General features: G+C 47.2%; 1 protein-coding gene across 7 annotated transcripts; it reads left to right on the forward strand.

Annotated features, from left to right (window-relative positions):
- Nucleotides 1-5,838: 5,838 nt before the first annotated feature.
- Nucleotides 5,839-55,297, forward strand: LOC123927169 (ral guanine nucleotide dissociation stimulator-like). Of its 7 annotated transcripts, none has more exons than XR_006815359.1 (10): nt 5,839-6,051; nt 38,844-39,366; nt 46,015-46,122; nt 47,609-47,843; nt 48,456-49,826; nt 50,588-50,803; nt 51,198-51,292; nt 52,480-52,551; nt 53,007-54,239; nt 54,437-55,297. XR_006815359.1 is itself a non-coding variant. In XM_045981686.1 (6 exons), exons 1-4 carry the CDS (start codon nt 49,818-49,820, stop codon nt 52,511-52,513), a joined length of 354 nt encoding a protein of 117 aa, XP_045837642.1. In that variant the 5' UTR covers nt 49,445-49,817; the 3' UTR covers nt 52,514-52,551; nt 53,007-54,239; nt 54,437-55,297. The 7 variants fall into 7 exon arrangements, 5 of the variants coding, with proteins under 5 accessions (XP_045837642.1, XP_045837638.1, XP_045837641.1 ...); XR_006815360.1 differs by having other exon boundaries at nt 49,485-49,826; XM_045981686.1 differs by lacking the exons at nt 5,839-6,051; nt 38,844-39,366; nt 46,015-46,122; nt 47,609-47,843 and having other exon boundaries at nt 49,445-49,826.
- The last annotated feature ends 16,150 nt before the right edge of the window (nt 55,298-71,447 follow it).

A 71,447-nucleotide genomic window follows, 5' to 3' on the forward strand; every position in this document is an offset into this window, starting at 1 on the left:
GTTTTTTCCCCTTAAAGCATTTTTTTTTGTTATCAAGAGTCCATCAGACATATCAAAATGGCTAGTATATTTTTGAAAACTTTTTCAAGTCTGTCCTCAAGTGAAATTCTCATATAAAATAATTTATAATCAAGTTTAAAGTATTAAATCTCCTCATTTAACAGATATTTGGAAAGAAAAGATTATTAGGAAATCTTTCTGGAGGAGAAAAATATGTTTTTGGTGTCTACAGTAATATAGCATTTGGAAAATGAGGACATTGGGTTTCTTAGGTGTTGAGTTTGGCATTTCATTCTTAGGGAGGGGCATCCTTTTTTTCTTAGGAATTTTAGATAGATGCAGATTCTCAGTGGCACAGCATACACTTTGAATGAATTCAAAATTTTAGGGTAAGAGTTGATATAAAACTTTATTAGATCATAGCTTTCTTTTTCAAGAAAATAAGAATGCAAAGATCAATAAAAATAGACTATATCACAGAAGTTCACTGGGGCTGGCTCTCTTTGGCAATATCCAAATGAAGATCCACAGTGTGTCTAGCATACAAAAAGATCTTAATTCTGAGGACAGGCACAATGAGCTTATCTGATAGGAAAATTTGCATCAAAAAGTTGAATTTTTGCACATATTAAAATTAATAGAATAATCAGGACAACTAGGACTGATGTGCAGGCACAAGATAATTTAGTCGACCTGAAGAAACCCCATACCCTTCCAAACTGAAAAACTCCGATGTGTGACAATTAGAAAGTAAAATACCTTAACCTTTAGATTATCTGAAAACTAAGAACTGGCAGTTCTAAACATATAGAAACATTCCAATACGGATGTTAAAAAGGTAAACAAATGATCTCTGATAGCAGAGACTGAATTTGAGGCAAGAAATGGTTAAAATTAGATGGGGAAGATCTATCAGGCATTTCTCCTTTGTGTCTGGTAGCAACACCCATGTAAGAGGAGTTGAAGGGAATCACAGTGGATGGGCAAGACATATTATGGTTTCATAAACAGTGAATAAGCTCTGTAAGAAGACAGGGAGGTCACTTTTTATTTTAGAAAGATTTCTGAGGGAAGAAGTGTAGAATTTTAACATTTGGATTCATAACACATTAGTTAAATTGAAAACGTTGTACTAAACAACATTCCTTAATAATGCTCATGGAGATATTAATGAACAAATGAATGATTTTGTTTATTCCACAAATAGTGATTGACTGCTGACCCTGACCCTGTGCTGGGAATAAGCCCAACAATGAAGAATGGTAGAATCGTTTGATTAGTATTTAACATCAATAACAGCAGGAGTTGCAGTTTTCACATGGCCCTTGAAACAAAACTTTTCTGCAAAATAGAAAAGAATGGGAAGTAGAAAACTATTGTAGGGGCCTGGTTAGCAAAAAGAAGTTACTTAAAAACCCCGGATATAGGGGCGGGCCAGGCCAGATAGCCATATTTAGTCAGAGGGGTGTGCATATATTAACTGTGGTAGGTTAAAATCCGATTGGCCACCTGTGTGTGGGCCGGGCTCCACCACCACTATAAAAGATGGTCTGTGAGGCTGGAGTGGGGAGTTTTTTTTTTTTTTAGCAAGAGCCATGCACCACCCAGAGCAGCAGCAGCAGTGGGCAGCCGCGCCACAGCGAGCGGCACAGCCTCGTGCACCAGAGCAGCAGCAGCAGCGGCGCCGCCTTGAGCTGTAACATGAGTGGTGCCACCCCGTGCATCACGGCGAGCAGCAGCAGCAGCAGCACCACAGCGAGTGGCATCAGCAGCGGCGCCACCGCGAGCGGCATCACCCCGTGCACCACCCAGAGCAGCAGCGGCAACGGCGCCACAGCGAGCGGCACCGCCCCGGGCAGCAGAGCAGCAGCGGCAGCGGCGCCACCTCAAGCGGCATCGCCCTTTGCACCGCCCAGAGCAGCAGCGGCAGTGGCACCACCGCGAGCAGCACTGCCCAGAGCAGGAGCGGCAGCAGCGCCGCCTTGAGCTGTAACACGAGCAGCACTGCCCTGTGCACCACCGCGAGCAGCAGCAGCAGCGGCGCCACAGCAAGCGGCATCACCCCATGCACCACCATGAGCAGCACCGCCCAGAGCAGCAGCAGCGGCGCTACCGTGAGCGGCATCGCCCCGTGCACTGCCCAGAGCAGCAGCGGCAGCGGCGCCACCGAGAGCGGCACTGCCCGGTGCTCCAGAGCAGCCGCGGCAGCGGCGCCGCCTTGAGCTGTAACACGAGCGACGCCACCTCGTGCACTGCCCAGAGCAGCCACGGTAGCTGCGCCACCTCAAGCGGCATCGCCCCGTGCACCGCCCAGAGCAGCAGCGGCGCCACCTCGAGTGGCATCGCCCCGTGCACCACCCAGAGCAGCAGCAGCAGCGGCACCACAGCGAGCGGCATCGCCCCGTGCACCGCCCAGAGCAGCAGCCGCAGCGGCACCACAGCGAGTGGCACCGCCCCGTGCACCAGAGCAGCAGCAGCAGCGGCACCGCCTTGAGCTGTAACACAAGCAGCACTGCCCTGTGCACCACCGCGAGCAGCAGCAGCAGCAGCGGTGCCACAGCGAGCAGCATCGCCCCGTGCACCACCGCGAGCAGCACCGTCCAGAGCAGCAGCAGCGGCGCCACCGCGAGCGGCATCGCCCTGTGCACTGCCCAGAGCAGCAGCGGCACTGGCGCCACCGGGAGCGGCACCACCCGGTGCACCAGAGCAGCCGCGGCAGCAGCGCCGCCTTGAGCTGTAACACGAGCGACGCCACCTTGTGCACTGCCCAGAGCAGCCGTGGCAGCGGTGCCACCTCAAGCGGCATCGCCCTGTGCACCGCACCACCCAGAGCAGCTGCGGCAGTGGCGCCAACTCAAGCGGCATCGCCCCGTGCACCGCCCAGAGCAGCAGCGGCAGCGGCGCCACTGCGAGCAGCAGTGGCAGCAGCAATGCCGCAAGCGACACCACCCTGAGCCAGAGTATCAGCAGCAGCAACAGCAGCAGCGCCGCTGCAAGCAGCCACGCCGCCCCTCGGGCAGTGCCGCCATCAGGAGCAGCCTCTCAGGAGCCAACGGTGCAGCCACGCCGGGAGTGGGTCTGTGGTACAGTGAGGGTGAGGCAGGGAGCCTCCAGGGGGGACCCCAGCGACTGGGAGGCGGTGGTCCCCAGCAAGACTTGGGCACCTATCGGTCAGTTTGGTTTCTAATGCAGTTTGGTTTCTGATGCAGTTTGGTTTCTAATGCAGGTTGGTTTCTAATGCAGTTTGGTTTCTGATGCAGTTTGGTTTCTGATGCAGTTTGGTTTCTGAGGCATGGCGCGAAATAAAACTTTGCTTGATTTTCGCTTTGTGTCAGTCTCGTTCCTTTGATCACGGACCCTAACACTATGGTCATCACAGTTTAATGGTATGACTTGTTCAGTAAATGTGTGTTGGTTTGAATTTGTGTAAATTGGATACAAAAAGAAAACAAAACAAAAATCTGAAATTCTCCTGCAGACAACATCAAGAATTGATAAGTGTTTCTCTCATTCTTTGGGACATTTCGTCTCTCAGTTCCCTCACTTAGTCCTGATTTCTTGGGCTCTGTCTTCCTGAACACGTGAATTCAATTTTCTGTCATCAGGAAAACCTGATCCTTTCTGGTATGTGACCTATGGAGGGAATTATAAACCTCTAAAGCCCTGCACTCTTCCCTGGTTAGAATTTTGAAACACATACCCAGTTCAGATCAGGTTCCCCATTTGTTACTGAGAAGGGGTCTTAGCCACCTGGGGCTCTCACATTCTCTTCTTTTGAAAAAAAAATGCCCACCCAGGGGTCCCTGGGTGACTCAGTCTGTTATGAACATGCCTTCAGCTCAAGGCCTGATCTCAGGGTCCTTGGATGATAATCGGTCTAGAGACAAGATGGGGCTCCCTGCTCATGAGGGAGACTGCTTCTCCTTCTTCTGCCCCTACCCCTCTTCCTCTACCCATCCCCTCCTGCTGCTCTCACTCTCTCTTTCAAATAAATAAGCTAAAAACAAAAACAAAAGCAAACAAACAAAAACCCACTCTGCCCCAAATCATCAAAGGTACATGCTATGTTTTCTACTGGAAACACCCACCTAGGACATCACAAAGCATTCTTTTGACTATCATTATGGATTCCTGAATGTTTATTTATTCAAAGTCTTATAATCAATATCAGTCATTCTAATCTTGCTGGACAGTCACACTGGTTTGTCTCTAGCATCTGGTGGTATTCATTTTCCAGGGCTGCTACAAAAAGTACCACAAATGAGGGGGCTTAAAATAATAGACATTTATTTTCTGATTTCTTAAGTTCAGAAGTCTAAAATCAAGGTGTTGGTGCTCCCTCTGGACAACCACCTGACAGAATCCTTCCTTGTTTCTTCTAGCTTCTGGTGGCTCCAGGGATCACTTGGCTTATGGCTACATGACTCCAATCTCTGCCTCTATTTTTATATGGCCTTCTCTGTGTGTTCTCCTCTTCTGTCTCTTATAAATAGAAGACAGTCATTAGATTTAGGGACCACCTAAATCATCAAAGATGATTTAACCTTGAGATCCTTAATTACATCTATAAATATCCTTTTTCTAAGGAATGGTCACAATCCCATGTTCCTTGGATTCGGATATGGACATTTCTATCATCCAGGCGTGCAAACACATTTATTCTAGTTGTTAGTGCCTTTCTATTTTTTGAGTTGTCAAAGTAGAACTAGCTCTTCTTCCATTTTCTGCAATAAACTTTTAGCGAGTTCTTCTGGAGGTCAAATATTATGCTAATTTTGAGAATACAAAGCCATGTCACATCTCTTGGGTTTCTTCCCAAGTTACATGTTCTCTTGAAAGAGAAAAATGGTGCTCCAAGTGGATGGAAAGCCCATGATTTTAAAGAGCCAGCTTAAGTACTCGCTCAAATGTCCACATTTGGAGCATCAAAGGATTGAGAGGCCAGTAAATAATCCTACAGATCTCTTGTAAGAAATCTCCAGGCCATTTTCCATTTCAAAGTTTTGCTCCAGGTCTCAGGCACCTAATCTGAAAAAGCATACCAGCCCGAGAGGTCCCTCAGGTTCTATTTTTGGTTCTGCTACTGGATTGCTGTGGGACCTTGCACAACACAGGGAAGGTGGGTGCACTTCCTACAAAGCAAGAGACAAGAGCCTGAGGAGCCCTCTGAGCAAGGCTACCTCATACCCCAGTGAAGCTGGATCCCAGGAACCAAGTGTACCCGCTGGACTCCTCACGCAGAGTCTAGGGATGCTCTTCCTGCTGCCAAAGCCATTGATGTTCATGTGAAGCTGGAGCTCTGATTTTAGTTTGGTCAAAGGGATTCGGACTCCCTCCTTTGTGTGAATCTAGAAGTCAAAAGGAAAAATAGTTTGCATTTTAAAGCCTTGACTTTTTCTTACTGAGATGTTCTTGTGGTTGACGTTGCACCAGAGGAAAATGGGCTGGTGGCCCAGAGCAAGGAGTGAAGGGTTGGGAGCTCTGGGCCTCTTCCTGGAGGGGGCAGGCGGGTGCTGTCCAGCAGCTTGGGGACTCTGGAAAGGTAAGTCCCCGCACCTCGCCCCCGAAGAACTGCATTTCCCGAGAGGCCTTGCCGCCAACAGCCGAGGGGAGGAGCAAGAAGGAGCTCAGAGCCAGCCCGCGAACTAGCGCCCTCCGTTGGCAGGTCCAAGTGGACTGCGCTCGCTTGGTGTTGGAAGGGCTGACTGGCATCTTCCGCAGTGCCGGGGCGATTCCGCGTGGACACCGCCTTTTTGCGCCAGCTTTCTTAGTACCCGCCCGGCCCCTCCTCCCTAAAGCTGCGGCTGCTGCGGCGGCGCGGTGGCCATGGCTGCTGCTGGCGGTTGGCGGGGGGTCCGCGTGACAGGGAACCCGGATACTATGCGGTTATTCTCAGGGCGCAGGCGCCCCTGCCCCGCCAGTGGGCGGTTTCGCGCAGCGGCGGGGTGTTCTCTGGAAGGAGCTACGGGGTTGCGAAGAAGTCCACACAGAAGGTGGTGGACCCCGAGAAGGACGGGCTGACGCGCCTGAAGTACCTGTGGGCGCTGCTGGGTGAGGCCCGCCCTGGGACCCCGGGTTTGAGGGTTCCTGCCCTGACGTGGGCCGGGGGAGAGTGGGGGCTGGGTTGCCCATGGCATTGGGGCGGGGGGGGGGGGGGGCTGTGAGACCTTCATTTCCCGGGCCCAGCATTGTTCCCGACAGCGGGCAGTCTGGACCTCGGACTCTGCCCTTTTGCCCAGAGCTTAACCTCACCCCAGATTTGAGCCCGGTCACCTCAAGGCTGGCGGAGCCGCCACTTTCCCCTCCCTGGCAAATCCTGCACTGCAGGTGCTGCACAGACACACGCGCGCGCACATGCGCAGACACACGCGCACGCACACAATATAAACTGACACTTCCCTCTCTCGTTTTTTAAATTTTATTTCTGATTCTGACATCCGAAGTAGACTGAGTCTCCAAGTGTTCCCAGCCCAGACTTAACTGAACTGTCCTCTCTCCTGTGAGCTCCCTCACCTTGAATTTTATTTTTACTTTTGAGTCGGAGTCTTCAGAGAGACGGAGCCTCCCAGCCCTCCCAGGATAAATTTAATTGAGCTGTCATCTATCTTCCCGCGCTCCTCTTTTATTTTTATTTTGGGTCTGGCCGCTTGGGCTTCCTTGTGTGGTTGGTGTGAAGGGGGCTCCTCCTGTTTGTGGAGGGAGGGGTGGCTTTCCTGGGTTCAAGGAGGCTGCTGCTGCTTTCTTGCCAGGATGACAGTGAGAGTTCTTTGCTGCCTTTCGTTTTTATGGGCTGCTGGGTGGCGGTTCTGTGGAGCCCAGCGGGCCTGCAGGGACCTGGGATGAAGCTTATCCTAGTGGCTGTGAAGTGTCCCCAAGACTTCCTGTCCCCTGCTGCATGTGATCTCTAGCTGCTTTGCTAGGCTATGTTCTGTTTTCCATTTTCTTCCCTACTTAGTCTTAACTTTTGTTTAGGACCAAACACTTGTGCTACCTGTGCTGTCCCTAGTGTTTCTGGAGGCTGAGAAAAGGACACTTTGTTTCCTCTGGATGTCTTTTTTATTCATAAAATGAGGTAAAAAACACACTTGAGGAAATACGACATAAAAGAATTCATTTTATATGTGAGAATTTTAAATAAAGATCTTGTTCATGAGATTAAAAGTTGCTAATTATTTCTATTTATATCCCGTGAAGTACCTCTGAGGAAACACACACACACACACACACACACACACACGCACACACACACACCTGTTCCCAAGTAATGTTATTTACAATCTCAGATTCCTTGAGGTTTACACTATCTCGTCCAGTTTGGAATGAATGTAAATTAATTACTTACTGTTACGAGAGATTGGTTTTCTAGAGTTGTGAAAGTGAAGTGTGGTGTCCTTGGTAAACTGACTTGTCTCCTCCCTGTAGTAAAATCTCATGCTCACACAGGTTGCGTTGTGCAGAGTTCTTCTAGTGAGTGATAAATACTACTGCAGGGACACTTGATAAAGGAACAGATTTGATACTCTGGGACTATTTCTGTGGTAGAGCATTTGAACTTTTGTTCTGTCCAAGTCTGCAGGATTATGTTGGCTCCATTTTGTAAAGGTGGAATCGATTAAACCTAGATGAGTTTGGTTTCTTAGAGATGCACAGTACATTGTTACCATTCTGAGAAAGTAGTTCATTTTCAAGACTGTGTACTTGTGGTTTCACTTTAAGGTGAAGTATCTTATTTTGAGGAACTTTCTTTTTTCATTTCATTGAGCTCATGATGACCTCAGTTTTGTAACACAGGCAGGTCTTTTGATATGAGGCTGTTTTTTTGTGGATGCATTTGTTTGCAGAATGACCCAGTGTCCTTTCTGGCTGCAGTCTTACCCATAGGGACTACATTTTTGCAAATGTGTCTGAAGACTTCTAGTGATAATGTCTCACATAAACTCTGGCCAACAACTGTGGTTTAAATATGTTAAAGAAATACAGTACATTCATGGACTAGTCCTAGCACATCATATGCCCTATTTGTTTGCTACTTAAAGAAAAAGTGTACTTAGAAAAAAAAATGGCCTCTTGACCTGAAAGACAAGAATTAGCCAAGAGCAAGAAAACTATTTGAAGGAAATGAATGGACCTCATTGCTATATTTTTATTTGCATATTTCTTGTAATACTCTTGATTTTCACATATTTTGTCCTCAAGCAATAATAAAGATGTTCTTTTTTACAAAGATGATACTACTGACCTGGATTTCCAGTCATTGACAGCATCACTTTGGCTGGTTACTTAGCCTGTCTTTGAACCTCAGTATCTTTACACTGTCAGATGGGTATGGTCGTGTCTACTTTGTAAAATTTGTTGTGAGTATAAGGTATAAATGACTTCAGCTTGCAGCAGTCATGTAATAGTTCCCTCTCCTATTACTGGCCCTCCATCATGAACAGGCTAGAAAAAGTACTTTGTTAGGTACTTTCCCACACCACCCTTGGTATTTGGATAATTGCTGTAAATTTGTTCTCTCTTTCTAAAAATTAGTCTGTGTCAAAGACAACACAACTGCGAGATACCCAACGAACTGTGTAAAGTAGAGTAGTTTTCATTCCAGTTAGAACTTGCTTAGCTACTTTAATCTGACTGTGTATTGTAGATAGGCCTGATATCACTAACCTTATTTTACAAGGGTGGAGACTGAGGACCAGATAGACCTTACAAGGAGCCAAGCCATGGACCTATATGCACATGCCCTATATGCATTGTGTTAATTACAGGTAGACCAAAGAGCCATTAGGTCCCCTGACTTCCAGTTCTCCCTTCATTGTTGAAATCATCAATGGGAGAGTAAATGAGTCAACAAAGCAAAACAGAAACCAAAAAAATTCTGTGTATTGCTATCTTATTCCAGGAAAATTGCCATGATTAATTAAGGTTGAGTCCCTACTACAAATCCCCATCTATAAATGGTATTGATGTAGCAAGAAGAATGATATACCAAGAAGCATATACTATGGTATGTAATTAGATAGTGGCTTCTATGTTGGACTCCATTTTAGGATTCCAGATGATCAGAAAAGATCATGAAGAGTGGCACAAACAGAAGGGCCTTTTGAGGAAGTTTTTCCTCATGCTGGTCCCTGAAGGGTGGCTAGACTACAGAGCCTCATGTTTAACTTCAATTTTTTTAGTAGCTACATTTAAGAAAGTAAGAAGAAAGAGGTGACATTAATTTTAATAATGCATTTTATTGAATCCCACAGCTCTAGTCTGTATTACATCAACAAGTAACCAATATAAAATATTACTATTTTTTCCATTGTATATTTTTTCCTGTTTTGTCAAAGATTATTTGACCATAGAGTTGAGGGTCCATATATCGGCTCTCCACTCTGTTCTACTGGTCAATGTGTCTGTTTTTATGCCAGTACCACGCTGTCTTGGTGATCACAGCTTTGTAGTAAAGCTTGAAAACGGGTAACGTGATGCCGCCAGTTTTGTTTTTGTTTTTCAACATTTCCTTAGCAATTCGGGGTCTCTTCTGATTCCATACAACTCTATGGTCAAATAATCTTTGACAAAACAGGAAAAAATATACAATGGAAAAAAGACAGTCTCTTCAATAAATGGTGCTGGGAAAACGGGACAGCGATATGTAGAAGAATGAAACTCGACCATTCTCTTACCGTACACAAAGATAAACTCAAAATGGTTAAAACACCTCAACATGAGACAGGAATCCATCAGAATCCTAGAGGAGAACATAGGCAGTAACCTCTTCGATATCAGCCACAGCAACTTCTTTCAAGATATGTCTCCAAAGGCCAAGGAAACAAAAGCGAAAATGAACTTTTGGGACTTCATCAAGATCAAAAGCTTCTGCACAGCAAAGGAAACAGTCAACAAAACAAAGAGGCAACCCACAGAATGGGAGAAGATATTTGCAAATGACAGTACAGACAAAAGGTTGATATCCAGGATCTATAAAGAACAACTCAAACTCAACACACACAAAACAGATAATCATATCAAAAAATGGGCAGAAGATATGAACAGATACTTCTCCAATGAAGACATACAAATGGCTATCAGACACATGAAAAAATGTTCATCATCACTAGCCATCAGGGAGATTCAAATTAAAACTATATTGAGATACCACCTGACACCAGTTAGAATGGCCAAAATTAGCAAGACGGGAAACAACGTGTGTTGGAGAGGTTGTGGAGAAAGTGGAACCCTCTTACACTGTTGGTGGGAATGCAAGTTGGTACAGCCACTTTGGAGAACAGTGTGGAGATTCCTCAAGAAATTAAGAATAGAGCTTCCCTATGACCCTGCACTTGCACTGCTGGGTATTTACCCCAAAGATACAGATGTAGTGAAAAGAAGAGCCACCTGTACCCCAATGTTTATTGCAGCAATGGGCACGGTCGCCAAACTATGGAAAGAACCAAGATGCCCTTCAACGGATGAATGGATAAGGAAGATGTGGTCCATGTACACAATGGAGTATTATGCCTCCATCAGAAAGGATGAATACCCAACTTTTGTAGCAACATGGACGGGACTGGAAGAGATTATGCTGAGCGAAATAAGTCAAGCAGAGAGAGTCAAGTATCATATGGTCTCACTTATTTGTGGAGCATAACGAAGAACACGGTGAACATGTGGAGATGGAGAGAAGAGGGAGTTGAGGGAAACTGGAAGGGGAGATGAACCATGAGAGACTATGGACTCTGAAAAACAACCAGAGGGTTTTGAAGGGGCGGAGGTGGGGGGTGGGAGGTTGAGGAACCAGGTGGTGGGTAATAGGGAGGGCATGTACTGCATGGAGCACTTGGTGTGGTGCAAAAACAATGAACACTGTTACGCTGAAAATAAACAAAAAATAATTACTATTTTTTGCGCTCTGTTTTTCATATCAGTTCTTCAAAATCCAGTGTGTGTTAGATACGTCTAGCACGTCTCATTTTACCTTAGCTGCATTTTAAGAGCTCAGTAGCTGTATGGGGCTAGTGGCTGTATAGGGCACAGAGCAAGGTTAGCATTTGGGAAGCACAGCAGGAAGGCAGTTTCAAGCAAGGGGAGATGGAAGCTGGTAGTGGAAATACACATGGCAATGATGTAGAAAGGTGAGGTACACCAGCCTGCTCCTTCCTCCTATCCAGTAAGGGAGTCCCAGGGTAACACTGGTCATGAGAAAGAGTGGTAGAATTCTTGCCCTGAGAGTGTTCACAGTGTCAGATGTGTGACTAGAGTGCTATGTAGGCCAAGGGTAGGGACAGGACTATGAGTTGGACTGGGGGATCTTGGTAGGGGGAGAGGAGTGGTGGCCTGACAGGCAGAAGCTGAGGCAGTTTGGGGGTCAGATCACAAAAGGTCTTGTTTGTCTGAGTTGGAAGCTCCTATCTTACCTATTGCAGGTGAGAAGCCCTCTTGAAGAACTCTTAGTAGGTCAAATGATAAGAATTTGAGAGCTGCCTGCCTTTCTGCAGGGCCAGGAAAATGGATTGGGGGTGGGTGGTGATGGGAGGGGTGACACTGTTTGTAGAGAAAGAAGAGACAAATGACAAGGGTCTGAAATAAGATACTCGGTGAATGGAGAAGAGGGGTGGGATTTCAAAGGGCCAAGGCAGTGGGAACTAGTGATTGTCTCAGTGAAGTAATGAAACAAGTTTGTTGAAGCCAGGTGAGGAGTGATCAGCCTGAAGCAGAAGAGATCTGGGAGAAGAGGTCTCAGTCAAGGCAAATCGAGTGACATTGGGGCTTGGTCCCTTTATTTGGAAGCAGAGTGGAGAGGAGTCTCTCCCAAATGCTCTCTATATATTGATGGAGTAAAATGGACCGTTTTAGTCTATTTCCTTTTAAGCATTTGTTACTTTAGGTAGGGAAAAGTTCACCTACAACTTTTTAAAAAGACTTTATTTATTTATTTGACAGACAGAGATCACAAGTAGGCAGAGAGGCAGGCTCCCTGCTGAGCAGAGTGCCCAATAATGGGCTCAATCTCAGGACCCTGGGATCATGACCTGAACCGAAGGCAGAGGCTTTAACCCACTGAGCCACACAGGAGCCCCTCACTTATAATTTTATATGTTGCCATTTAAACTTATTTTATTATTTGCGTTTTGCTCTCATTTTTTTCCCTCTCATTTTAATTAACTACAAACATTTGTTGAAACTATGTGCTGTAAGTTAACTTATCATTTCCTGGATGGCTGAATTGTTTCCTTCCTTTCTCTTTCTTTTTTTCTCTGATCTAAATAATCCTGCTCTAAGCATCTTGGGAAGCAGCTTTGTCTCCAATTTGTGTCATTTCCTTAGGACAGATTCCACTGAAGTCAAATTGCTGGATTTGAATGTTTATGACTCAGTTGACTGCTCTCATTTCCTAAATGTTGCTCCCAGTGAGATTGCTAGCAGCAAGGATTGAGACTACCATGTGCACTGTAGTCTGACTAGCAATAAGCACATTGGTGTAATTTGATCTTTGGAGGTAGGCGTCTTGGAGAATGGGAGTGTTGGGAGGAGGGCCAGAGGAGTTAGGAGGAGATCCTGGCTAATGATAGGGGAAGATGAATTGGTGTTGGGGCATTGGTTTTGAGAGAAGGGCAAGATCCAAGTGGAAATGTCTAGGAGGGTGTTGGATGGGGGGTCTGGAAGGTAATAGTAGGGTAGAAAGCTATGGTATGGTTGTTTATTTTCATCCTGGTTCCATCACATCTTCCCACAACCTCTGATGCAGGCAGTGTTCTACCCTCCACTGAGAGGGTGCAGAAACTGAGGCTCAGAGAGCTTAACTGCTTGTCTGTCCGCACCCAGTCAGTAAGCAGCAGAGCTGGGATTCCTGATTCTACAGGCCGTGTTGTACCTCTGCTAGTTATCTGACCCAAAATCCTACTTATATATCAGAAAATATATTTACCCACCACAGTGAATGTTGACATAGAAACAAAAGCCCTAGGGTTTTTCGGTGTCTCCCAAAAATATTGCTTTGACTTGTGCTGCTCTCTTTCTGGTCCGTTTTACTAGATTCTTATAGGGAGACTTGAGGCTATATTTGATTTCAGGATGGCAAAAGGTAAAAAGACTCCCTTTGTGTTTTCCTGTTCATTGGCCTCTCTGGGCCTTGGGCAGGCTGAGCAGGTGGTAAAATATTTGCATGGATGTTAGTTCCAAAGGACATTCTACAACCAGAGCAAAGCCTGGTTGTAATTTCAGGCTTTTCAGGCTGTCTTTCTTTGGTCTCTCTCATTTAACCTTGTTTGAAGCAAAGTCACCTTGCCATAATGCTCACTTTCCTAATTTTTCATCAGTTACCAACATTTTTTATTTGTAACCTCAGGAATGTGAGATGAACTTTGGACACAGATGTGTGTATCAGAAATACACTACTCCCTGCCTCTAAGGGCTCTGGATGTCTGGACTTCTGATGAGAGAAATGTGAACCTAGAATAAAAGTCCGATGGAGCTCAGATGTTTTGTTTGGGACAACTGAAAAGACTGACTTCCTCCTTTTATTCTGAGAAGAGAGTTAGTTGATAGGTCCAGAATATTTTGATGTAAACTTTTATAACTTGTATTTTGATTTTGTTTGTGTTTTACTTGTAATTGGGCATGAATCATTTTAGTAGCTGTTTAGAATACTGACCTTTCTACAGATAAAAATGTAGAGAATTGTTTATATTTTAAAAATTGACTTTCAAAATAGCAAATGATTCCATTTAAATTTTAACTTTTTTAAAAGGAGGAATATGTTATTGTACTGTAAAATTAATAATATATAAAAGTAGTAGACAACTCTGCTCTCTTCAGATTTTTAAAAAATTCAGTTCCATACACATTTTTTCAAGAGTGTATGAGTGTGTGTGTGTGTGTTGTGTGTGTGTGTGTGTGTGTGTGTGTGTGTCTATATCTGTCTGTCTGTCTGCTCAGGAGGGCTGGGTATTCAGATATTAATGGGGCAGATCCCAGGACCTATGCCTCTTGGAGAGGTTGCCAGTGCTTCCTGAGGGAGATGCAGTCTGAGGTGGATTTGGAGTGAAGAATATGGGGTTTCCCTAAGGAACAGGTTGGGGATGAGGGGATTGCAGAGAGAGGAAATTGTGTGAAGTTAATGGTATGGCCACCATGGAGTTAAGTGTCCAGTGGCTTTTATCCTGTGGTGTGGTAGTTGTTGGGAACCAGGAAGACCTAAGTAGAGGGCAGGGGCCATATCTGGTTTTGCCCCCTTGATGATTGACCGAAGAGTCTCAGACTCTCTGAGATTTGAAACATGAGTGCCAGGGGAGTGTGAGCTCTCCATCTTCTGGATTGCAAACCCCAAAGGTATAGTGTGGGCTGCCAGTATTCATCGTTCCCCAGTGTGGAGGGAACCTACCTCAGATGGAATCCATAATGAGAGGGAAGTGGGGCAGAGGGATGGAGGGTGAGAGGAGTGCAGTGGACCCTTTGTGAGCTGAGAGGCCCAGCTGTGTCTGTGCCATCTCCATGTCTGAGTTTCTTGGTTGCAGGTGCCAGTAACACCTTGTTTTTGCTTCAGCTAGCTTGAGTCATAGTTCTGGGTCTTGAAATGGAAAGAATACAGATAAATATGCCAGAAGGAGAGGGAGGAAATCCCAGGTCAAGGATGGGCGGGGGTGGGTGTGTGGGTATGTGTGGTCATGCTTTTTCCACTTTTCAAGAGCTGAGCCAATTTGAGTTTATATATGTGTAGAAGAAGTAACTAATGAAAGACCAAAATTGAAGAAGCATTGCAGAGAAGGGGAATACAAATGGAGAAGGGTGGGGCCTTCAGTGCGATGAAGGGTGTGGGACAGGAGATCAGGCTTGACAAGAGGGACATCACTTCCTCTAAGGCCACTTGGAGGAACTAAGAATGGAGTCCTAGATGTAGAGGGAGCTCTCTTGCCCTGGCTTGTGTTTTCTCTGTGAAGGTAAGAGGTAGACCCAGCCACTGACCCAGTTTTCTTGCTCGTGTAGTGATAGGAACTGAGGGTGTCTTGTTACCTGTCCTGTGCCTTAAAGCAAAGGAAATACTGTAATCAGTAAGTCTTGTTATTGTTATTCTTTGGGGGAGCACTCTCATAAATGCATTTAACTTATGCATTCAATACTTGGCCAGAAGCCAGGAAATGTATATATATGTAAAACGAGAACAGCTAAGGAGTGCACATATTGTCTGGCCTTCCAGTTGGTGACTGTGTGTCCCAGAGTGACAGTGGGTGGGCCCAGGGAAGTGCTGTGTTCTCAATGGTCTTCTTTCCTTCATGCCTCTCATCTGTGGGACCATCTGTCCTGCTGGGCATGGCTCTAGTGGTTAGGGGTAATTTCTTTTTAAAGACTTTATTTATTTATTTGACAGATAGAGATCACAAGTATGCAGAGAGGCAAGCAGAGAGATTGGAGGAAGCAGGCTCCCTGCCAAGCAGAGAGCCCAATGTGGGATTTGATCCCAGGACCCTGAGATCATGACCTGAGCCGAAGGCAGGGGCTTAACCCACTGAGCCACTCAGGTGCCTTGGGGTAATTTTGATCTTCTTCATTTTTGCCTTGAATGCCACTTCACCTCACATAAGATGTCTTGGGATTATACATATTCGTGTGGCACCTTGCTCTTTTGCAGTCTGTTTTCTTATATTCTTATTGGATCAATATGCTGCCTGAAGCTCCCAGTTCAGAAAGGACTTACCTTTTAGATTCTTAGTCAAACTTTGTTTCTGACTTAGTTCTGAATGTTCATTTCAAGTTTTTAACTGTGATTTTTATAAAAGAGATATTTCATAACCATTTTTATGTCTTTTGTATTGCTTTAGAAACTAAACCCACATCTGAAAGGTATTTTATTTTTTTTATTTTTTTTAAAGATTTTATTTATTTATTTGACAGAGAGAGATCACAAGTAGGCAGAGAGGCAGGAAGAGAGAGTGAGAGGGAAGCAGGCTCCCTGCCAAGCAGAGAGCCCGATGCGGGACTCGATCCCAGGACCCTGAGATCATGACCTGAGCCGAAGGCAGCAGCTTAAACCACTGAGCCACTCAGGTGCCTTGGGGTAATTTTGATCTTCTTCATTTTTGCCTTGAATGCCACTTCACCTCACATTAGATGTCTTGGGATTATACATATTCGTGTGGCACCTTGCTCTTTTGCAGTCTGTTTTCTTATATTCTTATTGGATCAATATGCTGCCTGAAGCTCCCAGTTCAGAAAGGACTTACCTTTTAGATTCTTAGTCAAACTTTGTTTCTGACTTAGTTCTGAATGTTCATTTCAAGTTTTTAACTGTGATTTTTATAAAAGAGATATTTCATAACCATTTTTATGTCTTTTGTATTGCTTTAGAAACTGAACCCACATCTGAAAGGTATTTTAAAAGTAGTTGTAATTTGTAACAGTAAATATTTCATTTCACTATTGCAACTGTGCTTTAGCCAAAAAATAAGGAGCCCTATGATATTGTCTTGCATTTGATTTTAAGTGATGGCACATATTCACTGAACGTCAACCAGGGTTTCAAGGACACATAGGTACTAGTGACACTGCCTGTGCCCCACTGTGGGACCATGAGCATGTGTCACTCAGGCCTCTGCTGTGGGGATCATGACTGACTGATGGCTCCAGCTGCTGCCCTCTGGATTCTCCACCACTTCTTAGCCAAAGCTGAGCTTCTCTTGGGCTACTTGCAGTTACTGAGCAAGTGGGGATACTACTGTGGTCCACTCATGCAAGATCCAGATGCCCCTGAAGGGTGACTCTGGCTTGAGGACTCCCCATGGGTTGGTCAGGACACTCTTAGGACTGAGTTGGGAGTCTGAGATCCTTCCTTCCAATCCTTCTTCCTTCCATGTCCCCTTCACAGGGGGTCAGACCTGCATTGGGGTTCAGCCTCTGCCTGCCTTCTCAGGTCTCTCCACTTTCCCCTTCACAGCCAGTTCCCCCAATAAATCTCCTACACATGTAATGCTGTCTTGGTGTCTCCTTCTCAAGGAGCCCAAACTGACACACCGTCCCTTTCCCCAGAGGTGTTGTCCATCCTACCATCGAAAACCCTTTCAGGAGACAGCACGAGGACACTACATTTTCCACATAAACTTTCTTAATCCCCCTGCCCTGAGATGATATTTCCTCAGAATTCCCATGGCATTTTGAACTTTGCATTTGGCATTTATGGCCTTTGGCTTTGTATCTGCTAGATCTCTCCTCCTAGATGATAAGTACACTGAGAACTTGAAGAGCTTCTTGTTCATCTTGATTCGTTTTGGTAACAGACTTCTTTATTTGTAATCATAATAATTAGCATTTAATCAGCACTTTCCATGTGCCCAACACTGCCAGAAATACTTTTACGTGAATTAACTCAGATAATCCTCCAAATGGATTAGGTAATATTCTCCTCATTTTACGGATGAGATCCAGAGAGGTTAAGAATCTTGTCCAGGGTGACATAGCTGGTAAGTGACAGAGGCAGAGTTTGAATCGAGGCAGCTGGCTCCATGGTCCTGTTGTTCATTTAGCAGCTATTTTTTATTCCGACAGAATATGTTCCAGGTGCTATACCCAGTGTTGGGGTTGCCAGAGCTTGCAATCCAAGTCTAGAAGTAACAACTATTTAAACAAACCCTAAAATGTGATTTCCAAATAGGCAGGTGTAAGTCTCTGGGAGAGTAACAGCTACCTGATATTTTGAAAAATTTCTAAAAGCTTTCCAGCCCCAGTGATTGTTTTTGTGAGCCATTGTTAAAGTAGTGGTTTGAGAAATGAGTGAATTGCTTCCATAAAGCAACCTTAAAACAATTTCTCTTCTGTTCTTTGCACTCATTTTGACACTAGTAGAACAAATTATAACAAATTATAATGGAATCATATTGAAACACTCTTCAATTTAAACTATGTACAAACAGACTTGGAAATTTTGTCATCCTTTGCACATCAGCAGCAGTTTCTGTGCCATTTGTAGCCACAGTTGAATAGGCATTTAGATCAGTGAGAGGTTTGTGAGGTTTGTAATTCAAAACACGAAGTCCAAATGCACCAGGTAAATGCAGCAGTCATAAATAAAGGGTATGGGCTAACGCACACATGGTTGACAATAAGTCTTAAATCCATTGTTGAGCTGATGTGACTTTTGAATACAGTTATTCTAATGCTTGCAGACTTCTTTGAAGGTTGACTCTGGATTTGGAATATTGGGATTTCTGAGATGTTTCAGTGGTTTATGGAGACAAAGGGATGGAGTATTTGAAGTTGGAAATATTCTGTACATGGCCATGGCTTCTTGCCTTGGGTATCCACACTCCAGATATTTGAAATCATAGGGTTTATGTTTGAACTACAATAATTTTCTCTCATAAAGGGACACAAGTGGTGTGATGTAGTCACAGTTCCTAGTCATCAAATTCCAAATTCCAAAGACTGGCACTGTTGCAAGGGATAGTTTGAAATGGCCAGGTTACAGGTCACAAAACTCTCTTTCAGGGACTTTCAGGGACCAAGATATGTGAAAAAAGGCACCTCCATGTTGGCAGTACAGAGGGGAGCAAAAAATAAATCAACCCACAGGACATACCCTATCTGCCACTGACTCATATCCTCACCATAGTAAGACTTACATGCTTTCAGCTCCATAAAGGCATATTATCTTTTGTGTTTCAATACCTAGGTGTCTTGTGAAAGGACACAATTCCACTTCCAAATGCACGTGTAGATGAAGGAAAGAATTTTGTTCATTACTTCACCCAGTCTCATGCATCCTGTAAGGAAGAGTCTTGGTTTGAGATGGGCACTCTGGCCTCTCTTTATTTGCTAAATAAGATAAAAAAATATTTACCAATATTAGGCGTTTCTCTCTGAGAGTGAGTTTCTGGCACAATGTCTGTTTTCAATCAGGGATATACAGGGATTTACAAATTCCAAAATCTCCACAGATCAGTCAATGATGTGGTAAACAGTTTCTCAGCTAGGCAGATGGAGGCGCTTCTCTAGTGCCAGCAGCTGAGGGGATGAAGGATCTGGATGGCAGCACCTGCGCTAGGGGAATTATTGAAAATTGCACCACTATAAACAAAAGATACTCAACCAAGCTCAGGACTGATGATTCTTCTTTCTACAGATACCTAACCTGATTTGCCTGCAAAAACACTCATGTTATTAAAAACAAAACCAGCAGAGGTCACGTGAATTTTTGGTGGCTAAACGCTGAGGTCTTCTCTGGCTTTGCTCTGCCTCTGACCCATCCCATTCATGACCAATTCTATCATAGGGCATCTCGTTCATAAGTAATAGGAGCCCAAGTGATGGCATCCTTTAGCTTCCTGTACTCCAACAACTTCTCCATTAAGCCATTGCAAATTATCATACCACCTGAGTGATATTGAGGTGCTTGCCATATTAAGGTAGCTCTCTATAAATCCTCTGATCCCCCTTCCAACCAGAGGGCTGCCCCTAGGCCCTGCCTGTATGGAAGTTTTGAATCAGTCGCTGCTGAGAGGATTAAGTTTATCCTAAACTGACAGAAGAATCTTCCTTTTACATCACTGCATAACTGGTGAGTGAAGGTACCCAAGAAACAGTCACTAGCCAGACATCTGGGCAGCAGTGAGTCTGTTTATCTTGGGAAACCCAAAGAGAGCCAACCAGCTCTGAGACATTTATGATGGCAAGTGTAAGAGCTATTGTGTGGAATATAAGTGAGAACATTGCCTGATCCTGAGAAGGCACCTAGAGTAAAGGTTTGCTTCCTGCCAGGGGTGGGCAGGAAGTTGGGCAATGACTCGGTCCAGCCACAGAGGCCTCCTGCCTTAGCATCCAGAGGGAGGGCCAAATGTGGTTAATGTGGGGGACATGGAATGGATTCTTTCCCAACCCTGCCTTTGGTCAGTGGCAACAGAGGAAACTTTCATCTTACCTGCAGTGCACTCTGTGGAGAACAATTGGAATAAAGAACCCAGGGAGAAACTGAAACAAATATGGTGGTATCTGATCATTTGGTAAATCCTAACTGGACATTGATCTGACCCACCATCCATGCAAGGCATGGAGGATACAGCTATTATTGGAAACAGTTCCTGACTCTAGGGGGCTTCTATGGGGCCAGAGAAGAGAGGCAGCTGAACAGTGTGGCCAATCAAGATGAGCAAATGTTGAGTGGGAAATCTTAGTGGGATCCCTGAAGAAGACATTGTGTGCCACATCTCCTCAGCTCACCTTGTGCTCACCTGCAGCTTGTGGGCAGTTTATGTGCACCCTTACAGCTTCCTACCTACCTCCAGTACCTGTTTGCCTCTCCCTTTTTCTTCTCCTGGGGGGAGCCTCGTGCAGCATTCAGCCAGTGGATGGATAGGTTCCCTGGCTTCCTCCCTGCTCAGTGGGGCGATTCTGAGGCATGCTCCATATAGTCTCCTAGAGGATCTTAACAGGAGTGAGTCCCAGCTGCCCACAGCAGTAGCTCACTCCTTGACAAGTCCTGTATTGATGTTCCTGCCTTACTTCCCCAGCAAATCCTGGGCCACCTCTGAGTTAGCCACCTGGCTCAAATCCTATCCTTAGTCTCAGCCTTTAGGGGTTGACCTGCCTCAGGCTAAGGATCTGAAACAGCACATGGCACATGGCACTTTATTGGCACTTTTGAGTCAGTTGGAAGATGGGCACTCACACGCTGAATGGGCGACCAGCACCAAGGTGTCCATGTGACCAATGAGAGTGGCCCAACTTGGATGTTTCCCCACCTCCATTGATGAAGCAACCTTGGGAAGGTCAGTCTGACTAGTTTTACCCAGCAGTCCCACTGGGTATCACTGGGGTGATAGTAGAGACTTATCAACTGGAGACACTGGATTGTTTGTACATCTAAAGTGCTTAAGGCATCCTATCTTTTCCCTGCTGCTCATGGGATGGGTGCCTTTCAAGTCATGCCTGTTGGGTTCCTTGACATCCACCCCAATATCTAGGCCTCAGAAAACATGTCTCCTCACTTCCCCGACACACGAAGCACAGAGACACAGTCTTTTAGGCACTCTGTAGGGCCAAATGTGTTTCAGAATTTAAATAGTTCAGATGTTGGAAGTGTAAAACCATACATCCATCAAATATGACATATCTGTCACCCTTGGAAGGGTCTGAGGCCATATCCCCTAAGACAGCAGTTTAGAGTTTCTGTACTTTTACCTTGAATACAAGTTTTCCCCAACATGATAAAAAAACTTTTGGTTCTTGGACAATATCAGATTTCCAATTGCAGGCACAGGATTATGGATCTCTTCAAAGTTCCACCCACCCAAATCCTATCACGGTTCACTGCCTGCCCTTCCTCTGACTTCTGAAGGACTCATGGCACTCAGTCTATTACAAAGTACAGCACCTGATACTACTCTGTCTCACATTGTTCTCATTGTTTTTCATGTCTTCATTTCAATTCTAAATATACACAAAGGCAGAGATCATGTTTTGTGCAGCATGCTGCATCTGGTAGGACTCTCTTGGTTGTAGGAAAATGGATTCATTTTAACTTTTCAAAAATGGAAGTAGAGTTGATACACACTTTACATTAGTTTCAGGTGTATAACATAGTGAGAGGGCAATTCTATACATGATGCTTACAAGTGTAGCTATCATCTGTCACCATACAATGCTCTCACAATAACACTGACTATTCCCTATGCTGTACTTTTAATCCCTGTGACTTATTCATCCCATCACTGGAAGCATATACCTTCCACTTACCTTCACTCATTTTGCCTGTCCCCAAACACCCTCCCATCTGGCAGCCCCTAGTTTCAATTCATGGGTATTTTTTCCCTGTAATTTTTGCTTGTTTTATTTTTTAGATTCTACATAAAAGTGAAATGGTATTCGATGTGTAAAAACAGAATTTTTGGCCTCATAACTGAAAAAGTGTAGGAACAACCTGTGATTCAGGTCCAGCTGGGTCCAGGCACTCTATTAGTCCATCAAGATTCAATCCTTTCTGTCTCTCTGGCCACTACATCTTTGTTGGTATCATTCTTTTTTTTTTCCCATTTTATTTATTTTTTCAGCGTAACAGTATTCATTCTTTTTGCACAACACCCAGTGCTCCATGCAAAACGTGCCCTCCCCATTACCCACCACCTGTTCCCCCAACCTCCCAACCCTGACCCTTCAAAACCCTCAGGTTGTTTTTCAGAGTCCATAGTCTCTTATGGTTCGCCTCCCCTTCCAAAAATTTTTTTTTAATAAACATATAATGTATTTTTATCCCCAGGGGTACAGGTCTGTGAATCGCCAGGTTTACACACTTCACAGCACTCACGATAGCACTTACCCTCCCCAATGTCCATAGCCCCCTCCCCCTCTCCCAATCCCACCTCCCCCAGCAACCCCCAATTTGTTTTGTGAGATTAAGAGTCATTTATGGTTTGTCTCCCTCCCAATCCCATCTTGTTTCATTTATTCTTCTCCTATCCCCCTAACCCCCCATGTTGCTTCTCCATGTCCTCATATCAGGGAGATCATATGATAGTTGTCTTTCTCCGACTGACTTATTTCACTAAGCATGATATCCTCTAGTTCCATCCATGTCGTCGCAAATGGCATGATTTCATTTCTTTTTTTTTCCATTTTATTTATTTTTTCAGCGTAACAGTATTCATTCTTTTTGCACAACACCCAGTGCTCCATGCAAAACGTGCCCTCCCCATTACCCACCACCTGTTCCCCCAACCTCCCACCCTTGACCCTTCAAAACCCTCAGGTTGCCCCAACCTCCCACCCCTGACCCTTCAAAACCCTCAGGTTGTTTTTCAGAGTCCATAGTCTCTTATGGTTCGCCTCCCCTCCCCAATGTCCATAACCCGCTCCCCCTCTCCCAATCCCACCTCCCCCCAGCAACCCCCAGTTTGTTTTGTGAGATTAAGAGTCATTTATGGTTTATCTCCCTCCAATCCCATCTTGTTTCATTTATTCTTCTCCTATCCCCCTACCCCCCCATGTTGCTTCTCCATGTCCTCATATCAGGGAGATCATATGATAGTTGTCTTTCTCCGATTGACTTATTTCACTAAGCATGATACGCTCTAGTTCCATCCACGTCGTCGCAAATGGCAAGATTTCATTTCTTTTGATGGCTGCATAGTATTCCATTGTGTATATATACCACAACTTCTTTATCCATTCATCTGTTGATGGACATCTAGGTTCTTTCCATAGTCTGGCTATTGTAGACATTGCTGCTATAAACATTCGGGTACACGTGCCCCTTCGGATCACTATGTTTGTATCTTTAGGGTAAATACCCAGTAGTGCAATTGCTGGGTCATAGGGTAGTTCTATTTTCAACCTTTTGAGGAACTTCCATGCTGTTTTCCAGAGTGGTTGCATCAGCTTGCATTCCCACCAACAGTGGAGGAGGGTTCCCCTTTCTCCACATCCTCTCCAGCATCTGTCATTTCCTGACTTGTTCATTTTAGCCATTCTGACTGGTGTGAGGTGATATCTCATTGTGGTTTTGATTTGTATTTCCCTGATGCCGAGTGACGTGGAGCACTTTTTCATGTGTCTGTTGGCCATCTGGATGTCTTCTTTGCAGAAATGTCTGTTCATGTCCTCTGCCCATTTCTTGATTGGATTGTTTGTTCTTTGGATGTTGAGTTTGCTAAGTTCCTTATAGATTTTGGATGCTAGCCCTTTATCTGATATGTCGTTTGCAAATATCTTCTCCCATTCTGTCAGTTGTCTTTTGGTTTTGTGAACTGTTTCCTTTGCTGTGCAAAAGCTTTTGATCTTGATGAAATCCCAATAGTTCATTTTTGCCCTTGCTTCTCTTGCCTTTGCCGTTGTTCCTAGGAAGATGTTGCTACGGCTGAGGTCGAAGAGGTTGCTGCCTGCGTTCTCCTCAAGGATTTTGATGGATTCCTTTCTCACATTGAGGTCCTTCATCCACTTGGAGTCTATTTTCGTGTGTGGTGTAAGGAAGTGGTCCAATTTCATTTTTCTGCATGTGGCTGTCCAATTTTCCCAGCACCATTTATTGAAGAGGCTGTCTTTTTTCCATTGGACATTCTTTCCTGCTTTGTCGAAGATTAGTTGACCATAGAGTTGAGGGTCGATTTCTGGGCTCTCTATTCTGTTCCACTGATCTATGTGTCTGTATTTGTGCCAGTACCATGCTGTCTTGATGATGACAGCTTTGTAATAGAGCTTGAAGTCCGGAATTGTGATGCCACCAACTTTGGCTTTGTTCTTCAATATTCCTTTGGCTATTCGAGGTCTTTTCTGGTTCCATATAAATGTGAGGATTATTTGTTCCATTTCTTTGAAAAAAATGGATGGTATTTTGATAGGGATTGCATTAAATGGGTAGATTGCTTTAGGTAGCATAGACATTTTCACAATATTTATTCTTCCAATCCAGGAGCATGGAACATTTTTCCATTTTTTTTGTGTCTTCCTCAATTTCTTTCATGAGTACTTTATAATTTTCTGTGTATAGATTCTTAGTCTCTTTGGTTAGGTTTATTCCTAGGTATCTTATAGTTTTGGGTACAATTGTAAATGGGATTGACTCCTTAATTTCTCTTTCTTCAGTCTTGTTGTTGGTGTACAGAAATGCAACTGATTTCTGTGCATTGATTTTATATCCTGACACTTTACTGAATTCCTGTAGAAGTTCTAGCAGTTTTGGAGTGGAGTCTTTTGGGTTTTCCACATATAGTATCATATCATCTGCGAAGAGTGATCGTTTGACTTCTTCTTTAGCAATTTGGATGCCTTTAATTTCTTTTTGTTGTCTGATTGCTGAGGCTAAGACTTCTAGTACTATGTTGAATAGCAGTGGTGATAATGAACATCCCTGCCGTGTTCCTGACCTTAACGGAAAAGCTTTCAGTTTTTCTCCATTGAGAATGATATTTGCGGTGGGTTTTTCATAGATGGCTTTGATAATATTGAGGTATGTGCCCTCTATCCTTACACTTTGAAGAGTTTGGATCAGGAAGGGATGCTGTACTTTGTCAAATGCTTTTTCAGCATCTATTGAGAGTATCATATGGTTCTTGTTCTTTCTTTTATTAATGTGTTCTATCACATTGATTGATTTGCGGATGTTGAACCAACCCTGCAGCCCTGGAATAAATCCCACTTGATCGTGGTGAATAATCCTTTTAATGTACTGTTGAATCCTATTGGCTAGTATTTTGGCGAGAATTTTTGCGTCTGTGTTCATCAAGGATATTGGTCTGTAGTTCTCTTTTTTGGTGGGATCCTTGTCTGGTTTTGGGATCAAGGTGATGCTGGCCTCATAAAATGAGTTCGGAAGTTTTCCTTCCGTTTCTATTTTTTGGAACAGTTTCAGGAGAATAGGAATGAGTTCTTCTTTAAATGTTTGGTAGAATTCCCCTGGGAAGCCGTCTGGCCCTGGGCTTTTGTTTGTTTGGAGATTTTTGATGACTGTTTCAATCTCCTTACTGGTTATGGGCCTGTTCAGGTTTTCTATTTCTTCCTGGTTCAGTTGTGGTAGTTTATATGTCTCTAGGAATGCATCCATTTCTTCCAGATTGTCCAATTTGTTGGCGTAGAGTTGCTCATAATATGTTCTTATAATTGTCTGTATTTCTTTGGTGTTAGTTGTGATCTCTCCTCTTTCATTCATGATTTTATTGATTTGGGTCCTTTCTCTTTTCTTTTTGATGAGTCTGGCCAGGGGTTTATCAATCTTACTGATTCTTTCAAAGAACCAGCTCTTAGTTTCATTGATTTTTTCTATTGTTTTTTTGGTTTCTATTTCATTGATTTCTGCTCTGATCTTTATGATTTCTCTTCTCCTGCTGGGTTTAGGGTTTCTTTCTTGTTCTTTCTCCAGCTCCTTTACGTGTAGGGTTAGGTTGTGTACTTGAGACCTTTCTTGTTTCTTGAGAAAGGCTTGTACCGCTATATATTTTCCTCTCAGGACTGCCTTTGCTGTGTCCCACAGATTTTGAACTGTTGTGTTTTCATTATCATTTGTTTCCATGAATTTTTTCAATTCTTCTTTAATTTCCTGGTTAACCCATTCATTCGTTAGAGGGATGCTGTTTAGTCTCCATGTATTTGGGTTCTTTCCAGCTTTCCTCTTGTGATTGAGTTCTAGCTTCAGAGCATTGTGGTCTGGAAATATGCAGGGAATAATCCTAATCTTTTGATACCGGTTGAGACCTGATTTGTGACCCAGGATGTGATCTATTCTGGAGAAGGTTCCATGTGCACTAGAGAAGAATGTGTATTCTGTTGCTTTGGGATGAAATGTTCTGAATAGATCTGTGATGTCCATCTGGTCCAGTGTGTCATTTAAAGCCTTTATTTCCTTGTTGATCTTTGGCTTGGATGATCTGTCCATTTCAGTGAGGGGAGTGTTAAAGTCCCCTACTATTATTGTATTATTATTGATGTGTTTCTTTGATTTTGTTATTAATTGGTTGATATAGTTGGCTGCTCCCACGTTAGGGGCATAGATATTTAAAATGGTTAGATCTTCTTGTTGGACAGACCCTTTGAGTAGGATATAGTGTCCTTCCTCATCTCTTATTATAGTCTTTGGCTTAAAATCTAATTGATCTGATATAAGGATTGCCACCCCAGCTTTCTTCTGATGCCCATTAGCATGGTAAATTGTTTTCCACCCCCTCACTTTCAATCTGGAGGTGTCTTCGCGTCTAAAATGAGTTTCTTGTAGGCAACATACTGATGGGTTTTGTTTTTTTATCCGTTCTGAAACCCTGTGTCTTTTGATTGGGGCATTTAGCCCATTAACATTCAGGGTAACTATTGAGAGATATGAATTTAGTGCCATTATTAGCCTGTAAGGTGACTGTTACTGTATATTGTCTCTGTACCTTTCTGATCTACTACTTTTAGGCTCTCTCTTTGCTTAGAGGACCCCTTTCAATATTTCCTGTAGAGCTGGTTTGGTGTTTGCAAATTCTTTCAGTTTTTGTTTGTCCTGGAAGCTTTTGATCTCTCCTTCTATTTTCAATGATAGCCTAGCTGGATAGAGTATTCTTGGCTGCATTTTTTTCTCCTTTAGTGCTCTGAATGTATCATGCCAGCTCTTTCTGGCCTGCCAGGTCTCTGTGGATAAGTCTGCTGCCAATCTAATATTTTTACCATTCTATGTTACAGACTTCTTTTCTCGGGCTGCTTTCAGGATTTTCTCTTTGTCACTAAGAATTGTAAATTTTACTATTAGGTGACGGGGTGTGGACCTATTCTTGTTGACTTTGAGGGGGGTTCTCTGCATCTCCTGGATTTTGATGCTTGTTCCCTTTGCCATATTAGGGAAATTCTCTCCAATGATTCTCTCCAATAGACCTTCTGCTCCCCTCTCTGTTTCTTCTTCTTCTGGAATCCCAATTATTCTAATGTTGTTTCGTCTTATGGTGTCACTTATCTCTCGAATTCTCCCCTCATGGTCCAGTAGCTGTTTGTCCCTCTTTTGCTTGGCTTCTTTATTCTCTGTCATTTGGTCTTCTATATCACTAATTCTTTCTTCTGCCTCATTGATCCTAGCAGTGAGAGCCTCCATTTTTGATTGCACCTCATTAATAGCTTTTTTGATTTCAACTTGGTTAGATTTTAGTTCTTTAATTTCTCCAGAAAGGGCTTTAATATCTCCAGAGAGGGTTTCTCTAATATCTTACATGCCTTTTTCGAGCCCGGCTAGAATGTTCAGAATCATCATTCTGAACTCTTGATCTGACATATTAACAATGTCTGTGTTGATTAGGTCCCTAGCCTTCGGTACTGTCTCTTGTTCTTTTGTTTGTGGTGATTTTTTCCGCCTTGTCATTTGTCCAGATAAGAGGATATGAAGGAGCAAATAAATTAAAAGGGTGGCAAAGACCCCTGAAAAATGCGCTGTAACCAAATCAGAAGAGACCCCTAATTGTGGGGGGGAGAAAGGGGATAAAAACAGGTTCTGAAAAAAAAAAAGAAAAAAAAAGAAAAAAATTTAAAATATAAAACAAATAAAAAAATATAAAAAAGAAAGAAAAAATATATATATTTAGATGAACTAGTCAAAAAACGTTAAAAAAGAAAAGGGTAAAAGTTTTTTAAAAAAATTTAGCAGAAGAAGAAAAAAGAAAAAAGAAAAAAAATTGAAAAAAGAAAAAAAAAATTGAAGTAGCCGCAAGACTAAAGAATCATGGGGAGAAAGCCATGAGTTCCGTGCTTTGCTTTCTCCTCCTCTGGAATTGGTCTTCTGTCTTAGGAATGAACCTGCTTTCTCCTTGATAGATGAACTTCGTCCTGGCTGGATATTTTGTTGATCTTCTGGGGGAGGGGCCTGTTGTAGTGACTCTCAAGTGTCTTTGCCCAAGGCGGGATTGCACCGCCCTTACCGGCGGCCGGACTAAGTAATCGGCTCGGATTCGCTTTTGGGAGCTTCTGTTCCCTGAACGCTTTCCGTAGAGTTCCGGAGGATGGGAATGAAAATGGCAGCCTCCTAGTCTCCGGCCCGGAGGAGCCGAGAGCCTGGGGCCCCACTCCTCAGTGCGCCCCCAGAGGACAGCACCCAATCACTCCCGTATCCCCAGCCTCCAGCCGCGCTCCGAGCTCACCCAGCCCGCGACCAGTTCAAGGTAACCCCGAGCTGAGAGTTCAGTCCTCGGCTCTGTCTCTGCAGCCGGCTTCTCCGTTCTAATACCTGCGAGCTCTCCGACACTCCGACACCCCCGATCCTTCTGTGACCCTGCGGGGCCTGGGGCCACGCTGACCCCGCGTGGGCTTCACCCTGGTTTAGCCTCTGGAGCAATGTCCCTCAGTGGAACAGACTTTTAAAAGTCCTGATTTTGTGCTCAGTTGCTCCGCCGCTTGCCGGGAGCCGGCCCCTCCCCCCGCGGTCTATCTTCCCGTCGTTTTAGATTCACTTCTCTGCCAGTCCTGCCTTTCAGAAAGTGGTTGATTTTCTGTTTCTAGAGTTACTGTTCTTCTTCTCTTCGCTCTCCCGTTGGATTTGTAGGTGTTTGCAATGTTTAGATAAGCTATCGAGCTGATCTCCTGCTACCTGATGTAGTCTCAGGCTGCTACTTCTCCGCCATCTTGACTCCTCCCTGTTGGTATCATTCTTGACCAGGCTTTCTGTACGTGGCTGCCCCTAGACCCGGGAGGTTTACAACAGCTAGCTGAGCCATTGCTAGGGTGAGACAGCTTCTCTGTCCTCATGCTTCCACAAAAACTCTCATCAGTCCCTCCCATTGGCCAGCTGGGTCCTAAACCAATCTCCATAGCCAAGAGTGGTGGTGTTCTTGACCAAACATGGATCCTTGTTTCCTTAGGAACAAGTGCTTTCAGGCACTGTTGTTAGAATGCAAAATGGTACAGTCCCCAGGGAGGTCAATTACGTATGCATTTACCCATTGATCCAGAAATTCCACGAGTGGGAAGCTGATCCACCCATACAGTGGCAAGCAAATGGAATATGTATGCATAGGGCTATTCATCATGGAGCTACTTACAATAACAAAAGATGAAAAATCATCAGATATCCATGAACAGAGACTGATTTAATGAACTAAGGCACCTCCATACTTGGGGCTTCTGGAAGAAATGAAGAATATTAGGATGGTTAATTTTATGTGTTAATTTTATGTGTCAAATTGAGTGGGTTCTGGGGTGCCCTGATATTTTGGTCAAACAGTGTTCTTGTCTGTTATGTGTCTGTGGAGGGTATTTCTGAATGAGATTATCATTTAAGCTGGTGAACAGTGAAGCAGATTGTCCTCTCCAGTGTGGGTAGGTCACATCCAATCAACTGAAGGCCAGAATAGAACAAAAAACTGTCCTTGTCCTGACTTAGAATTACTCCTGCCCTGTGGCCTTTCTACTAGAACGTTACTATTTCCCCTGCCTTTGAAATGGAATGTTTGACATTGAGTGTAAGTAATATTGGGGCTTTGTGTTTGCTGAGCCCCCTAATATTGGTCACACAGATACTTTCAAGACTATTTCCTGAAATAAATGAATGTGTTTATCAATTAACCTGTGTGTGAATGTCGATAGTGCTGAGGCTGCTGAAACCTAAGAAGCTATTCAGGCTGGTATCCATCTATACAATAGATTGAAAGTGTGGCTGGTGATAGGCAGGAGAGGGGACAAAAGCCCAAACGGTGGTCCAACACAGCCTTGTGAGATGGTGAAAATCTGAAAGGCAGAATAATATGCAGGTCTGGAAACATTGAGTCAGAGTCTGGGAGAGACTCTGTGAATTGGAAGCAGGGATTTGTCACAGCCCTTGTTCACTTTGTGAACACAGTAGGTTAGAAGCCACATTGTGCAAGTTTTGACACAATATCTTCTGAGAAATTAGGGCATTGTAGACTCTTTTACTGTTAAGTTTGCTTGCATTCAACTTCAATTCCTTCAGAGACTCTCAAATTATGAGGCTGCAGGGATTTCTCTAATGTTCTGCAGTCATCCATCATCCCATGTAACAAAGAGTTTCCTGATAAATCACTAAAAATATCTGCTGCTTCATGAAAAGCATCTTTCTGTTTGGTGATGCATGCTGGAGATGGAGTACTGGCTTCTGATGGGCATTCCATCCTAGTGGTCCACAGCAAATCCATGAAAGGTACAGCCAATGCACTACTGGCACAGTACCCTTACATGCAGAAATTAAGCCCCTTTGGTACCTCCCCAAAGTGGCTTTAGATGATTCTGCTCTGTAGGAGAACAGGTCGACTTATTACTGGTATTGTTTCAGTGCTTTGCAATTTGTGATTACCCATCAGGTCCTTGAACATGGCAGATGTTGCTTACTTGTTGTGGACTTAAAATAGGTCAATGGGAACCTAGCTGGCCAGACTAGACCCAGCCTCCAGGGCCAGCAACTCCTTTGCAGCAAAGCTTTGAGGGAGAACCCTCAGAGTCAAAGCCCTGATTAAGGAGGAAAGAAGCTCATGTACCTCTCACCAGATGATTCTTAGCCCAGAAAAGGTTCCATTCGTCGTCCCTTGGATGGGACAATACGGAAGCACATCCCCAGTGGCACAGTGCCCCAGTTTCCCACAGTGGTTGCCTCTTCATTAACACAGACACTGTATTGGCTGCCCCTCTACCTTCTTTTCCATCTCCACTTCTCTACTTCCTGGAATAAGCTACTTAGACTCAAATGTTTTTCTCAGAAACATTTTCTTGAGAATCCAAACAAGACAGTCCTAGAGGTCTACAAACCCTCTGAGCCCAGCAGTTCATAAGAGGGATCCCACAGCCTGCTGGAAGCCATGTTAGTATGATAATGCAGTGAACTGAAAGCATAGGGACAGAAACAGCAGGTTAACGGTAATATGGTGGCTGAATTCAGGTGAACCCCTTGCAAATAGAGAGACTGAGACTCCATATGACTGCAGGCATGTAAGAGAGCCCACCTGAGATCAGTGGAGCTTACCTCCTAACTGTGGAACTGTAGACTTCTGAGCAATAACAAAGGGTGTTTATTTGGACTGTAAGATTTGGGGTCATTTGTTATGCAGCTATCGTAACTGCTACAGGATGCTTGTTTTTTGTTGTTGTTGGTGTTGTTGTTGTTTTTTCAACTGAGCTATAACTGACAACATTGCTTGTATTAAAAATATAGTGTAATAATCTGATATATGAGGAAAAAATAGTTCCTATGTGTTACCAAGCAAGGAAGAAAATTGTGGAAATGTGGCACCATTGCTTCAAATGAGGTGGAGTGTGGGCAGTTGAGGCCATAACTGACCTGCAGTATTTAAATGGAGATGACCTGATGTTTCCATGTCACTGTGATGAGAGAGAATTGGAGGGAGGTCTGGCAGCAGAAGGAGCTACTAAAGGACCAGAAACTCTAGAACGAATTACACCAGAGTGGAAGTACCATCTACCTTCCAAGCTATAACTTCTTCATTCTCAAAAATCGTCCATGAGACATAAAGTGGGAGAAGATGTTTACAAAACATATATCTGAAGAAGACTTGTATCTAGAATATATAAACAATTCTTAGAACTCTATATTAAGACAATCCTTTTTTCTTAAGGGTAAAAGACCTGAACAGATCTTCCCCCAAAGAAGGATTTACAATGTCAAATATATGCATGAAAAGATGTGCCACATCATTAGTCATTAAGGAAAGGCAAACGAAAATCAGATTGAGACACGACTACAAAATCTACAAGTACAATTAACATTAAAATGTCTGACCATACCAAGTTTTGGCAAGGACGTGAAGCAACTGCAATTGTCCCAGTCTGCTGATAGACATGTAAAATGGTACAACCACTTGGGAAAATAATTTGGCAGTTTCTTAAAAAGGTATGTTTCCCATTCTGTGTAGGTTTCCTATTTTCAGAGAAATGAAGATACATGTCCATACAAAGATGTGGACATGACAATTCACAGCAGCTTAATCTAGAAAAGCAAACTTGACAAAACTGAAGTGTTCATCAAAAGGTGAATGGATGAACAAATTTTAGTGTATCCATATGGTGGAATATTACTCAGCAACAAAAAGCAACAAACTATTGATGCACACAATAAAGTTGAATCTGAAAATTATTATGGTGAGTAAAAAAGCCATACTGTACATAGTATACATCCTGTTTCCATGTGCATAAAATTCAGGGGATGCAAAGTTAAAGTGACAGGAAGCAGTGGAAACAAAGGCAAAAATGAACTATTGGGACTTCATGATGATAAAAAGCTTTTGCACAGCAAAGGAAACTATCAACCAAACCAAAAGACAACTGACAGAATGGGAGAAGATATTTGCAAATGTCTTATCAGATAAAGGGCTAGTACATCAAATCTATAAAGAACTTACCAAACTCAACACCCCAAAAAAGAAATAATCCAATCAAGAAGTGGGCAGAACATAGGAATAGACATTTCTCCAAAGAATACAAGCAAATGGCCAACAGACACATGAAAGAATGCTCAATATCACTTGGCATCAGGGAAATACCAATCAAAACCATAATGAGATACCACCTCACAGTGGTCAGAATGGCTAGAATTAACAAGTCAGGAAATGACAGATGTTGGTGAGGGTGAGAAGAAAGGGGAACCCTCTGGCCCTTTGGTGAGAATGCAAACTAGTAGAGCACTCTGGAGAACAATTCAGAGGTTCCTCAAAAAGTTAAAAATAGAACTACCCTATGACCCAGCAATTGCACTACTAGGTATTTACCCCAAAGACACAAATGTAGTGATCCAAAGGGACCCATGCACCCCACTGTTTCTAGCAACAATGTCCACAATAGCCAAACTATGGAAAGAGTCCAGGTGTCCATTGACAGATGAATGCATAAAGAAGATGTGGTATATACATGGAATGGTATAAATGTGGTATATATAAGGGAATACTACTTAGCCATCAAGAAATATGAAATCTTTCCATTTGCAATTATGTGCATGGAACTGGAAGGTATTATGCTAAGCAAAATAAGTTAATCAGAGAAAAACAATTATCATATGATCTCACTCAGCTTAGGAATTTATAAAACAAAACAGGATCATAGGGGAAGAGAGGAAGAAGGAAAGAAGATGAAAGAGAGGGAGACAAACCATAAGAGACTCTTAATCATAGGAAACAAACTGAGGGTTGCTTGAGGGGAAGTAGGTGGGAGTATAGGGTAACTGGGTGATCGACATTAAGGAGGGCACATGATGTAATGAGCACTGGGTATTATATGAGACTGAGGAATCCGTGGCCCCTAACTCTGAAACTAATAATACTTTGCATGCTAATGAATGGAATTTAAATAAAAAATAAAGAGCACACTTGCACAAAAATAAATAAACAAATCAAGCAAGTAATCAAGCAACAAGTGATTACCTGGTGACAGGATGGTTGAGGGAAGGAAGGATTATAAGGGCATCAGGGAACTTTTGAGGATGATGTTTGTGTGTCAAAACTCATCAAGTGGTGTTTGTTTAAAAAAACTTTCTCCTAAAGATGATAAGGGGGTGTGGTATTTGGCACATTTGGTACTCTTATTCTGGAAAATTCTAATCCCCTACTTGGCATTCACAGAGAGGTAATTCATCAAGGCTTCCAAATTCTGTTTAAAAATCTATCTATCTATCTATCTATCTATAGATAGAGATATAGGTATATATACCTATATATAGGTATATATATATATATACCTATACACACACACATATATATATATACAGATTTTATTTTAGATTTTATTTATTTATTTGAGAGAGAGAGACAGAGTGAGAGAGCAAGAGAGGGGAGGTCAGAGGGAGAAACAGACTCCCCATGTAGCTGGGAGTCTGATGTGGGACTCGATCCCAGGACTCTGGGATCATGACCGGAACCGAAGGCAGTCGCTTAACCAACTGAGCCTCCCAGGCACCCCTATAGGTAGATATACTTTAAAGAGAGCATGAGCAGGGAGGAGAGACAGAGGAAGAAGGAGAAGCAGACTCTTTGTTGAGCAGGGAGCCTGACATGGGACTTGATCCCAGGTTTCTGGTATCATGATCTGAGCTGAAGGCAGAGGCTCAACTGACTGGGCCACCCAGGTGCCCCCAAATTATCTTTTGTAAAAAAAACGGAATGAGGTATACATTTTGAAGTGCATTCTGTTGTAGGCCTGCTAACTTTGGAACTGGAAGTCATCCTCTGTACCCAGCAGACGTGGAAAATGAAAGGCAATGTGACTGGTCTAAGGTCACTTCTCAGGTCATGGCCACCCAATGGTTTTTCCCTCCCAGATTCCACCTGTGGATTGGTGCTCAGTTCACTGGAACATCTGGCTTCCTAAGCCCTTCATAAATGTCCATTATTTTTTTGGTGTGTGTTTTCTTTCTGAGGGCTTGATTGAGACCATTTTCTCTAATTTGGAGTTTTTAAGGACACTCTCAGGAACCAGTCTCAGTTTTCAGTGCAATGGTATTCCTCCTTCCATTGTATTGCCAGGTCACAGCTCTTTTTCCTCCTGAGCCCCTTTGTTCCTTGGTGCCTTTATCCCAAATCTATACCCAGCCAGCCTCACCCCTCCAGAGTCCTCAGGGGACAAGTATCAGACCCTGTCTTTCTGCTACATCCTTAGGCTGTACTGATGCCTGACTATAATCTCCCTGTTCATAAAGGACCCAGAGGATTCAGGTTAAAACTTGTGTGAGCACTTGTAAAATCCTTTGGGAAATCAGTGTAGTTTGTAGCAGTGCCTCATGCCATTCCCCTCACAAGCTCCCCCAGCCCATTCATGTGGATTTCCAAGTAACCCTGTGCACCACACACAGGGTGGCCGCCAGCGCCTGCCTCTGCCCACATGTCAGGGCTGACTCAGGAACTCAGGCTCCCACCTTACCCATTTTCAGCTTTAGCCACCCCTCTTAAAAGGAGTTTGTGTTCTACACACATCACAGAGATCCACGAGGGCACAAGAAAGGGAAGACACCAGCATAATGAAACCCATTCACTATTGATGCCTTCCATCCTGACTCAACCTACTGAGGAAGAGAACACAAGGAGATCCCTGCAGGGGTGGACAAAGCCCTGTCCTGGCTGTTCATTTTCCTGGCATTCAAAATGCCTCTTTGTTTATGTCAAACTGGTGCTGATAAATCACTGTGCTGAAATCACTTGTGCTGATTCACTTGTGCTGAAAGCAGTGAACATTTTTGGATTGGACTGCTGACACGTTTCTCCATGTGGTCCATGAACAAGTAGCTTTGGCATACAGAAAACCAAGGAATACAGATGTTGTGAAAAGAAGGGCCATATGTACCCTGAGGTTCATGGTAGCAATATCCACAATAGCCAAACTGTGGGAACAGTCAAGACACTCTTCAACAGAGGATGGATAAAGAAGCTTTGGTCCATATATACAATGGAATATTACTCAGCCATCAGAAAGGATGAATATACAACTTTTGCATCAACATGGATGGGACTGGAGGAAATGGTGCTGAGTGAAAGAAGTCAAGCAGAGAAAGAAATTAGCATATGGTTTCACTCGTGGAACCTAAGGATTAACACGGAGGACATTGGAAGAAGGAAAGGAACAGTGAATTGGGGTAAATCTGAATGGGAGATGAACCAAGAGAGACTGTGGACTCTCAGAAACAAGCTGAGGATTTTGGAGTGGAGTTGTGTGTGCCTTGTGGGGATTATTAAGGAGGGCACATATTGCATGGAGCACTTGTTGTTGTACATAAACAATCTTGAAACACTGCATCAAAAACTAATGTTACATTTAATGGTGACTGTCATAACACAATAATGAAAAAAAATCAATCAATATGTTCAAGAAATCTGTGCACCCACCTCCACGCTCAAAGACTATTATTTCTTCTTCTTCTTCTTCTTCTTCTTCTTCTTCTTCTTCTTCTTCTTCTTCTTCTTCTTCTTCTTCTTCTTCTTCAAGCATTAATTACAACAGACAAGACACTGTAAACAACCATGCCCATTAGTGATGACTGGGTAAAGAAGAGTTTAAATCTATATTAGGATATTATTCATTCATAAGGAAAGGAAATCATGGCAAATGTGATGACACCTGGACTTTTAAGCCACATGAAATAAATGAGAGAGAGGAAGGCCAATACTAAGGTATGCAGGGATAGAGATATAGAAAGATACTACAAGATGTATTTTTCCCTTCTACATGGAATCTGAAACCAAGAAGAGAAAAGGAGAAAAATGAACTCAGCAAAAGCCTTCAGATTGAAGGAACCATAAGCATAGTGCGGGGGGTGGGGCAGGGATTGAGGGAATCATGGAGAGCTACAAACTTCCAGTTGTAAGAGAAAGATATAAGAAGGATGTCATGTACAAACTTATAACTATAGTTCATACTGCTCTATGGCGTATTTGAGAGGTGTTAAGAGAGCCAATTTTGAGAGTTCTCATGACCCAAAGAAGAACCTTTCCTTTCTTTGCTCTTTCCTTTCTCTTTGTATCTCTAAGAGATGATGGTGGTCAACTCAACTTATTCTGGTCATCATTTTAGAGCCTAGGAAAATGAAATCATTACATTGTGTAGCTGAGACGTGCAGAGTGCTCAGTCAATTCTTTCAATAAAACTGGGTCCAAAGATATTTTACCATTCATAATGAGCCTCAGGAAAGTTGACGTGGCAAAGGAATGACAAGTAAACCAAACTGAAAACAGCAGAACCTAAAGTCGGTAGATTATGATAGGCATAGTAACATCCATGCCACGTGCATCAACACTGGGTTCTGAGTTGAAAAATCAGTGAATGAAATTCCAGTAATGAAGTAGAATGTTCAATTTGGGTTTTGTTTCAAAACATGACCAAGGAATAAAATGTCTCAAGACATTAACTCTGAAAATTACCTTCTCGCATAAAGTTGTCCTGTTTTAGGCAATTCTGATTTTAAACCTTGAAGTAGGCACAGAAGGACAACATTTTGTTTGCTCCAAGTTGTCTCAAGGAAAATGGCTGAAATCAAATGGCTGAGATAGGACCTACCTGGAAGGTTATAAATGGCCAGATGAAATGGTCCTGTGTTCATTTCTCCATCTTAGCAAATTACACTTTCCAGTGTAATTTATTGTTAGGTCATGAAGTCCATGAAGTTCAAGGAGTACATTCTAAATGTCTTAAAAGCATTAATGTCTTTGTCCAACCTCCCTGGAACCTACCTTCCCATCTCATTGCATCTTGTCAATCCAAACCTCTTTAGCATGAGTCAGACTTCCCATGAGCACCCCCTTCCAGCCCTTGGCAAACACCATTCTAATTTCTGTCCTTCGGAACAGAAAGGACCTACTTTAGGTAGGTCCTAAGAGTGGAGTCAAAGTTGGTATCTTCATTCATACTCCTCTCACTTAGCATATTATCTTCAAGGTTCACCCATGGGGTGGAGCATGTCAATGTTTCGTCCTCTTTCCAGAATGAATACTATCCCAATATCTGCATATACAACATCTGTTCCTCCCTGGACAGATACATGGATTGCATTCATGGATTAGCTTTTAGGAACAATGTTGTCATGAAAAGGTGTGCTCAGATAAGTCATCAAGACCATACTCTTCATTAATTTGGGTATCTACCACAGAAAGGCAAGTACTGAAACACATGGTAGTTCTAAAGTTGATTTTTAAAAAGCATTTTATTTATTCATTTGTCAGTGTGAGAAAGCAGCATGCAGAAGCAGGAGAAGTGGCAGGCAGAGCAGGCAGGAAAGAAGCAGACTCCTGGCTGAGCAAGAAGCCCAATGCGGGACTCCATCCCAGGATCCTGGGACCATGACCTGATCCAAAGGCAGACACTCAACAGACTGAGCCACCCAGGTGTCCTGCTGAAGTTGATTTTTGTGAAGAACAGCCATACTGATTTCACAACCATGCCATTAAACATTTCTACCACACCCAGTCACCAAGGTTCCTACTTCTCTATGTCTTTGCCAACACTTACCTTTCCCTTTCTCCTGAGACTTTGTTTTTGTTTTGTTTTGCTTGGTTTCGTTTTAATTCTTCTGTGGGTAGTCAACCTCATGGATGCATAATGGTATCTCATTGCTTGTTATAAATAGGATTTCCCAAAAAATTAGTGATGGGAACTATCCTTTCCAATTTCCTTCCATGCGTCTTAGCTTTGAGGTGATGTCTCTTCCCCATTTGTACACCCACACATCACATTTGATTTGTTTCTCTGTTGTTGCTGTTGTTGTCATTGTCGTTGAGTTTCTGGGATCTCTAGATAGTGTGGCTATTGAGAACCTGTCAGATACATGGTTTGCAAACATGCTCTTCCGACTTTTGGACTATGCTTTCCCTTGGTTGATAATGTCGTTCAAGTTACAAAGATTTTAAGTATTCTGAATGTCCAGTGTGTGAGTTTCTTTTTCTTTTCCATTCTGTGCCTTGCATGTCATATCCATGAAATCATTCTGTTTTGTGAAGCTGATGAAGATGAATGCTGTGGAGCTCCAAATGCAGAGATGAAACAGGATCATTGGTGGAGGCAGGCAGCAGCATGAACTGGAGAAGCACAGGCCAGAAGCTGGGGTCCTGACCAGATGCGATGGCGTGATGATAGGAATAGGCACGGTGGATGAGCAGGAGCTGTGTACTGGAAATAGTACCCTGCCCATTTTGGACACCACCTGTGTGGTGATGGGAACAGTGAGATGTATGACTGGACATGTCCCCAATCTCAGGCCTTCTTCAAAGGGAGCCTTTTATTGCACTCTGCTCCAGTCCTGTTTGAAAGGTTTCTTAATCCGATGAGGGACATAGACTTCTTCCACGACAGAGGGTGATGATAGTGGTGTGGTAACACCTGTCTCCGAGGAACTTCTCATCCCTCTATTATGGTGAGCCACTGTCTGGAGTCAGTCACCAAGAAGTTTCAAATGACTCAAGGACACTGGGAGCAACCTCCAAGAGGGACCAGCCTGTCATTGCCATGCTGAGCTGAATTTAGGTAAGACCTTTGTACCCTTGTTGTGTGTTCCCAGTTCATGATCACTTAGTTCTGCAGGTTCTTCTATGGGAGAAAGGGGAGGGCCGTGTCTGAAGGTGAGCTGGAGAGCTCTTGCACCTCCCGGACTGAGATGGAGACACTGCCCCTACCAGTCCCACAGGTGAACAAAGGGATGGACGTCATCCAGGATCCAACTTGCAGCCACAAGTGTTCATACCACTTTTCTGGAAAACTTGCACTAAGGCCCTTGTAAAGGATGGAGGGGGCACACCTGTAGTAACTCCTGTGGCAACTAGGGATATTAACTGCTTGGGGTGAGTCACCTTGAAGAAAAAAAAGTGCTTGCCCCCCTGTCAAGAGTGCTCCAAATAGACTAGAACGGCATAAGGACTGCAACTGGTGAAAGCATGATTGAAAACCTCTTTAGGGCTGAAAAAGGTAGAGTGTCCTGAGAATTGCTTCCTCATGAATAGGCTGTCTCATTCCCTTGCCGGAGGGAAGACAAGAAATCATCCAGTATTTTCCACATTGAAAATCAAGAAAACACAGAACTTTGGATTGTATTTTGTTGTTGTTGTTGTTGTTGTTGTTGTTGTTGTTGAAAGTCAGTTAGGCACCATACAGTACCTCATTAGCTTCCGAGGTAGTGCTCAATCATTCATCAGTTGTGTATCACCCCCAGTGCTCATCACATCGCATGCCCTCCTTTATGCTCCTGTCCAAATTACCCCATAGCCGCACCCACCTCCCCTCCAGCAACCCTCTGCTTGTTTCTTAGGTAAGAGCCTCTCATCGTTTTTCTCCCTCTCTGGTGACTTCCCATTCAGTTTTCCCTCCCTTCCCCTGTGATTATCAAATGGCTTCACACACAGGTGGGACTTAAAACCCAGGGCAGGGGATCACAGTGGGCTTTCTTTCAGTGATGTTATTTTGTATCTTTTCATGTTTGTCCACATTTCACTTTTCCAAAGAAATGACCCATTCCAGTGATGTGTCCATTGTGTCTGGAGGGACGGGGGTTCTTCACTCCTGCTCAGTGAGTTGGGATCCTGAAGCGGGTGTTGGGAGAACCTCCTCTGTGTTACTGTTCTGTTGGTGCCCTTGTGGGGCCTCCCTTTCCTTCTCTGGAAAACGATGAGAGATCCAGTTGTGCTATGTTTTCCAGAAGGCCCTCCAGCTCCAATCTTCCAGGGGCTAGAAAGAGCCAACTATGGATTAGTCCATGAAACAAGGGATAGGATCATTCCTTCAACTACTTCATGAAGACACACAACCAAGTAGAATGGAAACACCAGAGGAGCATAGATCCAAGGGGACATGAGTGAAATGTTTTTACAACAGCCAATAGCATAAGAAGGTATCATTTCTGTGAACAAAGAGGTGGGCCCTTTCCTTTCCATATCAACAGACTTCACATTTGTCTTTGGACTTTTTCATTGATCTTTAATGTACATTTATGTTCAGCCTGAGGAGACCTGATTATGAAACTCTCAGAGCATAATCTCATCTTTGATCTCCTAATACCATCTTTCAAAGAAATTTTTGAAAATACAGTCTAATTGACCTTCAGGGATTTCATCGTTTCAGGTGAACAGTAGGGATTCAGGATTTCTGTATATGACTCAGTGCTCAGCACAATAAGTGTACTCTTAATCCCCCACCCTCTTCCACCCATCCCCCCACCTGGTTCCCACCAGTATGTTCTCTATATTTGAGTCTGTTTTTTTTTAATTGCCTCTCTTTCCTTATTCCCTTTATTCTTCTTTTCTGTTTCTGAAAAGTCACCCATGAATCAAAAACCTATGTTAACGTAACACTCACGGATGTTAAGTCTTACCTCAGTATCTTGGTCTGTGTGAATTGTGATGAAGAGACCACCAGGTTCGGTTGACAGTGGCTCCCAGGGATCCCCGTCCCTGCTATGTACCTGCCTGTCTATCCTCTGAGTGGTTGCTGAGAGGTTTCTGACCAAGGGAACATAGGGCAAGAGATGGTCTTTCACAACTCCAAGCTTTCATGATCAAACTGTGTCACTTCCCTGTGACTCTCTTGTGTTCCGTCGCTTTCTGCCCAGGATCCCAGCACTTGGGAAGCAAGCACTGGTGTTTAGAATGGCCTTCCATAGAGGCCAGAGAGGAAGCCTCCTAGGAGTACCCAGTCTACTAGGTCAAAAGGAACTCAAGCTCAGGATTTAGCTTCCACTGAACAAACTGTCTTTCCTCCCATCCTGCCTCCCTATACCCTGGAGAACAGAAGGAGAGGCCTGTGGGGGTGGACAAAGCCCTGCCTGGCTGTTGATCTTCCTGACAATCAAACACCTCTTTGTGGCTGCCAGACTGTTGCTGATCAATCTCTTCTTTGTGGTGAAAGAGAGAACATTTTGTCCACTGGTCCGCTGACAAGTTGTTTCTCCATGTGCTCCAGGGACTGGTGGCCCAAGCATCAGCTCTGAGCATGCTGGAAATGCAAAGGGTCAGGTCCCTCCCAGGATTTCTCAATTGGAATCTGCACTTTGCCATGATACCCTGGGCATCAGAACCTGAGAGGATCATCCCCCCAAAAGCACTGTGGAATGTTCCACAGAGGGAAAGCTAATTGGCCACCTTGATCCACCAGCAGGGAAGGGGTGGTTGTTTCCTGGGCCTTTTTGGCAATTTCTCTCTGCCAAGAATCCCCTGAAAGGTTGATTCCCCAGTGGCCCTGGTGGGGATGGTTCTGGAAGTAAGGAAATACCCCCCCCATTCTGGGACTTAGAGTTGAGATGGAAGCTAAGCATGCACCCAACAGCAGGAGCTCCAACTTGCCCAGACTGAGCGACTGCTCAGGAGCTCTGTGTTGTACTTTTGCTAGGTCCTTTTGTGTCAGCTTACAGTATTGGGGATTTTTCTTGTGGTGCTGGATCCTGTCTTCTTCGATTCCCTTGCACTGTATCTGCAAGTTTGGGGACCCTTGGCTTGTCCTTTTGCTTCCATTGAATTTTGGATTTCCTCTTTGGATTCTCGGTTGACCCAGTCCTTGTTGGGTGCATGTAATTTAAACTCCATGGATTCATGGTCTCTCCAGATTTGCTCTTGGGGTTCATTTGGAGTTCCATAGTGTCATGCTCAGAAATGATGCATGGTATGATATCCATCTTTTGGAGTTTGTTGAGACTTGGGTTGTGCCCTAACGTGTGATCTATTCTGGAGAATGTTCCATGTGCACTTGTAAGCACTACGGATTCTGCTGTTTCAGGGTGGAAGGTTCTGCATCTATGTGTTCAAATGAGTGCATCCCTCAAAACCATTGATTCCTTGTTGATTCTCAGTTTGGATCACGTCTCCATTAATAGATGTGGGGTGTTAGAGTCCCCCACTGTATGGTATTGCTGTCAAGGTTCCTTTATGTTTGTTATGAACTGTTGGATGCCTTTGGGTGCCCCTATGTTGGGTGTCTAAATATTTCATGATGTTCGCTCTTATTCCATGGTCTCCATTATGATGAAGTAGTGTCCTTCTTTGGGTCTTCCTACCTCCCCCTTTTTTATCTGTTGTGTCTGGATAGAAGTATTCCTACCATGCTTCATTTCGCATCCATTTGCATGATAGATGCTTCTCCCCTGCTCCCATTCCATCTGTGTCTTGGTCTACTGGGTCAGGTGAGTTCCCCATTTCAGACAAGTGAGTGGAACATGGGTGTGTCACCTGGTAGATGTTGGAGACCAGGAACTTCAGAACCCCCAGACCTGACAGTCCCCTTGGCCAGCAAGGAGAGTGTGAGGATTCTCTGGTCAAGTGTATGAACCTTTATCCTGGCATGGGAGAACCAGTCTCTGTTCCATCGGACCCCAGACAGAGAGCAGTGGCTACCATGGACCTGACCAAGAGGGTGGGTCCTGAAGGGCACCACTGCCTTGCCAAGAACTGCGTAAGGAAATGCAGGATGGCTGAACATCCTAGTTCCTAACTCAGCATAGATGTGAATAGAGCCAGACAGCCCCAGCCCCAGGGTGAATCTTCAGACCAGGCTGTCAACACGTTCATGCCAAAGGCTTCTGCTCCCCGAGGAATGCTTCAGGCCATTCCCTACTTTATCCACACATGATCATGCCTCCTCACACCCGTCCTCTCCTTCTAGCCCTGCACCTTCTGTGCTGCCTTGATGAGTAGTTTCCTGTCCTGGGGTTGTCTTCTCTGCAGAGCTTTGAGAGTGTGTGACAGCTCTTCCTGAAGAGAGGGAAAGAAGTTAGGCTCAGGGGAGACATAACGTGGCAGGGTAGAGTGCGAGTCCTTTTTCTTGGAGAACCCCCACATGTCCAACGGGCTGGCTGAGGGTTTTCTCTGGGCTCCTCTGAGGAGGACATGGGAGGGAGTTCTCCTGGGCGTCCTCCTGGGCGTCCCTTCCCCGCTTAATTGAACAGCTTGGATTGGGTGCAGTTTTAGTTGAACCATGGGCAGAGAGTTCAGTGGCTGCCAAGTCACCACGTGGAAATATGGAATTCAGCTCAGCCCACGGTAGGGCATGGAGGAAATTGGATTTCTCCAGCAGGAGGCATGGTGGCCTGTTCCCAGGAAGGCTGAGAGAAGCAGCCCCAGGCCCAAGTCCTTTGATCAGGGTTTGCTGCCTCCCAGGAAGTCCCAGCTGACCAAGGGGGAAAAGGACAGGCCTGTGGGAGATCCTGCCTCCATCCTGATCCCTTCCTGGAGAGAAGCCTACTCACCTGGAAACGTTGTCCCATGTCCTCTTCAGGCGGTGAATGGAGACACTCTGCAGAGCTGTGAGGATGGCATGCAGGGAGCAGAAGTTCGCCAGAATCTGGCAGGCCTGGGGGAGGGAGGAGGAGGAGCTGTCAGTGGGAGAGCAGGAGCCCTAGATGCTCGGGAGCTTCAGTGACCCCTCAGTTTACAGCACCCCCCCCCCCCCCGCTGGATGAAGCTGATGACCAGGGAGCTGCAGAAGGGCACAGGTCAGCCCTAAAGAGGAACACTGCTGGTGAGAGGGAGGATGTTCCTTCACTGCAAAGAAGGAGTCACGTAGGAACTGATTGTCCCAGTGTTGGGCCATGCGAGTGAAGGTCAACATGCCCCTGGGATGAAGAGCCTAGGGACCACAGTTCTTCTGAGCCCGTGGTTGTGACTGAGGCTGGACTAGCAAAAGATTTTCCCCCAAGTTAGCACCCATCATTCAGGGAGCCATTCGACTCAGAATCTGAGTATCTGGGCGCATGTTGTCCTTGCCACTGACTCCGTTCCTGGCACTGTGAGCCTCGATTGATGCCAGCCCCAACCACCTGGGCTGTATTTTTGCTTCAGGGTGAGAGAAGAAAAGAGGAACAAGGGAGAAGTGGAACATGAGAAAAGTAACTAGGAAGTGCGAAACTCTTTACATGACATCTGGAGACGCACGAGGCATGCTATTTCATCACATTGAGTATATCCCGAGGCTCAGAAGCCACTCGCTAAGCATTTCCACCCCATCATGGTGCCCCAGTATAATGACGCCAAGAAGGAAAGGGATGGTTCCAAAATGACACAAAGCCGGGACCCAGGACTCCTGGGAGCATTCATCCAGGCCAAGTCCCATCCCTTCTTGCAATTCTTCTGGCCTTCAATGTGTACCTCTGATTCCTGTGATACCATTGCACACATACCACAAATACGATCTCCACACACCCCCAAGATGTCCCAAAGAAGTAGATTCTCCCTGGTCCCCACTATGCAGGTTGGGAATGTGGGCACTAGGCGAGACAGAATGATTGAGGACACAGAAGTGGGAAAGGAAAGAGAACAAAGGTTTGACTTCAGCTCTTTCTCCTGAAAGGGAGGACCTGAGGGCCATTTCCAGAGAATGGTGCCTCTGGCATTTGGGGCTCATTGTGTACAGTCCCGGGGAAGAGAGGTCAAGAGTCAACTGAAGGGGCTACGGAGAGGTGTGACTGAACGAAGGGCCCCAGGTATTAGAATCCTGAAAGGGTGACCTCACATCCTTAATGATATGCCCCAACTGATCTTAGAACTCTGGTAACCAGGCACCCATTTCAAAGGGCAACCTGCTCTCCAGCACATGTGAGTGGAGACCTTTGACAGAACACGATGTTCAGTTGTTTTCTTCCTACTTCCAGGGGTGCTGGGCCCAGGGGAGCCCAGAACCAGAGACAGTTGCAGTTGCAGACAGTATTTCAGCCCTCTTTTCTGAAGCTTCTATTCATGGGGCAGGAGACACCAACAGGTAACACAAGGCAGCTCTAGGAAGCCCATTGGAGAGCTGGCAACAATTGTGGTCCCACCTTAGAGGGCCCACTGCACTTGTCCCTTACTGTGTGGGCATCTGTGTGTGTGTTTGTAGAAGTGGGGACAGGGGATGAGGGACATGACCTTCATGGGCAGAAGCAAGCTGCCTGGTGTTGGAGGTTGGACCCATCTGTCATGTTCATACCCCAGGTCATAGCAGGCAGGATGAGAAGGTGAGGGCTGACACAATGATAAGGCTCATGGTAGTCATGAGCCTTAGAGTGTCCTCTGGCTACATCCTTCCTATATGTCTTTTCAGCCATCCCTCTTAGCCTGAACTAGAGAACACGGCGTCTAATGGGGGTGTCCCCTTGTGGCAATGTCCCAGGAGGCTGCTAATGGCTCTTGGCCTTGTATCTGTGTGGCACTGCATTTTCAGAGCTGAACCCCAGAGATTGTGAATGAGCTGACTGGGGACTTCAACGACGCCAACTTGCTGGACAAGGGTCAGTTGTCCCAGGCCAAGCAGGATTAGTGCTGCTCTGAGGTGAGAATGGGAAGAGGGTTTTCCACAACCAGGGCCCACACTCAAATATAGGGACAAACCTGTGTCCTTCCAATAGTGTTTCCACTTGAGTATCCCACAGACTCAACCCCAAAGTAACCCAAACCTCCGCATATCTGCCACCAGCTATGGGGTAAGGGAGAAAGACCCTCTTCACCTCCATGGGACTGGTAGAGAAGAGAGTGAATTTTTTCCATGGTTTGGAGGGCAGTTGTTTTCTTTCCTTTGGCCTTGTGTTGCTTTTCATGAAGCCCTGAGTATCTTTGCCTTTTTGCACTGGTTTTATGTTTTTCCCTACTCATGCCAGCTAACCTGTGGAGAACCCAGCTCTGCTGTCTTTGGAGAACTGGCCCATGCCCTTCTAAATCCTCATACCAGATAGGGTGATTAAACCTAGGAAAGGGACAGTGGGATCAAGCCATTCTATAGGTCTTTCTGGAAGGTATCATCTCTCAGAACATATAGAATCCTTGGAGGTCCACCAGCTCACAAGCTGTTTCCCTCTAGGTCTTCACAGTCCCCCCAAAAGGAGGTGGTCTGCCACAGTGACTCAGTCTTTCAAGGCTGCTGGAAGTTGACGTGACTCAATTTGGTTGCCATTCCAGCAATGCTGCAAGGAACGGGCACCTTAAGGGTCCTCACAGATGATTTGGGTCGATCCATCTGCCAGAAGTTAGACCTAAAGATTGGGTGGAAGGACTCTGATGCCTCCTGGCCCAGGTAGCTGGCTCTGTCTTCTCAGAGCTCCACCCAGGACATCTGGCATGAGCTGCTGCAAGGCTTCAGCTACCCCATCTCCCTTGACAAACACCAGGGAACTCAGGCCGCCAACAACATCCAGTGCTGGACTAGAGTGAAAACGGGTCCAGGTTCATGGCCAGTCTCAGGACCCAGAGATGATTAGCGCAAGGCCAGAACCCAGACTAGACACAACTAGCTGCCCTGGGGCCTGCCAAGGAACGTGATTTCCCCCTGAACCTTTCGTCCCCTGACAGCAACAGGCCAAGCCTCATCAGTATAGGTGAAATGCCATGCAGTCCATGCTTTGGACAGTTCTCAGGCCCAACGCTGATGATCTTGAGCAACCTTGGAGATTCTCAACCTCTCTTTTCTCCTCTCGACTGTAGGTTTCCTTCCTCATGACTCCAAGGCATACATACAGCTCTTCATACAGGCTGTGAAGAGACAGACAAGCCATTATTGTCCAGCTAACAGCATGTGTTGAAGTCACCAGTACATTTAAGCCTAGATGGTCCTTTGGAAGCCTACAAACAGTTGGTTTTATGTTTTCAGCCTAGACCCTTTTTTCTGGGTGGGCATTCAAGTCCCTCTTCTTGCACAAGTTCCCAAAGGGATGGGAGGATGCAGTCTGAGATCCAGACCCTGCTACTTCTGGTGGTTGATGGCATTGAAGCTAACTACTTTGCCCCCCCCCCCATTCCACCCTCTTGTCTGCCTGCTGGAAAAGGAATCATCCCCGACCCTGTTGAGGCCTGCACGATACTGGTGCTCAGAGAAGGCGCAGTGCAGAATGAGGACAATCCCTGTTCCTATTCTTCCTGGATAGAAGCTTCCCAAACATCGCAACAATGTGCTCCATCTATCAGATGTTCAGGTCAGCCCAGCAGGTCCTGGATCAGCAGTTCAATAGATGAGTGCCAACCCCATAGCCAGCACAAGGGGGAGCCTTCCGTCTACAAGTTGTAAGTCTTGGGAATGTCACTGCACCTCTCTGACCTTCCCTTTCCTCTCCTGAAAAGTGGGGGTGCTAAGAAGATTAACCTCATAGGGTGACTGGAAGAAGTCATGGGAGGAAACATGGCATGTGCTTCTCTGGGGACCAGATCTGTAGAAAGGGCTGCTGGATATGCTAGCCATCTTCCCATTTAACATTTCTCTCTCTAGGGAAGACACGTTCAGGCTCAACCCTCACAGGCCTCTGGTCCTTCTGGGTCTATGGAAAGGAAATGGAAAGCTGGAAGCTTTCATATTGGCAAAGGACCTCTGAGATGCCATCTAGCTGGTCCTGACTGTGGTCTTTTATGTGCACAGGGCAAGGATACACTGGGAGCAGACATAGCAGCCCAAGGGCAACTCAGGATTTGCAAAGTCTTGTTTGGGATGATTTCATTCAGTCATGGTTCTTAAGCACCTAGGAATGCAGGCACTCTCTAGTCACCAAGAGCAGTGAATGGGTAAAGTAGAGACAATGTCTGGGTCTCAATTCTCATCCTAGGGTCAGATAGGCACTCTCCACATCCTAAGCATGCATGTCTAGCAATCATAAAATGGGGTATCTCTGTGACCTACTCTAGGGATGAATGGATCCACCTCTACTGGGACCATGAGGATGCACTCTACGATCAAGGAAGAACAGGATAGGTCTTTGGGTGCCAAAGGAGGGCCGGCTGCCTCCACAGAGCAGGGTGGGAGGCGACAGGTGTTGTTACTGGTGAAGGACGTTCAGAACGATGGATCTCCCAGAACTCTTGACTTCCATGGGAGAGCTTAATGGGGTGGCATCCTCTAAAGAAGCCAATGAGTCCAAGAGAGCTGTGGATGGGATGCCAAGCTCTATGGGAAGCAGAGCCCATTGTGGGCTTAGTTGGTGCCTACAATAACTGTCCCATGGATGGTCCGTTCTTGTGCTGTCTGCTGCTATCCATATCCACCTCCACTGACCAATATAAGTGGGGCCAAGAACAGAAGGTGTGGAGACCAGACCACTCACCCATTGGCCTCCAACCAAAACACAGATACTGGTCTGCATGAAGGATGTATGACTGAGGGACCAAAGGACAGACTATGGGAGGTCCCTCATCCCACCTGGTCAGCAGTCAACAAAGACAGCTCCAGAGTGGTTGGATGTGGGCTGGGCCCATTCTGTGGGGCCCACACAGAAAGAATGTTGCTGTGGGAGTAGCATGGGGAAGGAAAGTACAGGTCCCTGTCTCTGCTCCACATATGACTTTCCCCAGCACTCTGTGTCCCATCTTGGGAACATGGCCTGAGCAGACGTGGCAGGATATAGGGCAATCCCCGCACGGTGCCCATTTGGAGGTCAAGGGGGCCTATGTGCACCTCACCTGGCATGACTGGGACATGAACATCCATGCCTCCATTCTGCTGAGGCAGTGGGAACTTCTGCAGTTCGCAGAGACTGAGGCGGAGAGTAAGGGGCATTGCAAGCTGGGAAGGCCAACCGGGATGGGGCTCATGGTCTGGGTACTCCTTGAAAGGCCATGGGATCTGTCCCGTTGAGGGAAAGGCCCATGGAATGTCAGTGATGTGGCTGAACCTTTCCCTTTCTGCTACCCCCGTGTCGGCTATGTGACTCATTCCAGCAGCTGAGTCAGCCAAAGAGTCTCCCATGGAGAGAGAGGCAACCTTGGCTCTGCATCAGCCATCACCTTCAGGGTCCGAGCCAGCCTCCCCTCCACTGGCTGCTCCAGAACGTTCTGAAACAGGGGCTCCTATGTGATGAATGGTTGCCAGGTCCTGAGGCACGGACAGCTGGGCCATCGGCTTGCCTGGGAGTTTTTACTCCAGCTGTCCCAGTTGCCGCTGAGCCCACTCCAGCCGCAGAGGCATCCTGCCAACCCAAGAACCAGCTCAAGGAGAAGGAACCTGACCTCCTGGACTTTCCTCCCAAGCTGGTGGCAGAGCAACTCACCTACATGGATGCGGTGAGCAGCGGGGCCCCCAGGGTAGGAGGGAAGGGCCGGCTTTTCTTCTGCTCTCAGCTGCCCTATACCTGCTTTTCCCTGACGTGGACTCCCAGGATATGGGGCCAGGTCTCAGTTGCAGCCCTAAACAACAAACCAATTAGGGTTTTTAGACCTGAGCAATCACTGTCCAGCTGCAGACTGTGGAGACAGACACTGAGAAGGACTGAGGCAGAGGTACCATATACATGCAATGAGTCAGAAGCGAGAGACCATAAATGGGAAGGCTCTGGTCCCTCAGGGGGAGGGGAGCAGCTCCTGTGTTCAGTCATGTCCATGGGTCGCCCAAACATCTGCCTGGGAGCCTGAGCACCCTCAATCTGGATTAGGCATCTGATGTGTCCCTAAGGACAGGTTAAACAGGGATAGCCTGTTCTCACCATGTGAGAATGGGCATCTGAAAGGAGACAGGGACCGCACGGATGAGCATGTGGATGAGAAGATGCCCCCTTGGGATCTCCTCTTGGAGCGGCCCCCTGGACATGGAACTATCAGCATGCACATGCCTTCCTCTCTTCCCTTGCCTCTCTTGGTTCCTTAGGCAACTGGCAATGACTTCTCTCAGAGAAAAAGAGTGGCATGAAATCCAGGCTCTCTAAGCAGTCTCAGGCCACATTCGCAGCCTCCTGATCTCCCGCTCTGACCTGGGACACCTCCCGAGGACATGAGTCTTGCATGTGTGAACATGTGTGTGGCTCAAAAAACCTCCGCCTGTCCCCTAGGAGCTGTTCAAGAAGGTAGTGCCCCATCAGTGCCTGGGCTCCATCTGGTCCCGGAGGAACAGGCCTGACAACAAGCACCTGGCACCGACAGTCTGGGCCACCATCGCCCAGTTTAATGCTGTGGCCAGCTGCATCATCACCACGTGCCTTGGAAACCCAAGCATGACAGCCCAGGACAGGGCCATGGTGGTGGACCACTGGATCCGGGTGGCCAAGGTATGGTATGGGAGGCCCCACTCCCTGAGACTCTCCGGAGCCTCGGGAACTACTCTTCTGTCTTTCTCCCTTCTCAGGGCTAAAGACCCTGCTCTAAGACCTGTGGTCCCTAGGCTCTTCTTCCCAGGGGTATGCTGACCTTCACTCACATGGCCCAACATTGGGACGCTCAGTTCCTACGTGACTCCTTCTTTGCAGTGAAGGAACATCCTCCCTCTCTCCAGCAGTGTTCCTCTTTGGGGCTGCCCTGTGCCCTTCTGCAGCTCCATGGTCATCAGCTTCATCCGGGGGGGGGGGTGTCCATAAACTGAGGGGGGCACTGAGGCTCTCGAGCATCTAGGGCTCCTGCTCTCCCACTGACAGCTCCTCCTCTCCCCTCCCCCTGGCCTGCCAGATTCTGGGGAACTTCTGCTCCCTGCATGCCATCCTCACAGCTCTGCAGAGTGTCTCCATTCACCACCTGAAGAGGACATGGGACAACGTTTCCAGGTGAGTAGGCTTCTCTCCAGGGAGGGACCAGGATGGAGGGGGGATCTCCCACAGGCCTGTCCTTTTCCCCCTCAGTCAGCTTGGACCTCCTGGGAGGCAGCAAACCCTGACCAAAGGACCTGGGCCTGGGGCTGCTTCTCTCAGCCTTCCTGGGAACAGGCCACCCTGCCTCCTGCTGGAGAAATCCAATTTCCTCCATGCCCTACTGTGGGCTGAGCTGAATTCCATATTTCCATGCGGTGACTTGGCAGCCACTGACCTCTCTGCCCATGGTTCAACCAAAACCCCACCCAAACCGAGCTGTTCAATTAAGCGGGGAAGGGACGCCCAGGAGGACGCCCAGGAGAACTCCCTCCCATGTCCTACAAAGACCTCAGTGCTCAGAGGAGCCCAGAGAAAACCCTCAGCCAGCCCATTGGACATGTGGGGGTTCTCCAAGAAAAAGGACTCGCACTCTACCCTGCCACGTTATGTCTCCCCTGAGCCTAACTTCTTTCCCTCTCTTCAGGAAGAGCTCTCACACATTCACAAAGCTCTGTAGAGATGACAACCCCAGGGCAGGAAACTACTCATCAAGGTAGCATGGAAAGTGCAGGGCTAGAAGGAGAGGATGGGTGTGAGGAGGCATGATCATGTGTGGATGAAGTAGCGAATGACCTGAAGCATTCCTCGGGGAGCAGAAGCCTTTGGCATGAATGTGCTGACAGCCTGGGTAGAGGATTCCCCCTGGGGCTGGATCAAGCTGGTGTTGCCCATCCAGACTCTCTAGTCTAGACTTCAGGTCTCAATGTTTCCATTGAGATGGTCTACATGGGTGCCCTTATGGACGTGGACAGCCCAGAGGACAGGCCTCTGCTCACAGATGGAGTGGGGATGGGTTTGGGGCCACAAAAATGATGATCGTAATAGGATCCTGAGTCCTCAGGAAACCGTAGGAAGTAGTTGGTGTTCTCCCTTCTGCCCATGAGAAAACAATCTTAGGGAGGTCAGGCTCCAAGCTCCAGGTCCCACATGGACTGAATGGGGGAGCTGAGATTGTTCTAGAAGGACTCATGAGATACTTTAGGAGAATGGAGCATCAGTATCAGCCGACTTATGTTGGATGTCTAGGGTCTGAAGTCAAAGACAATGGGCGCCGGGGGACTGAGGCTATTCTGCTCTCAAGGATCTTGTCCTTGGCCCTCCAGGAGCAGCCCTCGAATAAACTTGCCACCCTGGTGAGGCAGCTGCAGAGAGCGTGGAAGGGACTGCTGAAGAAGGTGAGTGTGCATGAGGGACAGGGCCTCCAAGGTCAGGGGAGAGGGGCTCCTCCCTGATGGCTGGAAGCCTCCTAATCAGGAGAGGTGGGGCGTGCGACTCCAGCTCCCAACTCCTGTCTCCACAGTTCCTCAATATCTTCTTTCCACTTTCCAGGTGACCAGGATGAGGTAGTCTAGCAGTCTGGGTAGAGAATGCATTTGTGGCTGGGGAGGGGCCCAGGACTCCATACCCTGCTATTTTTGAATTTCAAAAAGCAGGCCCTGGAGGAGATTAAGAGGAGTCTGATATTCTGGGAGGGTTAGAGGAAAGAGAATCGAGGGGAAGCAACTAAGGTTCCTAGGCCCTTCCATGTGGGAAATTGGTGTGGACCAGGACACTGAAGCCTTTTCAGGGGAGGGCCCCTGTGGGCACCAGAGAGCAGGGACTCATCCCAAACCTACCTCTCATGACACAGGGTGTCGTCCCATACCTTGGCACTTTCCTCACTGACCTCTTTATGTTGGAAACTGCAATGGAGGACTACCTGAAGGTATGTGAGCCTGAGGATCGTGGAGGAAAAACCATAGTCCAGTGAACTGGGAGCACAGTATTGTACTGAGTGAACTGGGAGCACAGTATTGTACTGAGCACTGAGCTCTGTGTACTTAGGAAACCTCTCCTCCCGACAGCCTCACAGCCGCCCATGTGAACAGGGGTCTCTTGCACAGCTCAGTGCTGAGGGAAGGGAGTCTGCACCTAGACGAGTGCCCAAAACTGGTGAAGCACCAGAGCTTCCAGAAAGCAAAGCTTCATGCGCTCTGTGTGAATGCGCCCCAGCCTCTCCCTCAGAGCTTGCCTATGGTGGAGAGTGAAGTTAGGACCCAGCACATCAAAAACACGTCAGAAACCCGTAAACTCCTGCCTGCTGAGGCTTCTGAAGCTCCCTTATGTCATCCCAGAATGTTGTGCTTCAGGGTGCAGACCTGGAGCCCTTTTAAGGATCACAAATCTTCCTTTCTCTGGACCCAAGGGCTTGCCATAGACCCCAGTCTCATTTTTAGTGTCTCAGCGGCCCCCTCCTGTGTCCTGGCCAACACATAGCCTAAGAAGGGGAGTGTGTAAGGTGCTAGTCCTAACCAGCTGCTATTTCTAAGGAGAAATGGTTGTTTCCTTACAGGGGAATGAGATCAACTACTCCAAAAAGAATAAGGGGAGCATACATGGCACTTCCTGTAGAGAGGGGGAGGCAGCCCCTATCAGAGACACCCTTGGGAAGAATAGTCCATTGCTTCATCCCCTTCCATCCATCTCACATTTCCTGGGATAAGATGCTAAGAAAGAGGTGGAAGACCCATCTAGTGAGTCAGTAGGGATCTAGAAAAGGCGTCAAGTAGAACATCCCAGGGAGGGGCTAATTCTATTTGCTTCTGAGTACAGTTTGGAACCAGAGGAAATTGCATGCAGGAGCGTGGCCATGTGTGCCAAGACCCAGGACCAGTCCCCTGTCCTGCTGCTCAGCCTTCACCTGATCCTGTAGCTTCCCCACCCAGGCTTGGTGTGAATCCTGTGCCTCTCTCCAGGCTCAGGAATACCGAGTCCTCACTGATATCATGTTGCTCCAGGCAGTGGCAGAGAATTACTGCCTAGAGCCCCAGCATCCATTCACGGCCTGGTTCTGGTCTGTGGAGCGGCTCAGCGAGGATGAGACGTGAGGCCCATTCAGGAGCTGCGTGAGGGTTGGGGTGGACTCTTTCTGCTGGCCCCGCCTGGGATCCTTCTTCTAGGGCTCCCTGGGCAGCCTCACGCCTCCTTGCTGAGAAGCCAGACACCAGCTGTGGAAAAACCCTGGCAGGGACTCCTGAATGCAAGCTGCTGTTCAGATTACAGGTGTCTCTCTGTCCCTAGCTACGTCCTGTCCTGCCAGCAGAACACAAGTGCCAGGACAACTGGCCACAGCCAACATCAAGCTTACCCCATTGCCAGTGACTGAGCAAGGATTCCCCCTCAGCAGCTGGAGTACTTGTGCTGCATGGGCCACATCTGCACAATGCCCCTTCCTCTCAACTAATGACTTATTGTGGGGGCGGCAATATTTAATATATTTAAAAGGTTTATATTTTTCTCCTCTTCTAGCCCATGAGTGTGCTTGGTTCTTATACTTCCTACAGTACTGTGCAACTTGTAGAGACTCTTTTATTGCTTCCTGAATCCAAAAATCTTAAGGAGTCATCAGCTTTTCAAAGTGGTAGGTAGACGAAGTGCCAGCCCTCCTCACTAGCTACATGTGGCACCTCCAAATCCACTTTCCTCAGAGGACAGGTTTATTTCAGTGTCAGGTATCTGAGCCAACAGCAGAGACAGCCTTAAAGCCCCTGCGATAGAGAGGTTGCAGGTCCTTTCCCAGGAAGGCAACAAACACAGAACTGGAGAGTCCATGAGCATGCCTTACACTCTCCAGAAATATGTGGTGCCAAGGAGAGGGGCTGTTTTTCTCCACTCTAAAGCAAGGAGGACTATGTCTTCTTTCCTTTGGGATACGGTGTTTATACTTGTGTTTGTTTTGGTTTGGACCCAGTATTTGGAACTGACAGTTGTCGACTTCAGTCTCTGGAATTACATCAGCACTAAGTGGGGAAAAACATGTAAAGAGATCCAGTCCCTCTTGCGAAAGACACAAAACCCAAGGAAGATATTTTGTCAATGGAAGAAGGGCAGGCAGAACATTCTGGACACAGTTTCCCTTTAAGCTCTCCAGGTTCATGCTTTATGAAGATTGCAGTCCTCCTGGGATCATTGTCTATGATCTCTGGATTCTGTTTCCCTGCTCTTTTTGGATCTGCTGGGGAAAATAAGAAACCGTGAGGTGTACATTTGGGGCCACCACTGGGCCTGGCTCTGTTCACATCTATGCTGACCTAGGAGCTAGGATGTCCAGCCATACTGTATTTTCTTACACAGTTCTTGATAAGGCAGCAGTGCCTTCCATGCCCCAGCCTCTTGGTCAGGTCCATGGTAGCCACTGCTCCCTGGCTGAGGACTGATGGAGCAGAGATTGGTTCACTTTTGCCAGGATAAACGTTCATATGTTGACCAAAGATTCCCACACTCTCCTTGCTGGCCAAGGGGACTGTTAGGTCCAGGTGGTTCTGACGTCCCTGGTCTCCCAACATCCACCACGTGTCACATGCATGTTTCAATCACTTGTCTGAACTGACCCAGTAGAACAAAACACAGATGTAAACTGAGCAGAGGGGAAGCATCTGTCATGCAAATGGATGCAAAAGAAAACAAGGGTAGGCATACCTCTATCCAGACAAAATAGACTCTTAAGAAAAAAGGGGGGGGGGTAGGATAACACAAAGAAGGAAACAGAGGCCCCACAATGGCACCAATGGAACAGTAACACAGAGGAGGTTCTCCTGACACCCACTTCAGGATCCCAACTCACTGAGCAAGAGTGAAGAACCCCCGTCCCTCCAGACACAAAGGACACATCAGTGGAATGGGTCATTTCTCTGGAAAAGGGAAATGCAGTCAAACATGGAAAGATACAAAATAACATCACTGAAAGAAAGCCCACTGTGGTCCCCTGCCTGGGTCTTAAGTTCCACCTATTCATGAAGCAATTTGATAATCACAGGGGAAGGGAGGGAAAACTGAATGGGAAGCCACCAAAGAGGGAGAAAAAGGATAAGAGGCTCTTACCTGAGAAATAAGCAGAGGGTTGCTGGAGGGGAGGTGGGTGCGGCTATAGGGCAATTTGGGCAGGAGCATAAAGGAGGGCATACGATGTGATGAGCACTGGGGGTGATACGCAACTGATGAATAATTGGGCACTACCTCGGAAGCTAATGAGGTACTGTATGGTGGCTCACTGACTTTAACAGCAACAACAACAACAATAAAATACAATCCAAGGCTCTGTGTTTTCTTGATTTTCAATGTGGAAAATACTGGATGATTTCTTGTCTTCCCTCAGGCAAGGAAATGAGACAGCCTATTCATGAGGAGGCAATTCTCAGGACATTCTACCTTTTTAGCCCTAAAGAGTTTTTCAAGCATGCTTTCACCAGTTGCAGTCCCCATTCCCTTCTATTCAATTCGGAGCACTCTTGACAGGGTAGCAAACACTTTTTTTTTCTTCAAGGTGACTCACCCCAAGCAGGTAACATCTGTACTTGCCACAGGAGTTACTACAGGTGTGCCCCCTCCATCCTTTACAAGGGCCTCACTACAAGTTTTCCAGAAAGGTGGCATGAATACTGGTGGCTGGAGGTTTGAACCTGGATGACGTCCAACCCTTTGTTCACTTGTGGGATGACTAGGGGCAGGGTCTCCATCTCACTCATGGAGGTGCGGGAGCTCTCCAGCTCACCTTCAGGCACAGCCCTCCCCTCTCTCCCATAGAAGAACATGCAGAACTACATGACTATGAACTGGGAACACACAACAAGGGTACAATTGTCTTATCTGAATTCAGCTCAGCATGGCAATTACAGACTGTTCCCTCTTGGAGTAGGATCACAGTGTCCTTGATTCATATGAACCTTCTTGGCAACTGACTCCAGAGAGTGACTCACCACGATAGAGGGTGAGAAGTTCCTTGGAGACGGGTGTCACCACACCACTATCCTCACGCATTGTTGTGGAAGAAGTCTATGTCCCTCATCAGATTAAGAAACCCTTCAAACAGGACTGGAGCAGAGTGCAATAAAAGGCTCCCTTTGAAGAAGGGCTGAGCTTGGGGACATGTCCAGTCATATGCTCACTGCTTCCATCACGATATAGGTGGTGCCCCAAATGGGCAGGGTACCATTTCCAGTAAGTGCTCCTGCTCACCCAGAGCTTTCCCATTTATGGTCTCTCGGTTCTGACTCATTGCATCTACATGTTACCTCTGCCTCAGTCCTTCCCAGTGTCTGTCTCCACAGTCTGCAGCTGGACAGTGAAAGATCAGTTTTAAAAACCCTGTTGGGTTTCCATGGTTGGTAAGGGATGCAGCTGAGATCTGGCCCCATATCCTAGGAGTCCACACCAGGGAAAGGGAGGTACAGGGCAGCTGAGAGCAGTAGAAAAGCCAGCCTTGCCCTTCTACCCTGATGGCCCAGATGCTCACCGCATCCATGTAGGTGAGTTGCTCTGCCACCAGCCTGGGAGGGAAGCCCAGGAGGTCAGGCTCCTTCTCTTTCAGCTTGTTCTTGTGTTGGCTAGAAGCCTCTGGTGTTGCAGTGGGCTCAATGGCAACTGGGACAGCTGGAGTGAAAATTTTCATGCAAGCTTATGGCCTTGCTGCTGGGGCTTAGGACCCATCACCCATACAGGACATGGGAGCTCCTGTCCCAGTTCTGGAACAGCTGAGGAATGGGAGGCTGGCAATGACCCTGAAGGTGAGGGAAGATGCAGAGCCAGGATTTCCTCTTGCTCCATGGGATGCTCTTAGGCTGGCTCAGCAGCTTGAATGAGTCACCGAGCTGACACTGGGACAGGAGAAACGGAAAGGTTCAGCGACATCACTGGATTTCCATTTGCCTTTCCCTAAACAGGACAGATCTCATGGCCTTTCAAGGAATACCCAGCCCATGAACCCCATCCCAGATGGCCTTCTCCGCTTGCAATGCCCCTTACCCTCCACCTCAGCCTTCTTGAGCTGCAGAAGTTCCTGCTGCCGGAACAGAAGGGGGCATGGATGTTCAGGTCCCAGTCATGCCACGTGAGGTGCAAATAGGCCCCTTCACCTGGGCATGGGCACTGTGCCAGGACTGACCAATATTCTGCAGTGTCTGCTCAGGCCAGGTTCCCACAATGGGACACAGAATGCTAGGGAGTCATATGTGGAGCAGAGTCAGAGTCCTGGCTTTTTCTTCCCCATGCTACACCCACAGAACCATTCTTTCGGTGTGGGCCCCACAGAATGACCCCAGCCTACTTCCAACGCCTCTGGAGCTGTCCTTGCTGACTGCTGATCTGGATGGATGCTGACCTCCCATTGGCATGTTGTTTTCCCTTGTCATGCATCCTCCATGCAGACCAATATCAGGGATATATTGGAGGCCAATTGGTAAGTGGTCTGGTCCCCACACAGTTTCTCCTTGGACCCAGCTGTGGTGGTCATCGGAGGTTGACATTCAAAGGGGCAGGAAGAGCAAGAATGAACCACCCAAGGGATGGGTGTTTAAGGCACAAATTCAGCCCACAGTGGGCTCTGCTTCCCAGGGAGCCTGGCAGCCCATCCACAGCTGTCTTGGGCTCATTGGCTTCTTCACAGGAAGCTGCCCCTTTAAGTTCTCCCATGGAAATCAAGACTTCTGGGAGATCCATGGTTCTTAACGAACCTCCCCAGCAACAACCCTTGTCATATCCCTCCCTGCTCTATGGAGGCAACAGGCCCTCCTTCGGGATCCAAAGATCTATTGTGTTCTTCCTTGATCTTAGAGTGGATCCTCATGGTTCCAATAAAGGGGGATCCATTTATCCCTAGAGTAGGCCACAGATGGCGCATCTGATGAACTCTAGACCTGTGTTCTTTGGATGTGAAGAGTGCCTATCTGACCCTCAGACATAATTTAGACCCAGACATTGTCTCTACTTTACCCTTTCACTGCTCTTGGTGACTAGAGAGTGCCTGCATTCCTAGGTGCTTAAGATCCATGATTGAATGAAATCGTCCCAACCAAGACTTTGCAAATACTGAGTGGCAATTGGGCTGCTCTGCCTGTTCCCAGTCTCCCCTGATCTAGGCACATAAAGGACCATAAACAGGACCTACTAGATTACATCTAGTAATTACATCTGGGATTACATCCCAGAGGTCCTTTGCAAATAGAAAACCTTCCAGATTTCCATTTCCTTTTCATACACCCAGAAGGGCCACAGGCTTGTGAGGGTTGAGCCTGAACACATCTTCCCTGGAGAGAGAAATGTTAACCATGAAGATGCCCAGCATGTCCAGCAGCCCATTCTACAAAGTCGGGCCCCAGAGAAGCACATGCCATGTTTTCTCCCATGACTTCCTATAGTCGCCCTATGAGGTTCATCTTCTTAGCACCCCCACTTTTCAGAAAAGGGAAGGGAAGTTCAGAGAGGTCCTTTAACATTCCTAAGACATACAACTAGTAGATGGAAGGCTCCCCCTTGTGCTGTGTATGGAGTGAGCACTCACCTATTGAACTGCTGATCCAGGACCTGCTGGGCCTACGTGACCATCTGGTAGATGGATCACATTGTTGCGATGTTTGAGAAGCTTCTATTTGGGAAGGATAGGAGCAGGGAACATACGCAATTCTGCACTGTGCCTTCTCTGAGCGCCAGCATTGTGCAGGACTCATCCAGGGACAGGGCTGATTCCTTTTCCAGCAGGTAGACAAGGGGGTTGGGTGGGGGGCAACGTAGTCAGCTTCAATGCCATGAACCACCAGGAAGAGCAGGGTCTGGAGCTCAGACTGCATCCTCCCATCTCTTTGGGAACTTGAGCTAGACAAGGGACTTAAGAATCCACCCAGAGAAAATTGGACAGCCACATGCAGAAAAATGAAATTGGACCACTTCCTTACACCACACACGAAAATAGACTCCAAATGGATGAAGGACCTCAATGTGAGAAAGGAATCCATCAAAATCCTTGAGGAGAATGCAGGCAGCAACCTCTTCGACCTCAGCTGCAGCAACATCTTCCTAGGAACAACGGCAAAGGCAAGGGAAGCAAGGGCAAAAATGAACTATTGGGATTTCATCAAGATCAAAAGCTTTTGCACAGCAAAGGAAACAGTTAACAAAACCAAAAGACAGCTGACAGAATGGGAGAAGATATTTGCAAACGACATATCAGATAAAGGGCTAGTATCCAAAATCTATAAGGAACTTAGCAAACTCAACACCCAAAGAACAAACAATCCAATCAAGAAATGGGCAGAGGACATGAACAGACATTTCTGCAAAGAAGACATCCAGATGGCCAACAGACACATGAAAAAGTGCTCCACGTCACTCGGCATCAGGGAAATACAAATCAAAACCACAATGAGATATCACCTCACACCAGTCAGAATGGCTAAAATGAACAAGTCAGGAAATGACAGATGCTGGAGAGGATGTGGAGAAAGGGGAACCCTCCTCCACTGTTGGTGGGAATGCAAGCTGATGCAACCAATCTGGAAAACAGCATGGAGGTTCCTCAAAATGTTGAAAATAGAACTACCCTATGACCCAGCAATTGCACTACTGGGTATTTACCCTAAAGATACAAACATAGTGATCCGAAGGGGCATGTGTACCCGAATGTTTATAGCAGCAATGTCTACAATAGCCAGACTATGGAAAGAACCTAGATGTCCATCAACAGATGAATGGATAAAGAAGATGTGGTATATATACACAATGGAATACTATGCAGCCATCAAAAGAAATGAAATCTTGCCATTTGCGACGACGTGGATGGAACTAGAGCGTATCATGCTTAGTGAAATAAGTCAATCGGAGAAAGACAACTATCATATGATCTCCCTGATATGAGGACATGGAGAAGCAACATGGGGGGGTAGGGGGATAGGAGAAGAATAAATGAAACAAGATGGGATTGGGAGGGAGACAAACCATAAATGACTCTTAATCTCACAAAACAAACTGGGGGTTGCTGGGGGGAGGTGGGATTGGGAGAGGGGGAGCGGGCTATGGACATTGGGGAGGGGAGGCGAACCATAAGAGACTATGGACTCTGAAAAACAACCTGAGGGTTTTGAAGGGTCAGGGGTGGGAGGTTGGGGGAACAGGTGGTGGGTAATGGGGAGGGCACGTTTTGCATGGAGCACTGGGTGTTGTGCAAAAAGAATGAATACTGTTACGCTGAAAAAATAAATAAAATGGAAAAAAAAAAAAAAGAATTCACCCAGAAAAAAGTTCTATGCTGAAAACCTAAAACCAAAAGGTCTTAGGCTTCCAAAGGACCATCTAGGCTTAAATGTACTGGTGACTTCAACATGTTCTGTTAGCTGGACAACGATAGCATATCTGTCTCTTCATACCCTGTGTGAAGAGCCATGTGCCTTGGAGTCACAAGGAAAGAGCCCTACTGTAGAGAGGAGAAAAGAGAGGCTGAGAATCTCCAAGGCTGCTCAAGATCACCAGCGTTGGCACTGAGAACTGTCCAAAGCATGGGCGGCATGGACATTCACCTATGCTGATGAGGCTTGGCCTATTGATTTCAGGGGGAGAAAGATTCAGGGGAAAACCACCTTTCTTGACAGGCCCCAGTGCAGCCAGTTCTGTCTAGCCTGAGTTCTGGCCTTCCCCTTATCATCTCTTTGTCCACATTCTTGGTTCTGAGCCACATCTTCCCATCCCTGTGGTTTCTACTCCCTTCTACAGATGCCAAGGCAGAGGGAAGAGCTCCCACAGGAACTCTCCCCAACTGTGGGTCTTGCCTGCTGGGACAGACCTCTCCCAACCTGGGGATGGCTTCATGGCACCTTCTCCTTTTGCTGAGGAGGATGGAGCCTTCAAGGAGCCCCAGCCTGAGTACCCTAAACCCCAGGCTGCAGTGACCCCAGGGCTCCCAGGGATCACTGACGGCCTTGAGCAAGTCCTGGCCCCCCACTGGGCTTGACTCTAGCTCTTCTCACTGGTCTGGGGCCCCAGTTCCTTTTGGTCACAAATGTCAAACATGCCCATGGCATCCTCCCACAGACCACAAGCTGCAAGGCAGCGGTAATGGACAGCCCAGCCAGTGACTCTTCTGCTAGGGTGCTTGCCATGCCTAAACTCTCAGGCCTCACTGTAGCTCAGTGACCACAGACTGGGAATTGTTCAGAGATATATGACACCCATATCTCAACAGGGGTAAACCTGACCCTTAGCTTCACGCTGCACCACACTCCTGCTTCTGGTCCCTCCCCAACACCTACACCTGGCTCGATGCCCCACCCTTGGGAGCCTGCATTTGCCTGGCAGCTCCCCCACCATATAAGAGCCCAGCCAGGATGCATTGTGAGCCTCTTTCCATGGAGCTGGGTGGTCTTGGGCTCCTCCCTCCTCACCTCTCCCACCCCCCACCTGCACTTGCCCTTCCTGAACAGGGAAGGTAGTTAGAGACCTGGACATCTGGGTGACTTCCTCATACTGAACCTGGGTCCCCAACTCACACATGCTTCCCCCAGGCTTCATCTAGACAAGGCTGGTGAGCAGGGGAGACTCACTGCCTACCCATCTGCTATGCCTTAACCTCACTGAGTCCTCATAGTGGAAATGTTGACTTACATTGAGGTCTTTTGGGGGCTGGGGTGTTGGCATGAAGCTGAAAATTAAGAAGAAAAGTGGTCATAAGTAAGGCTGAAGGACACATTCATTCATTCAACAGATAGTATCCAGATCCTACTCTGCGCTAGGCCCAAACCCTGATGCTGACAATAAGTTTTATTTTTCTGTATACAGTAAACCTCCCACAGCCCTGGTCCTCTGGTCAGAAACCTCTCACGATGTTCTCTTCCATCTCTCCAGCCTGCCTGTGCCATGACCATTATCCAGGAGTCTGAAGGAAGGTGTGTGGACGCCTCCAAGTGCAGGCAACCCTCTTCATCCAAAGGCTCTTCCTTGTCTAAACCCCAGAATTTCCCTGCCTGGTGGCCCCTCAGCTCCACCCAACTCGGGGGGCCATGGGAAAACTGTAGGCTGGGGAGCAGGAATGCAATAGGTGAGTCCCCGCTCGGCCCTGACCAGCTTGTGCCCTTGCCAAGGTCACGTGGTGTCTTGGGGCAGGGCAAGGGGATAGGGAGGCATGACCACCAACCATCCAACCACACACTCGAGGGGTGTGGCCCTTCCTGCAGAACGAATAAGCATTTCAGCCCGGAGAGACCTCTGAGCCTCCATCTCCACCCATCACTGCAGATGGCTGCTGGCAACAGTGTGGTGTTCTCCAGAGCAGTGCCTGGCTTTCTGGCCTGGCTACAGATCCCAGAAGGCTGGGGCAAGCTGGTGTCCAGGCACAGCCTCCCGGGGCCTGGGAAGCAGGATAGAGTGTACAGTGGGGAGCCTTCAACTTCCAGGCCTTTGGAGGGAGGCTGTTGAGGAAGTTGGAGGAGCCAAGGGTGGGATCCAGACTGCCTGGCTCTTCAGTAGTCATGGCTTCTGCCATGTGGCCTTCTGCAAGCCACTCACCCTCTCGAGCCTCAGTCTCCTCTTCTGTACAACCTGCAAAGAGAGGCCGACCACCAGGCTGAGCAGGAACAGTGGGACTACATGTATAGCATGGTGGGTAGGTGCTTATTCCGTCTGTAGTGTTCACCCAAGTCACCTGGTCAGACCACCCCAGAATCTCTAGTTAGTCAGAGTGAACAGCAGCTTCCACGTGGATATTGCTGGGATGGGCACCCTCATTTGGGAAGAGATGGAAATAGAGAAGTGAGAGGGTTGAGTTTGTGAGGGCCCTTGAATGTCTCTTGGGAAAGGTTCATCCTGGAGGTAGCTGGGAGCAGCGTGGAGGGGGGTGAACAGGGGCACCGTCTGTGTCCAACACCAGCGGTGGTCTCCAAGGTTGCATAGGAATTCTAGAATCAACTGAACCTTGCTGAGCTTCACTCCCCGGAGCCAGGTGGATGTGGGGGGAGACAGAGGGGCCTTCCAAATCCCCTCAGATCTGGAGCCTTCCACCAAGAGTGTCAATACACCGCCCCCATCATCACTCAGGTGTCTTGGGCATCTTTCCTCACTCTACATGGTCTGCCTGCAGAAGCCCCAGGAGGGGCTGAAGGAGATCGCTTGTGCTTCTTCTATGTTTTCAGCTCAGACATCCACTTGGGGTCCTGTCAGAGAGCTGAGGCAGGCTGGGTGGACTCTGCATCCCCCAGAATATGAACCTGAGTCCATGTGCCCTCTGAATGATGCTGCGGATAATCCCTCCTACATGCACACCCCCACCTGCTCTTCCCAGATCCCACTACATTTCCCCTCTTTCCAGGGGCTTTATCACCCCAAGTCCTCCCATGAGCCCAAGGATGTGGCACTTGATACATTGGCATCTCCATTTTACAGGTGAACAAACTAAGGCTTGGGGGTGGTGGTGGTGAGTCTTGTGTGCAGGGCCTTCTTCCCCCTGCAACCCCACCACAAGGGACAGGAGGTGAATCCACCATAATGTACAACAACCTGGAACAGGGTTCTGGACCTGAAGGGCCTGGGTTCAAATCATGCCTCTGTGCTTAGCTGCTGTGGAACCTTTTGCTGGAAGGTCCCTCTGTTGGACCCTCAGTTTCCTCTCTGCAATAGGTGCCAGGATGATGGACTTGATCACATCCATGGTGCACGGCTCAGTGTGGGTCCCCGGATGCCTGCTAGGGACCCAAGGATGGTACGGTAACCCTACAAGGCAAAAGGGTATCTGGGAAGGTGGCCCAGGGTCATAATTTGGAGCATAAATGGGGTGGGGATGGTGTGGGTCTAGCATCCCCTAGAGTACTGTTGGGAGTGACTGGCTGGAGGGACCAGGGATTCGAGCAAGAAGGGAGTCTGGGAGTTCCAGTTAGAGGGCAGGGCTGGGGCCAAGGCTCATTTGTGAGGAAAACCTCAGGTAGTTCTGTGAACCTGCAGAGACCTCAGGCCCAGAGACAGAGCCTCACATGTGGCCAGGAGGGGTGTCCCGCAGAGGATCATCATGTGTGGGAAGGAGCTGGGACCCCCTCTCCCCTCCACCCTCTGCACTCTCCTTGTGCATCTCCCATGTGGGACCTGACTCACAGCTTCTAAGCCAGGCTTGCTGTCTGAGGGTGACAGCAGGAGCCAATGGGATGACACCTTTAAAAACAAGACTATTTGGAAATATCCACTGGAGCGTATAGTCGAACCCCGCCCCCAGGCACTCTGTTTCCTTCATACCTAGAGCCTTCCATGCCTCTGGCCCCTCTGAAGATTTAGGAAGCCAGAGGCCACAGAGGATCCCCCTGGTTTTCCCTCTGCCCCAGCAAGGCCATGCATTCCCTAATTCTGAGGGTCTGTTGGTTTCACTGTAACTCATTTTTTCCCCAGCCAGTTACTTGGGATGCTCTGGGAATGAGTGCTTTGATTCTGGGCCAGATCCACCTGGGCTCAAGTGTTCCCTGTGAAATGGGGCAATAATAGAGCGTCACAGGGTCACTAGGGTTGCTAGATGCTGTGGCAGAGGGTGGGCCACACAGACCACTGTCCCAGAGCTCTGTTGTGCTGCCTGGCTGTGCAGGGATCCCTAATCTCTTGGAGTGTGAGCATAGAATGGGGCTTGCTTTCCTTAAAAGCTTTGGTAAGGAGGACTCCGGGTATGGGGCCTCATCCAATGCTTTAGTGTGCTTCTTGAAGTCTTCTGATTACCCACAAGCGAGCATCCTAGCTCATGTTTAAAAACAGAGCATATACTTGTCCTGGGGAACTCTGTTTCAAAACAGATAGGGACAGAAGACCACTGAGTGTGCTCCAAAACTCATTTCAGTGTTTCTTCCTCTTCATGCCTGTGAATGATGCATATTCCGTTTCCTTTGCTTATACTTTATTTAAAATTCAGTATTACTCTTATGGTTTAAGCATTTCTTCTGTGCTCCAATAAACATTCTTTAATGGCTGTGTATGAGTCTCTCTGTTTAATCTCCCCTGTGATCAGATAATTACATGATGTCCATTTCACTATTACAAATAACACTGGTGAACATCTTTTTTACACTAGTCTTTGCCTGAATGTGGGGGTAACTAAGGATAGCTCCTTTCAAGGAGACCAAACATGAACAGACCAAAAGAACAGACCAAAGAAATCCTGCATGTCACACTCTTTTCTTTCCCTTCCTTCTCTGCTGGAGCCACACCTTCTCTCGTGGATGAGATTGTTGCTACTAGAACATCTGCCTCCCTGCATTCATCGAGTTTAACCTAGTGCAGGTAGAAAACCAGTAAGTGCACCTGCTAAACCTGGGAGGAAAATGTCAGTTGATGGCTCTGTTGTGAGGGTCTGAGGGCCACTTCTTGCAGCCAAGTGCAGAGGCTTGTGAAGGCTTTTCTGCTGGTTCTGATACTCTTCCATCTCTGTGTCTCTGGCTGTCTTCTCTGGCTGAAGTTGTGGGAAGCCTGACTTCCAGCTCTCCCAGGTTACCCCTGCGTCTGTTTTTATTTTTTATTTGTTACTTTTAGGATATTGCTCAATTTCCAGAAACAACAAGAGAACCCCAAATTCCAGGCATTGTTTCCAAAAAGTAAGCATTCCTGTGTCTGTGGTGAAGGAGGTAACCCTCCAAGGACTAAAGGCAGAAATAATGAGGTTTCTGGTGGATTTCAGAAACCATTTGGGCTGAGGGGACGCTCTTTAGAAATAAATGGAGGCTGTGCAATCTGCCTCTGCCCCAGGGGGGATGGTCTGGCTCTGGTGGCTCAAACAGAGGCTGGAGACAAGAAGGATGGGAGGGAGGGTGGCAATTCGGCATGGGCTTCCAGACAGTGGAAAGCATGCTGTAAGCCCTGGACCAGGGAGCCTCTCCAACCAGCACCTCTCTACTTACCTGCAAAATTCAAGTCACTGTGTGAGCTCGGAAGGTTGTGGGGCTCAGCTGTGGTAATGGGGTGAAACAGCCAGGATGGCACAGGGCACCTGGGATGGCTCTAGTACAGGAGCAGCTATGAACAACATTTATTCATCCATTCAACAGTTATTTATGGAGCTCCCATTCGGAGGCTCGGTGGGAAAGCCAGGGACAAAATGTGTGTTTGGGAGACTAGATCCTCATATCTCATTAGAAGAGATGCAAAAGGGTTTTTCAGAGCAAAGAGGCCTCTGGCCTCATCCTGTGCCCACCTCCTATCCCCCTACCTTTTGGACTTCAACCCCCCACCCCCACCCCAGGGACAGGCTGGAGGATCTGTAAGAATCCTGACACGTGCTTATGACCCTCCTGAGGTCTTCATCTGGTCATTGAATCATTTTCCTTGCAAGGAGATGGGGCTGGATTGATGAGGTGATATGCCTATCTGCCCCTCAAGACTGGGGATCTGCAAGGGCAGGGATTATGCGCTATCAGTCATTCTGGTGTGTCCAGGGCCCAGCATGGGGCTGGCACAGCAGTGGTTTCCACAGCTATCAGTCACCTGCTACTGCTTAGTAAGGCCTGGGAGGCTCAGAGATCAGGCGTGAAGTCCCTCTGTGGGCTCTCAGAGGAGGCCCACATCTCCTCTCACATTGGCAGGCTGGCCAACACACTCTCTCTACACCGTATTACTGGGGAGGTACCAAGAACTCCCCAAACAAGCCCCAAATGGACAAAACCCGACAATTCTTTACAACTAGCTGTCACTTCCACTTACTTGGTCTCTAATCCTCACACAACCTGGGAGGTGGAGGTACTATGTGCCTGGTAGACCGGGAAAGGCTTCTGGACACCATCAAGGATGGGTCAGCCAGTCCTGGGCCTGGAACTGAGCCGAGGGAACTGACGGCACATGCTTGTCTTCCTCCAGCAACAGCTTTGCAGCCCTCAAAGGAAAAACTGGGGTGAGAATCATTCTGGGGATCTCGGGGTTCATTCTGCATGGGGGAGGCTGGACGGCTTTGCCAAGGCAGTCAGCAGTGAGCAGCAGAGCTGGGACTTGGCAAGGGCCACCCTAACATAGTTGTCTCATTACGGAGGGGTGCTGGGAGGCACTGAGGTTCTCACAGATGAGGGGAGTGCAAGAGCACACATAGCTTATCTCACTCCTTGTATTTTTAATTCTTAGGCTCAGTGAGGGTGTAAGTGACTGATGGGCCCTGGGGAAGGGCTCTGGGCTGGGGCAGGGAGCTGCAGGTGGGTGGCAGGTCAGGGGAGAGGGTGAGGAAAAGGCAGACAGAGGGTGTCATATGTAAATCTGTGGGCCATAATGTTTTTATCTTTTGTTTTGCTTTGCTTCTGGATTCAGAACAATGGTCGCTAGTCGTTGTGGTGTTTTAAAACCCTAAGACTTGGGGCACCTGGGTGGCTCAGTGGGTTACTCTGCCTTCAGCTTAGGTCATGGTCCCAGTGTCGTGGGATCCAGCCCTGCATCTGGCTCCTTGCTGAGCAGAGAGCCTGCTTCCTCCTCCTCTCTCTCTCTCTCTCTGTCTGCCTCTGCCAACTTGTGATCTCTCTCTGTCAAATAAATAAATAAAATCTTTAAAAAAATAAAAATAAAAATAAAACCCTAAGACTCAGAATGAGGGCTGGAAAGGACTTAGGAGAGTTGCCAGGAACACCATAAAGGTGGATTTATTAATTCTATTTATTGCATAGCTAATTAAGTCAGGCCTGAGGCAGTGTGTACTCTTCTCTAGGTGTTGTCCTAAAATAAGCAGGGGAAGGCATATTGGGGTTTGACGGAAACTCAGCATTTTTCCTTAAAACCATCCAGAAATGTAAGCATTTGTAAAATGCATCAGCATTTTGTATTATGCACCAAGCACTGTAAAAGGTGTTAAACTCTTAAGAGATTGCTTTTTTCAGAATTTCTCACCCCTCCTGCCATCATAACTAATAGGTGCTAAGAGTTTTCTTTTCATTTTTTTCTTAACATTTTATGTATTTATTTTTTTTTTTAATTTTATTTGACAGAGAGCACAAGTAGAGGGAGAGGATGAAGGAGAAGCAGGCTCCCCACTGAGCAGGGAGCCAGATGCAGGGCTGGATCCCAGGACCCTGGACAGATGCTGTGATGAGGGAGCCACCCAGGCACCTTGTGAGAGTTTTCAGACCTAGGATGAAGGCAGAAGAAGCAAGCCAGGGGTTCCCTGGCCCAACACTAATGACCATGGCTCAGACAAATCCATCTTCCACTGCAGGCTTCCAGATACTCTGCGAAGGAGACATTCCCCTTCCTGTCCCTGACTGCTCTGCCAGTTCACAGCAGATCCATGTTTCTGACGGTTCCTCTTTGGTCATTCTGCCAGGGTCAGCCAAGAGGGCTCCAAGCCTTGTGTGGACCCGAGGCCTGGGGGTCCCAGCCCTGAACTCTTTCCTCTGCCCTTGACGACCCCAGAATAGAACAATTCGGCGACTGTCAATCCATGCCAGGCCAGGAATAAACACAGCAGTACACAAGATAAACTCGCTTTGGCCCCAGGAGCCTGGATTCCCCAAGGAAGGCTTCGCCTGGTCTCTGAAGGGGGTTCCTGGTGGTTCCAAGATGGCCACGGGTGGAGCCCACCAGGTACAGAGGCCACTGGCAGGTGTCCACGGGGACTGGGCGGACCTGAAGATCCCCTCAGGCCTGCCCTCGCGGCTCCACTGTGCCCTGGGGAGAGAAAAGGGCCGGCCACACCGCACCGGGGCCGCGGCCGGCGGGCGAGGCGCCCAGGAGCGGCAACGGGATGAACATGGAGCTCAAGCAGCGGCGGCGAGGCGGGGGACTGGGCGGGGGACAGGGGTCCGGGAGTCAGCCTGGCAGAAGAGCGGCGGTAGCCGGCAGGGGGCGCAGCCAGCCCCCTCGCAGGACAGGACGGAACAGGAGGCGGGGAGAGGGCGCGCGGGGCTGCGGAGGCGCGCGCGGCTGTTTGCCCCCCGCAGCGCGCGCTCACCTGGCTGCTCCGCCCACCGCCTTCCGCGGACCCAGTGAACTCGCGGTGCAAGTAGCACCTTCCTGGGAGGCGGGGGTTCTGGATTGCGGGCAAAGGCCCCCGGGGATGGCGTTGGAGCCCCGCTGACTCCAGTACTGAGGGGCTCAGGAGGGGGAAAGGGGCGCTAGGGAGGGAGGGAGGCTAGGGCGCTCCTGGCCGCTGCCACCTGCTGCTGCGTCCGCGGGAGCGGGAGGCGGGCCCGAGGGACAGGTTCCTGGCGGCCTGGGTGCTCCCAGGCCCCACAGCCCGTGCCCCACAGCCGTCGCTCCACTTCTCGGTACCTGGGGAGCGCGTGGGGCCCTACTGACATCGAGGGGCCCAGCACCACTGGGCTCGTCTGCTCCCCGGAGAGACGCCTGTGCTGACAGGCTTCTTTTCCAGAACTTGGTGGAAAATTTTGTCCCTCAGACTCGCGGGGCTCCCCAGCCCTAGGGGAGCTGGCTCTGCCTGCACAGCCTGGGCCCCACTGGGCCCCCTCCACCTCCAGTGCCTTTTACCCAGGAGCCCCAGGATACCATTCCTTTCTGGCCCAGAGACCCCTTCCCCCCACCCCCACCCCTCCATTTTGGGGCTGCGACCACCCTGGGATCACTTCCATCTCCAGCCCTGTACCCCACAGGTCCTTGTCCACCTCCAGGCCTGACCCCTGGCCACTCTCACCTCTGGAGTCACTGAAACCCTTCCACTTGGGGGCCACTGGCATTTGCTGTCCTGGACTCACTGGACTCCCCTCCACCTTGGGGCTCCCTACCCTGTTTCTTCTAGGAACGTTTGTGCCTAGAGCGCAGAAACCCCACATTCTCAAGCCACTGTCTTCGGGCCAGAGATTCAGCTATCCTCAGGGACCCTCCTTTCCTGGGCCACACACCCCTCTCTGTGCAGGAGAGACCAGAGAGAGCAGGCTTGGGAATCCTTCCCTCCAGCTGGATGGAGGGGCAGAAGCTGGGGTGTGTGTGTGGGGGGGGGTGCTCACAGGTGGCCTCCCTGGGTAAGGAGCTGCCAGGAGGAAGCTTCAGGGTGAGGCCATGATGTGGAAGCCTCAGGAAGCAGTAGGACTGGCTGCACAGACTCCAGGCTTCTGGCTTGGGCAGTAGGCATTTACTGGCCAGAGCCCTACAGGGCCAACACCACCCAAACTCACCTTCACCCCCACCCCACCCTGGCCGGCTTATTTGTCTTGAATTTGCACAGCACCCTTTTCTCCAGTACGAAAATTGAAAGCTTTACTTTGGAAAGTTCTGTGTCCAGGATGCTCCTGGCCATCCACTTACTTTATTTCCTGAGGCTAGTTGAGGAGGGTGACATCTTTGGGACCTTAACAGCAGGTCTCCCGGTCCTTCCTGATTTCCTTTTTTT

The sequence above is a fragment of the Meles meles genome, chromosome 16, assembly GCF_922984935.1.
Source record: "Meles meles chromosome 16, mMelMel3.1 paternal haplotype, whole genome shotgun sequence".
Classification (NCBI taxonomy): Eukaryota; Metazoa; Chordata; class Mammalia; order Carnivora; family Mustelidae; genus Meles; species Meles meles.

Coding starts and splice junctions, on each gene's coding strand:
- LOC123927169 (XM_045981682.1), top strand. CDS start 52,363: ATGGAGCATCAGTATCAGCCGACTTATGTTGGATGTCTAGGGTCTGAA. Junction 52,552..53,006: donor GGAAGGGACTGCTGAAGAAG/GTGAGTGTGCAT, acceptor CTCATGACACAG/GGTGTCGTCCCATACCTTGG. Junction 54,240..54,436: donor CGGCTCAGCGAGGATGAGAC/GTGAGGCCCATT, acceptor CTCTGTCCCTAG/CTACGTCCTGTCCTGCCAGC.